The 72,089-nt window shown below is 40.4% G+C and overlaps 1 protein-coding gene and 1 long non-coding RNA gene across 4 annotated transcripts; one reads left to right on the top strand and one right to left on the bottom strand.

Annotated features, from left to right (window-relative positions):
• The first annotated feature begins 2,074 nt into the window (after positions 1–2,074).
• FAM110C (family with sequence similarity 110 member C) lies at positions 2,075–10,949 on the top strand. 3 transcript variants are annotated; one of them, XR_013948980.1, is made up of 4 exons: positions 2,077–2,448; positions 2,564–3,736; positions 7,087–7,395; positions 9,602–10,949. XR_013948980.1 is itself a non-coding variant. In XM_080586508.1 (3 exons), the coding sequence occupies exon 2, from the start codon at positions 2,593–2,595 to the stop codon at positions 3,694–3,696; it is 1,104 nt and encodes a 367-aa protein (XP_080442634.1). In that variant the 5' UTR covers positions 2,075–2,433; positions 2,564–2,592; the 3' UTR covers positions 3,697–3,736; positions 7,087–10,949. The 3 variants fall into 3 exon arrangements, 2 of the variants coding, with proteins under 2 accessions (XP_080442634.1, XP_080442633.1); XM_080586508.1 differs by having other exon boundaries at positions 2,075–2,433; positions 7,087–10,949; XM_080586507.1 differs by having other exon boundaries at positions 7,087–10,949.
• Positions 10,950–39,410: 28,461 nt separating this feature from the next.
• On the bottom strand, positions 39,411–64,962 carry LOC308192091. Its single transcript, XR_013948542.1, has 3 exons — positions 64,685–64,962; positions 50,402–50,544; positions 39,411–42,006 (listed from the first exon to the last, which is right to left on the bottom strand). It is a non-coding gene; the product is annotated as an uncharacterized lncRNA (long non-coding RNA).
• Positions 64,963–72,089: the final 7,127 nt, after the last annotated feature.

Here is a 72,089-nt window from a genome sequence, read left to right as displayed (position 1 = left end):
ATAGCAAGTAGAGCACAGCAGAGTTTTAATAAAGTCATGAATTGGAATTGCTTAATAAGACCACTTTTACTGATACTCATGTATATTCATTCTTCTCATTATTTCAAATAAATGCAAACGAATCAACAGTCTGAGATTTGTTGTAAGTTCTTAAAGCTCAGAGATACAAGGTACAAGAAATTGGTAAAAGAAGAAAAATAAACACCAAGATGTATGGAGGAATGTGAAATTATGTCGTTTCATTATATAGTCTTTGAACTTCAAATGAAGGAAAGAAAATAAGACAAAATTTGTCAATATGGGGACAGGAATGAAAGTTTAATCTCATTAATAAATTCATCACATCTTTTGCCTTCCTGCTAAGGTTCATTGTCAGATGAAATAGCCTTCTCCATAAGCGCAGCCTTCCATGAAGCATTTAAATATGTAACAATATTAAACACACTCTTGCACATTTTTGCATGAGCTGCTTTAATAGTGAAGGGCTCCTTAGTAATCAGCTGTGCTTATACCATCATTACTGCCTCTTACTGTTGAGAACATTAATTTTTAGGCATGCTGGTCTGCGAGGCAGCTCTACCTGTATATGCTCATTCTGTATATCCATGAGAACTACTCTCAAAGCGATGTCAAAGTACAACATGAGTTTCAGTCATGCTTATGGCAGGCGTCTTTTCTGGGATTGTTGCCGGGAATAGGAAGAAGTTTGTGTTATGAGGCTTCCTGAGTTCAGATCCGCGTGTCTCGGGGCAATGAGGATGTAAAACAAATGTATGGAAGTTGCAAAAGCAGGTGCAGAGCCATGTTGGAGAGGGAATATTTCTGTTCACTGCTACTTCGAGCAGGTCTTCACTGAAGTGTTAGCCTGGGCTCCTACCCCAGGGCAACCCTTCCCTTGTCACAGTGGGAACATCTCACCAAAGCCTGCTGGCCTTGTCCAGGGCATTGGGCTAAAATGGGAGCAATGCTTTCAGCATGACTGGTGACTCGTCGCTTTGCATTGAGGGCACGGATGAAACCACTCCACTCGTAACACTCAAAAATTAGCATACATTTCCTGCACTGCCTTAGGGAAGTTGGACCGTGACTTAGGTGGTCCCTTGACTGACAGTCATAGTGTGGTTCCAATACTGCGCAGAAACTATGGGTATATCCCCAGAAAAGCCAGACATGCCCAGAGGAGTGCCACTCCACTGAAAACACAGCTGCTCAGGTCACAGTTTAGTACCTCATAGTGGTTTATGCTTGAAGGAGGATAATGTTAGTGCCAGCCACATGGCTCGACCCTTTGGTGATGACACAGTTTCTGGGCACAGCCATCAGAGCGGGGCTCCATTTGTATAACACTGTTGTTGTTGTTGTTGTAAGCACAAAGGCTATTTCTTTCCCACCCCAAAGCAAAGCAGCCCCCTGTACCAGAGGTGCCCAGATCCCTGCTGTCTGCTTCCACTGGGTGCAGGAGGCATCCATACCCAACTCTTGACCAACGCTTCCTTGACATAAAGGGTGCCTAGTACTTTTTTTTTTTTCTGTATTCCATCTTTCCCTTTGCATTTCCAACATTTGGTGAGTGTAAATACTGAATATGAGTTGATCACCACAAAAGCATCCTGATATTATAATCCCAAAGGATTAATAGGCAATTTAGAATCATAGAACCATAGAATCATTAAGGTTGGAAAAGCCCTCCAAGATCACCTGGTCCGACCATCCCCCCACCACCAATATCACCCACTAAGCCATGTCCCTAAGCACCAGGTCCAACCTTTCCTCGAACACCCCCAGGGACGGTGACTCCACCACTTCCCTGGGTAACTTGTTCCAATGCCTGACGACTCTTTCCAAGAAGAAATTTAAAAAACAAACGGAAAAAAAAAAAAGAAAGGAAAAAGAAAACGAAAAGGAATAAAGAAGCTCTCTCTGAAAGCTCTCTCCGACTCGGTTACGAGCGACCACAGGGCAGACCCATCTCCCACCGGGCTCCACGCGGACGAGCCGCGCTCCCAGCCCGCCCCAGGTGACGGCCTCCACTTTCGCATATTTAAATCACAGCAAGCAGCTGCCCTGCCCGCTGGGAGCCGCCGGCACGGGGCGGGCGGGGGGGGGGGAACCCTGCCCTGTACTTCTGAAGGGCAAAGCAGCGCCGGAGCCTCTCGCCGCCGTGTCGCCGCGTCGCCTTATCGCCGACAGCCCCCCGACGGCACCGCGCACACCGGCCCCAGCCTCGTGGGGTCCCCCCACTGCCCCCGTCGGGGCCCTGCCCCGGGGCCGCCGCCGGGGCCGTGCCGAGCGCCGCTCCCCGGCGCGGCGGGGCCGGGATTGGCTGCGGGGGCCGGGGGGGGCCGGGCACGGCCGCGGGTGGGGGCGCGGAGGAGGCTGCGTGGGGAGGCGCAGCGAGAGCCCGCGGCGGCGGCCGGGGGGAGCCCACGGAGGGTGCGGAGCCTCAGGGTGGGTTTGGGGGGGGATTATTGTTATATTTTTTATACTTTTCATTTTATTTTGTTTTATTGGCGGTGGTGGTGGTTTTGTATTTTATTTCTTCTTTGGTGCCTCGCCCACGCAGGACGGGAGGCGGGGAGCCTCGCAGCTGCTATGCCCGCCGAGCCGCTCAGCCGGGCCGTGAAGATGCACGCCATCCCCGACCTGCACTCGTCGCTCACCGTGCGGCTCCTCAGCAAGGGGCCCGAGTACCTGCGCAGGCAGATGGGGGCCGGCACCCCCAGCAGGAGAAGTGCGGTGGAGAGGCTGGCGGCCGACAAGGCCAAGTACGTGAAAAGCCAGCAGGTGATCGGCACGAAGCAGGAACCCGTCACGGTGCTCAGCTCGGCCTCGGAGAGCGGCAGCGAGGCGTGCTCGGTGGAGAGCAAGAAGACCAACAGGGACTCGGGGAGAGGGAAGGGCGCGAAGCCGCCGGAGCGGGCGAAGGTGACGTGCTCGTGCCGTGCCCCCCTGCAGCACGGCCCCCCCATAGCCAGGCGCAGCACCCCCAGGAGGCAGATGCGGCCAGACTCGCTGGTGATCTACCGGCAGAAATGTGAGCTGGGGAGAGGCCAGAGCCAGGACGGCTCACGAGGGAGTTTGGTGAGGAGGTTCTTCCAAGGGCCTGGAAAGGAGAAGCAGCTGGCCTCCCCCGAGATGCCCAGAGTCATTATGGAGGACGCTGCAAGCACAGAGAGCAAAGAGCCGCCCGTGGCAAAGCACAGTGACCACAAGCCAAGCAGCCATGGGGCTGAGCAGACTGCTGCTGCGAGCACCAAAACCCCGGGGCTGTGTACAACAGAGCTTGAGAGACCCTCAACGTTGACTGTAGCTGCTGAAGAGGTCAAGGAGGTGAAGAGGAGAGGTCTCCATCGCTCCCAGTCAGACATCAGCTCTCGCTACTCCAAGTCTTTCGCTGAGTTTGATACGTTTTTTAAGTACTGTGGCCTGGAGCAGGAGGTCATTGAGGATCTGGGGAGAGAGAACTTCTCGGTGGTGTCTGACAATGTCTCCTTCAAGATTCGCAGCATCAGCGTGGCAACATCCGAGAGCGACTTCACAAGGCACAGCGGGGACGAGGGGCTGCTGGAGGACGAACTTACCGAGCAGGTCCCGAGCAGCACCTCGGTGATCGAGCGCAACGCTCGGATAATCAAGTGGCTGTACACGTGTAAGAAAGCCAAGGAGACTAACAAGGCGATCCAGGAGTTGGCATGAAGGCTTCTTTCAGCGTGCATTGCAGCCTGGCAAACTCAAGGTGTGTGCAAAGCCTCGCCCTGTTGATTTATACATTTATCTTTCCTCTTTAGCGAGCACTAGACTTTTCATAATTTATTTTAGTCTTTTTATGAACGGTGGTGGGAACCTGTATTTTGTAGACTACTTGTCACAGTACAGCATTTTTTCAAAGCAGAAATCTGGGGCATTGCAAAGAACAAAATGCAAACAAACAAATGAGTACAGCTCGCCAGACTGAGATCAGACCCCCTATGAGAAATCAAAGTGTCGGTGTCTATGAGGGCTGTCTGTCTTTTGCAGACTTCTACTTTGTAAATAGTTTGTTTTCTGCATTTCTGTTATATTAAGTGCTGAAAAAAAAAACTTAGAAAAGTATTCAACCCTTAATTACAGCAGCTTATATAACAGACTGAACTGAAACTATTAACAATTAGGAGTACACTTTATTTATACCGTAGTGCTACAGCTTCCCCTCCTTACTTTCCCTCACTCTCTCCTTGTTCCCTTCTTTTGCTTATATATAGGCACCCCCAAGTATCAGGCAAGCAAAGCAGAGCCAGTACTACTGCTATCAGTCTTCTTGCTGTGCGGACCATATAAGTTTGCTCCAGGTGATCCCCTAGCATATGTTATCTGTCCTGTTTGATTGTAGTGGATGTGGCTCTTCTGAAGTGGGCTTTGCCGTGCGGCTTGGTACCGGTGGCTAGAAATGAGTTGTGTGGTTTCTTTTGTATAGAGGGGTACTTGGCTGTGTTAAACTAAAGATAAGTTATACAAATGTGTGGCGTCGGGGTTTGGGAAACAATTACTTCACACGCAGAAGTAGAACAAATTTAGCCCTAGCGAAATCTGATATCCTGGTTTTAGTCAAAGCTGTGTTTATTTTGCATCTGATCTCAAAGAGCTGTGTTCCTGGGGCCTTTGGTACTGATGGTCTAGTAGACAGTTTTTTCTCCTTCCAATACGTGAAGCCCTTAGGACAAGTACCACAGTATGGTCTTTAAAAACTGCATGAACAGTTCTCGATGTGAAGGATTACATGTATGTTTTCTGACAGTTTGTAATTGGTGCATGAGAAGAGCATCGCTTAGTGCAGGTACAGCTGTTGAGGGTGAGTGTGGGCCTTATGAACGGGGAGCAATGACATGCTCGAGCCTCTTTCTTATGTGGGTGTGGGGCTGTCACTCCAGATTCCTGTAATCTATGAAATGCAGAAATCCATGTATTTACTTAAAATAGTTTTAATTCTGTGAAAAGTGGATAATTTTTAAAATTTGTATTTTTCTTGAAAGGATATTTTAGTCCTGCAAGTAGAGCAAGGAAGGAGAGAGAGACATTTTTGCACCACCATTTCAAGCTGCTTTAGATAAGAGCAGTTGTCAGGTGTCTGCCTGACAACTTAAAGAAGCGTTGTTATGTGACAGATCTTTTCCCAAATTACGTCAGAGAGAAGAAAGGGCTCTTCTGATCATTCCTCCTTGCTCATACCTCTGTGATAAAAGGCAAGGGAGACACACAAAACAAAACGGTGCAGGTGGCCAGTTGTGATGCTTGCTGCCACTGCTGGCCTCACAAAACACTGAGGACGGATGGCACAGCTCGCTCTCCTCCACTGCAAGCAGGAGCCACGTAACAAAACCAACCAAATTTCCATGAAGGGAAGCAAAATAAAAACCTGTCTGCTCCTGCATGGCCTTGCCAGCAGTAGGCACCAGGGCCAGAACAGCAGTCGTCACCACAGGACGCCAGAGCCTTCTCAGGAGGGAGCAGTTGGGCCTTTCCCCATCCATTTGCATGGTGCTGAGGATGTCCAGGAGATGTTGGTGACCACCTCAAGGAGCATGCAGTCTTCAGAGGCTGAGGACAAGAGGGTGCTTCACCAGGGCAAAAGCCAGGGCAGGAAGGGGAAAGTTGTTATCCAGGGGCTGAGCTGGTGCAACTTCACAAAGGCTTGGTCGATGTCTATTTATTTATTTTTTTTAACACCTAAGACAAAATAACCATTCAGAAAGAGTGCTAGCCTAACAGTGTGGTAAAAAGACCTCCATGAAGTTCAAGGGACAAATATGATCATTCTGCAGTAATTTTAATTTCTAGAAACCACATGTTCTAGGACAGATTTTCCTTTAGCTGTTCTGTACCCCTAGCAATGGTGCAGTCTCCCATTTAAAGTGAAATCAGAGTAGAGCACAAGGGAATGCTTTATACTGGCAGCAATTTTCTTTGGCACCAAAATTCTGGCAGTCTAGGAAACATTAATTCACAAGGTTCATATTATAAACCTAATTTTAAACATAATACTAGAGCTGACTCTCAGCTGATACACCTCAGTAGTAGGGCTATGATTGTTTCCAGGTTAATTTCTGGACACTTTCTGAAAAAGAAAATACCAGTTAGGCTACAGAACCAGAAAAAGTTCAGAGAGGTCAGCTAAAAATATCAGGGCACAACACCTAGAATAAGGGACAGGAGTCACCAAGTTTTACCATATGTTAAATATTATAGTTACCAGGCAAAATTTAAGCTATCTTCCTATGATCTCAGGTTGAGTCCTCTAGTTATGGTGTTTACATTAATGTATACTCAAATGTTCGTCTTTTCATTCAGTTCTACATTTTCTCTGACAATGCAGCATCAAGTTAGATACATACATTTTTTACAATATCCACATATTTGGCTTTGTGGCTCTGAGACACATTCTTGAAGGCACCTCATTTTACACAGAGGCTTGAAAAGTGTTACAGCTTCTTTGGAGAAAGAAGCAAAAGCTTGTTTTCCTAAAATCTAGCTTTTATTACATGTAAAACACCTCTTGAGAACCGCATAGCTTGTATGGGCCGGTGAGCACCTCATTCATATTTTATGTTCTCCATTTAATTTTTCATGAGCTCTCTGGAGCCTGGTGGGACACTGCGTAAGTAAAACAACTACCTGAAGTCAGGTTCCCTGACACGTCTCATCAGAGTGATGAGTGCAGAGTCTGAACGTGGGCTGTGGGCTTCAAAATACAAATTTCCTCAGTGAGATGGGCATTGCTGTTTCACAGTATGCCTGAATTGTTTCACAGTTGCCTGAATTCACCTCTGCAGTTCACTTCTGCTGGCTCCTCTCGCTGTCAGCCCTGCTTGACTCCAAGAAAGGGGTTCACAGGACATCCTCCTTCTTGGCTTGAATCAGGATTATTCAGCCTTGTGTTTCAGCATCATTCTTACATGAATGTTCATTATTCAAGTGGAGATCTCATGGGAGGGGAATTTACTATGTTGGCAATAACTGTAAGCAGCTGGACAAAAGCCTTGGAGTATCACCTAATGCTGTTTGATATGATAAATAATAAATTGCACTTTTTTTTTTTTTCTCTTTCATCAGAATCCTTGACTTGGAAGTTGAACAAAACCAGACACAGGAAGAAACTCTTCCCTCATCTGGCTCATGGCTATTTGGTCCAAGTATAGCATTTTCTTCTTGCCTCCTTCCCTCACCCCCATCCCCTGGCAGCCTCACTCTTGTCACAAGCACAAAGGGTGTCCGAGAGCATGACAACGAGCTGAAATCGTGAACTGTGCCACGGCGAGGAAGCAGGAAATGAAAGCTCCTGGCAAAGCAGAGCATGCTGTTGGCAGAAATATCCAGCATCAAGTCGCCGCCCCAGGATGTCGCTCCAGGATGTGGCAGAAGGTCCGTGTCGTGCACCCGTCTCTCCCCAGCAAAGAGTTTGCCACCAGGGATGGGAGGAGAAAGTGGGGATGAAGTGGCAGTGAGCCCCAGGTCAGACCTCGCCCTGCAGGCCGGCTGGCTCCACCCAGCCGCTCAGAGGCCCTGTCCCACCGGGGCTGTTTGACCAGGGCTCATCCTGACATCAGGAGACATTGTTTGCCTGGCTGGTGAGGACTGTGGCAGCTTTATCTGGTTGTGCTTGGCAAACATGCTGTAAGCTAAATCCCTGCCAAGCCTCTCTTTAAGGCTGTTCATTGCACACTGGAGTACCTTTTGTCCATCTAGCTTGCTCAGTCGCACAGCCTCCTCAGCAAACGGGGAGGAATAGCTTCTAAAATACTGCCTGAGTTTTTTTCAGAAGTGCAGTTCTAAGAAACAGGTAGTCAAAAATTAGAGAGGGTTTGACATTGTTTTTGCCATGCTGCAGAATTGTACAATTCACATTTACATGGGCTCCTCCACTGTGCTTGCAACCTATTTCTGACTCTACCAGAGAGGGTTTCGTTCCAGTGCTTGGTGGCTGGTGGCTCAATACCTTTTGTTTTATGCACCATGAGTGGGCTTACAGAACCACAGTAGGAAACTATCCTAGGCTATGCAAGGCCACACTTCCCTAGTGTGGGTCTGGAGTAGAGCTGTACTCAGGATGTGCAGGCCAGCATCCTTGCACTGTGACATCTCGCAAGAGGATGTGCTACGGCACAGGCACAACCATGCTAGTTGGATGTTCTGATGGGAAAAGATCCAGTGTAGACAGCACCTCACTCAATATCACCATTAAAATGCTTCATTTGAACTGGCCAAGAGAAACGTGTTTCAAAATCTGATAAAAAGTACTTTGGATCATCAGTGTAGGGAATGGTGCCTTCTGCAATAACTCATGGACCTTGCTGGCTATGTCCCAGATACTTAATGCAATCTGTCGTTACTTAATAGAGAATGTTTGAGACCAAAGCATTTCTTTGTGGATATTACAAACCACAAAGTAAAATAGAAACCAATGTAGGCCCATTGCCCTTTCAGTCACACCAAGGCCTATCTGACAGCTGCACAGCAAGGACTCCGATGGGGCGTACTGCAGAGGTTAGACATGTGTTGCCACAGGCATGGTGTCCTGCTTGCAGCGCCAGACTTCACCTGGCCCTTAGACCTGAGCTGTGAGGAGTCCAGAAAAAGGAGCTGTCATTCTCTGCATTCCTCTCTGCTGGCACACCGGCAGCTCTCGAGGTGCCTCTTCTGGCCCAAAACGGCTGCCAGCACAGCTGGGTGGAAGCAGAGCCCAAATGAGCACTTGAGCTGCATTTTTAAAGTGTTTGTTGCTCTCGGTAAATAAACCTGTAGGAGAGGAAAGGGCAAGAGTGAGCAGCAGTACTCCTAGAAAACATCCGACGTGGGAGGCCCAGTTTCCCATTTGAACTTACACAAATTCGGCACGCTGACAGAGTCACCCCTGAAGCGCTCATCAAGTGCTGCAGCTGACAGCAGTTAAATTCACAACAAGATGGCTGGGTTGCATTTACATATGTTTTAAATGTGCTTGTCAGTCACTGGATAGTTAGTTCTCAATTACAGCAACAGTTTGAGAATGCAAGGCATTTGTATTCTTTTTCTAGTGTCATATACTAAGGACTGCGTGTCTGAAGTTGTCTAGATAGGCAGATAACGCTTACCAATACAGTAATTTTTGAACCTTTTTTAAACTTAGGAGGAAACCAAATAGTTTGCATGAGTGAGCTTCTGCAAATTTAGAAAGAAGCTAGCGCACAGGGATATCCTTGTTAAATAATGAGATTTCTGTGTGCTTCTGTTACATTATTATTTAAGGATGATTCTCAGAGAACTACAACCCAAGATGCTGCTAATATGATTTATGCACTGAAAGTGCAATTTTTAAAGGGACACAGACTAGGTTTATTAGTCCTGAACATAACCTGCTGTATCTGTTCTTTTCATGCTCACTTTGCAAAGTGTTCAGGTGCTTTTGTCAGAGATTGATACCTGCTTGCCTTTGAAAATATGAATTGACTGTAGATGGTTCAGAGCCCAGGAAAAATCTTTTGCATTACAAATTGGTGCCCCACCACAACACAAGGGAATTATTTTATTTGGTATCCAAGGAAGATTTTTAGTTTCATTTTCAAACTTCTGTTTGTTTTCACTTTTTCAGATGAGCGGCTCTCAACTTTGAAGTTAAGATTATAATGCTAGGAAAAAAAATAGAAGATGCATTGGTAGTGTGCTTTCAACGGTAGAAATGTTCAATTGGTTTGAAGGTACTGAACATCAGCTTTTGTCAAAATCAATGAATGTTTCCTGGCACAGATTAGTGAAACCAGAACTCGCCCCATTCTGAATATTTTTTTAATTCCTTATTTTTATCTTTGTGGACAGTTTAATGTGGTCGTGATGACTTTCCACATTTATATGTGGCAAAATTTCCCTTGCTTTGTTCAAGCTTTGATAGGAACCCTGAGCCCTCTGAGATATCATTTATTCCCGAGAAGATGTGGACCTAACTAAGATCTTACCCTGGTAAGCTATGGATTCCCTTTATTTAAAAATATCTTCTGGATAAGCTAATAACCTACTTTTCCCAGTATGCCAAGAAAGGCAGCAGATGACAATCATTCTTTCTCCGTACCTCTTCTGAATGGATGATTTGGTGCTTATACCAAAGATTGGTACTTCATTCAGCTCCTGTTACTGTTACATGGGATGGCTTTTTCTTCCATCTGTTGGGTGTTTCACTCATATCCATCAAAATGAGAAAAAAATGCTACTGTTAGCCACTACCTGTCTTTTCCCAAAAGAAGTCTTCAAGATGTTTTTACTACTTTGCTATAAAAGACAAGATTTGGAAGGGCTGTTTTTTTCAACTTTAGTGATAAAGTGAGGTAAAGCAGGCCATTGAGGTAAATCAGAAGTTTGGAAATGGGTTTCTGTTCTTTTGGGAAACCTAAAACTGGGGCTGAGGGCAAAGACAAATCATAAATTGAATGATTTTGTCAAATGGAGTGCAAGTGTGCAGTGCTAACTGCTATTTACACCCAAGTGTTTCAATGTGCTCCAACCATGTGATGGGACAATATCCGCAGCTGTAGCATAACGTGAAAGGTACAAAGTCTGATTTTTATGGCCTAAACGTTAATATTTGCAATAAAGACATCCAGTAGAGACTGTAATCCTTGCAATATATTGTAAATATTACTGTACAGAGATCTATATGTATCAAATACAGATTGTTCTATTATACATGTATTACTTTTCAAAGGGAGATAGCCCTCGTGTTTTGTGAATTTGGAGAAACATTACAACGATGGGCATTAAGCAGAAGCTTCCCTGGATGGAGGCTGACCTGTCATTGCCTCATATGAAGTTTCTTACATCTTTTGAATCTTGTGAAATAGAGTACTGGTCAGATTTGGTATGCAAGTTCCTACGTTTCTGTATTTATAGCCATATAAATATATTGTGTACTATTGAGTGCATACAAATAAAAATAACACACTGAGAGTGTTTTGGTTTTTGTTTGTTTGTTTGTTTTTTCTTGAAAAAGTATCTTTTTATTTTTCTTTTTCCATTAGTGTACCATTATTTTAAAGCTAGTATCCCACTACCCAATTACTTTCTCTGAGTGAGGTTACAGGTGTGCTATACCAAGATCCCTGGCTGAGAACCAAGGGTTCTTGGTAAATTTGAAATACATGAGGCCAGGGTTGTTTCACAGTAATTTAATATTTTCATTCTAGAATATGGCTAAAAGATGCACCGTTTGTTTCTGAAGGGCAGTATTTTTTTCCAGACTTTGATAATATATTTGATTTTCCTCACTGTCAAAAACTATCGTGTGCTGCAGGCAATACCACATCCATCCCAAGCAAGCATGGCCAGTGCCCAAGTAGTGAGTCTGAAGTTCTGCTTAGAAAAAAAACATATCTCCAGAACCTTAACAGGTTTTCCTTTGACTGCATTCCATAGGAAGAATTCAATGTATGTGATGTTAATTCCCTGTGCATGCATTCTGTGAAGAAAGCAGCAGAAATAATGATTGCATACAGTGAGCTTTTACCAGAGACCAGTATATTCCAGCTGTGTAATTATCATTTTGGCATGGCCTAACCTGCTCAGGTGGAAGTGTTTCATTGACAAGAGTTTGAATGCAACTGGAGGTAGAGCTAACTGATGCTCACTGTGTAGATTAAGCTCTTCCACAAAAAAAAAAAAAAAAAAGGGGGGGGGGGGCGTGCATCATTGACATAGAGCCTTCACAGCATAAACCCTGTCTGACCTTTGTCAGTACAGGATAAAAAGCAAGTCTAGAAAAGGGAGACAATTTGTGCCTACCCCTTTCTATGTGGGTTAACCTCCCTTAGCAAGCCTTTGCCAGTATTGCTGCCTTTGGAAGGAAGGAGTCATCATAGCCCGTGAATATCACAGAAATCACAGCATGATTTGGGTTGAAAGAGACCTTAAGGATCACCCAGTTCCAACCTCTCTGCCATGGGCAGGAAAACCTCCTACTAGACCAGGTTGCTCAAAGCCCCATCCTGCCTGGCCTTGAACATCTCCAGGGATGGGGCATCCACAGCTTCTCTGGGCATCCTGTTCCCATGCCTCATCACCATTACAGTAAAGAATTTCTTCCTTATATCTAATCTAAATCTACTTTCTTTTAGTTTAAAACCATTACTCTTTGTCCTATCACTACAGTCTGATAAAGAGTCTCTCCTGTAGTCTCATGTACAGTCTCATCTTTCCTGTAGGTCCCCTCTAAGTACTGGAAGGCTGCTATAAGGTATCCTTGAAGCTTTTTTTTGCTAAGCTAAATAACCCCAACTCTCAGCTTGTCTTCATAGGAGAGGTGCTCCAGCCCTCTGATCATCTTTGTGGCCATCGTCTGGACCTGCTTTTAACATGTCCATGTTTTTCTTGCACAGGGGACTCAAAACCAAACGCAGTGCACCAAGTGGGGTCTCACGAGAGCAGAGCAGAGTGGGAGGATCACCTCCCTCCACCTGCTGGCCACGCTTTTTTGATGCAGCCCAGGATTCTTTTTCTGGTCTTCAAGTGCAAATTGCCAGCTCACGTTGAACTTTTTATCCACCAGTACCAGTATCCTTGGGCTACAGCCAAGCTTAAGAACATTGTTATTAAATGAAGACCCCTTCTACAGTCCTTTTTTACATAGGGCGTTTGTACCACATTTTGTGATGTCCAGTGGATTTCTTCGAGAAATAAGGATTTGCAAGCTCCTGTTCTTGGAGTGTCTGGTGTAAGTAACCTCTTAAAGTCCACAGCTTACTGATTCACTGCTTCTCTTTTGATTCATCTGTCAGTAGTAAACAGGTGTTAGGAAGAAGCTCTGCAAAGACTTAGAGACTGGAAAAAAGCCTCTCCAGGTGTCTTGTAGATGTTGGTGCATTCTGAACACACAACTGTAACCGTATCTGCAAGAGCTTTTGACAAAGAACTGTCTGTGTCAATGGCATCCAAACAAGCAAATATAGTGCTTAGCATTACCCTCAAAGAGATGCCTCTGAATACTGGAGGGGTTTAGTTATATTTACCCTAGATTTATCCTGATGGAGTAAAGGGTAATAGATCAATTGACCTAAGTGTAACATTGCAAAATGAGATTAGAAATGACCACTCTTCTCATCTGCAGGTAATGATGTAAGAGGCAGTTAAGTCCAGGGAGGTCTTCATGACAAAAGGCATTGAGAACTTTGATAATTTACACTCGCCAATAGAAATGGTGATATACCAGGGGAAAAAAAATAAATAAATAAACAAATAAAAAGCAAGCAAGCAAACAAACAAACAAAAACAGTTTCAAAGACAAAACAACTTCTGGATCAAAATAAGTCACATACATCTATATCCAGAAATCAGTTTAACTCCTCAAAGAATATAAAATCCTGTGAAATTAGTTTGCTTATTTGTAGGGGTGTTGGATTGCCTCAGTGATTAATATGTTTTAAAAAAAAATCTAAGAGCTTTGGTTGTTTGTATTTCACAGTTTGCCAGCCAACAGTCCCATGGGTGTACCAATTTTATATTCTTTTTCATTGGCTACAGCAAGAGGCAGAGGGTGGTAATCACTGTCAGCCAGCCACAAAAACACATTATTATTCATCAGATGATGATCAGCATAAAACAGTGCTGAACCAACCAGAGCCAAGATGTAACCCCTCGTACAAAGATACAGGCACAACTGAGCAAACTAATGGGAATGCTGGTCTTACTCCTTCCTGTCAACCCAACCTCTTCTTGCATCACTGTTTTTCTCCCTGGTGAGTAGGAGTCTTAGCAACTTCCACAGTTACTCACCAGTTTGAATTGCTCATCGTGTGCCTTCTGTGACGGTCCCTTTCTGTGTTTACTTTTCCACTGCTCTCATTCATGTGTTGATTATGTTACCCAAGGCACTATTCTATCTATCCTCATTCTTGTAGTCTTTTTTTTCTGAATAATGTTTCCAGTTACAATCTTCTGTTCAATCTTTATTTGCCCCTACCCCAAGGAACAGGAAACTAAACATGCAAACAGATGAGAAGTGAATAAGGTGCATAGTTAAGCAGCAACTTACTATGTTAGAGGCCAAGTCTGCCATCCATTTTCATGTACACAGCCCTTCTTGCATAACTTGGCATATCCTTTCTTCATTATTTTCCCTCTTTTCGTCTTTGACATCTGTTTGTAACATCACCCTTGGCTTGTCTTTAGCTCACTTAAATAAGTTTCTCAGAGCTGTTGTGTGACATTTTATTTGTCTGCAAAGAGCTCTGAGTGCACCTACTGCAAAAGCAAATGGCAAATCACAAAACTTTTCAAGGTAAAATGTAGTCTAAACTTTCTAGGAACTTCAGTGTGGCCAAATAAAAATAAAAATAATAATTAGAAAAAAAAATCAGTCCAGTTCTGGCAAACTGGGCAGGCTTTGCAAGAGTAGGACTGAAAGCATAAATGAACCTGAAGTAGTTCTGTTTGGGACCCAGTTGCAAGGTATCTTCTGAACTTGCTGGAAAGACACAGCTTGCCTCTCAGCAAAACAAGTGCTGACCAAGGACTCCTGATTTTAATCAACATTATTTTATGTATCTATCAGGGGAAAAAAATCACCTCTAATCTTTTGATGAAAACCTTTTTCATGGTTCTCTAAACAAAGTTATGATCCAGATCAAAACTATCCAAACATTTTCAACCGGTTCAGATACTGAATCTGGACAAGAAACAGAAGGATGCCAGTTGTCCACTTTACATTTTGCTTCAAGTCTGGTCTTCATCCAAGCTCATGGTTCAGTGGAGGATGCATGAGTGTTTCAAAGGACTTAGAGCACGTGGTGTGTCTGGCTATGGGCAAGTACTGTGTTCTGTTGTAGGTGTATATAGTATGTAACATGATAAGGTCCTGGGCATGACAGCAAAACAAAAACATTGCTCAGTACAAATATCCTCTTTATTAAGAACCCCATGATGTTCATTTCCTGCAGCTTTCTCTTGTGCTTCTTTTTGTTGTGACTGAACTCGAAGACGTAGCTGGGGACAATCTGTTGGTGGATGAATAATCAGGGTTACAACTTTGCCATTATGACAAAGTATGAAACATAAAGCGAAGAAAACAAATTCCATCAGAGGAGGAAGTAAATATGGGCAGTTCTGAGTGAAATCAAATGGAGAAAAGATGACAAACAGGAAACACAAAATATTCAACCAAGTGGATGTTGTCCATAGGGAGAAGTGTTCAGCGTAGCACCAAATCCATCAGAAGTAAGAGAAAAGACAGCGTAGCTGAACAAGAAGGTGAAAACGAAATCAGTTCAATAAGAATTCTCAGTTAAAAACACAAGGAATGAGGTGAACCAGGAAGCTCGCAGACTGTGGAAAGAATAAGACGTAGTTGTGGTGATGGGATTTTCAGTTGTGTGGGAGGATACAAGAAAAATGCATCAGGGATAAAGCGAGAGGTCAGCTGGACTATTTGAATTCTTTATAGATAGTCACGATGGGTCTGCTATTGTGCATGCGTTTGATGAGCTTCTGAGGTAAAACAGAGCTGACATGAGAAACCATTTTAATGAAGTCATAGGGACTAGACATTGCCTTTATATGATGTTTTGCTTCTCAGGCTCAAAGGTTGCCAGTGTGATTCAGTAATTAATTAATGGTGGTACCTGCAGTTAGAAAGAGCCACATGTTACTGTGGCCAAGAGGAGGGCCGCTACAGTATTTGGTAATAGCCTGAACTCTTTGAAATGGTGTAACATTTCAAAAGCACTCACAACCTTGCAGTCATAACTCTCTTTATCGGAAGTATCTCAGAGCCACTTTTACAAACAGATGCTGGTACTGAGGGTTCAACCACATGACGAGGCCTCAGCAGTGCAACGTGCCAGCTCTTGTCCTTGAGCTGCCGTGACTGTCCAGGTGCTCCCATCGAGGAGTGATGCAGCCTAGCCTGTAGGCAGTTTACAGTTAAGGCGTGTTGCTTTGTTACTGGGGCAGGCTAACACAAACAATATCCAGCAGCACAACACATCTCACCTGTCTTTAACCCCCTGGCCTAGGCTACTCACCCCAGCCCTTTCTACAGTCAGTGACACATCCCATCTATCTAAAGATTAGGAATACTATTAGGAATGAATCATTTCTGGAGCTACCTATATTTCATTGCTGATTGCATCAGGGGTCTAGATGACTAGATTAGACTACACTACTATCCTTTGGCAAGTTAACGTTAGACGAGAGGAATCCTACCCTCAAACGACATTCATAACTTAAGAGGTCATCATGAATTCAGTGTCTGAAGCCATAATGCTACTAGGATTTTTAGGGAGGGGTTGTGATTTGTTTTTTTCAGTCATTTATTGATATATAACTTTTTGGTCATAGTGGCTACTGTTTCTGAAAATCCCCATCAACGTGTGACTGGAAGTAGCCTGAGTATGGTGAACCCAAAATATTTCAAATCCAGAGTTCCCCAGAAGAAACACTGCAGAAACAGCATATTAATTAGCAGAACATCCCCATGTGGGAAAAGAAGTTGGGTTCCTCCCAGCTAGATGGGGCTTAGGATATGTGGGATAACAGTTGTACTTTGATGTGGAGAGGAAGTGTAAAATGCATGTGTACTTCCTTAGGAATAGACATGTTAGTTAAAGATAAACTCAATGTTTGGTGCATTGATTAACTTACAGAGAGTGTGGCTGTCTAGTACAACTTCTTCACTGCTGCTTTCAGTCTCTTTTCTTAAGGTCATTTTAAACTCTCAACCTGCATTTTAAGATGGTGCTAACTGAGCCGTGGTGACATTTGGTATATCCCTTTGATACAGCACAACACAGGAGACAAATCTGAAAGATCAAGTGGTTTGCTACTATCTCAGAAAAAGACCTGGGCCTTAAGCCAAAAAACAAAGCTATTGTTGGAAAGGCAAGGAAAGTCAAGGCAAGGATTGATTACAACCGTCTTTGTATTTTTCAGAATGAAAGAGGAAAGAGCCATTTGTGAAAACAATAGTAAAGGTGTTGAAAATCATCAGGGGAAGGATGTGTGAGTCATTAGTGTACATAAATGTAGATATCAAAATGGTAAGGCTGATAAAAAAATCTTCCAACAGAAGTATTTCATTAAAAAATGTGAGTTGTACTGAGTTCATGTTTTTCACAAAAGTACTGAATAAATTTTCCCACCAAATTTTTTGATTCCCCTAAGTTACAAATCTGTGCAATCAATATATATTTGCCAGGAGGAACAACTGCAGGTCAAAACAAAACATCACAGTACATAGTGGAGGAAGCAGTACACCCAGAGTACATCCACCCCAAAGAGAAATACATTAATTTAGAACAGTTTAGAATGACGACAACAAAAACAAATCCCATTGAAAAGTTGAACATAATTTGTTATTACTTTTTCAAGTGAACTTCAAAGAACAATAAATATTTTGAAGGGGCATCCAATGTGTAACATTTTTTAATTTTTTTTTTTACAGATAAGGACCAGAACTGCTGTAACAAGGGTTTTAGAGAGCTCTCATTTTCTCATTAATGCAAAAGACTGTACTACTGAGTGTAGGCACATTACCCCATTAGTCTTAAAACCTCAACATATGAATATACATTCTGTAGTCTGTTAATAATAAAGTTTAATATCTGTTAACATTCCAGTCAGAGAAATAACTTATAAGCCATTGGAGTGCTATATAAAGATTCATTTATTTGTCTCCGGGAAAATTTTATACTGCTAATTTCAGTGGTAATGCATTGAAAAGGAAGCTTTCATATTAACTCTAAAATTGGATAATATCTTAATATGTGAATGTACAACTACCACAGCTATTAATGTGTAACGAAGTGAAAGACACTTTGGAACAAAAGTCTTAAACTGTTTGCAGTTTTCACAATTGTACTATAGTCAAAAGGAAAGAAAAAAAAAAAGACAGGTCTTGTGATTTACATGTGCCATGATAAAACATGGTAGACACAGCTTGCATCAGACAGGGAAGTAAAGGCAATTTCACCTGTAGATATCTTTTTTTTTTCTAACAGGTATAACTCCTCTCCATAACTATTGCTTTATCCCTGCTTTTATGTCTGTCATGAAACACTCTTAAATCATCCAGGAACTTTTTAACATCCCATCAGACTATTAGGAAACACTATCTTTATTTCCAGGTGGAAAACTGAGGCAAAAAGAAATGAAAACTACATCAAAATGGGGAAATCACATGCAGATGCTAAAGGGAAAATATTTGTATCCGCAAAAGAAATGTAAGGAAAGATAGGGGAAGAAAGAAAGTTAGAAACAAACAAAAAGCAACACTGAGAAGAAGGGAGAGAAGGGAGGGAGGCAATATCAGGCAATATCAGGCTGAAATAAAAGTGGCTAGAAAATAAAAATCCATAAAATTCTTTAAAACAAAGCCCATGACTTGTTGGTAGCTCAAGGGGTGTCATATATCCCGTTATCCTCTCTGGCAAATTATACTCTTCTGTTAACATTTCCTAAAGTCTTACTTACATGATTTTCATAAACTGTTTATGAATCAGTTATTTTATGCTTTGCTCCTGAATTTGTCTTCCCCCAGCAGTCTTTTCCCTTGGATTATTTCATTGGGTTTATTATGAAAATAAAGCTGTTAGCAACATTATGCAATGCTCCCCATGGAAATGCTAGGCGCACCTGAAAGTCATGCACTGTATTTGCCTGAGGTATTAACTGCTCCTCCCATAAAGGGGCAGAGATTGCATCTGTTTGCAGATGAAATCTATATTATTGATTTCCAGCCACCAAGGTTCATGCTGTTTGTTGAAACCCCAAGGCAATGTATGAATTGCAGCACCAGAGAGACACCAGACAATTTTGCTTGCTTCTGCCTCTTCCTTGCACTAGCATATATATCTTTTATTTTGACTTTCTGCTTTGGAGATATGCCTACCTTGCATTTCATATAAATATGTTTTGTGTTCTGAGATTTCTCCTGCTCTTCTCAATGTAGTAGTGCACCTTGCTGTAGCAGTCGGTCAAAGGTGATCAAAGGAGCTGAGAGGAGATAATTTTAAAAGGGAGTTGCTGATCAAAGGAGTAGAGAAAAACATTTTGACATATGTGACATTATGTCATGTGAGGATTGGTACAGACAGAAGAATGGTCTATTTTATTAGAGAAATAAAGGCTTGTAATAATAATAGGCTATTAAAAATCAGTCTAATTCCTTGTATTATTGTCTAATAAGAATTAACCAGTGGCTTTCTGAGAGCTTTTCAGCTCTTCTCCTCCGCTCTTCAGACCTAAGTTTTCTTCTCTCTTTATTATAAATTTAATTATTTCTCCGAAGTCTTTTGAACTGGTTAATTTTGTAGTTTTCTTTTGTTGGCTTTAGAAACCCATGCACTTTCTGAGGAAGAGAAATCAACTAAATTGGCAAAGATTAAAAGCTGTGAAGGACAAGACGTGTAACTGCAACAGCTTTCAATACTTTTGTGAATTAACCAGGCAGCCATCTACTTTGCACCAGGCTTTGTGCTGTGGCTAACATGTAAACAAAACTCAGATTACACCCAAAGCTGTAGGTTGCTGCTCTCTGCACCATGCATGCCTTGAAACCCCATGTCCAGAAGTACCCATGCTGCTTGATGTTGCACAAATATGAAATAAAAATATATTTGCAGTGAAAGCAGTTTGTGTTCTATGAGATATAAAGTAATGACAGATAGCTACAGTAAAGCGAACAAGCACCAAGTTAAAACAAAGCCAACACTTTCAAATTACAGCTAGATACCTTAATCTGTAGTTGCGCAACTTCATTTCTCAACCATAGCCCTCATAAAAGGCATGAACTGTTGTGAAAGTTCTTCCAGTCCTGAAAAAAAAAATAAAAAAAAAAAAAAAAGGAAGGGTCATATTTTAGTGCCTCAATACAAGTGTGCGACAAAGATTTTTGAAAGTTAGCAGGGATTCGTAATACATGTGGTTGAGAAAGGCCAAATTCAGAGGCATCCGATGGCTCATTTTTTTGCAGAAATAAAGGATAGGACTCCTCCTTCTTGCAGTCTCTCTCTTGTAGCTGGTAGTTCAAAATCCTGAGAATTTTGGTTTGGATTCCTGATCATAAATACCATATGTGAATCTATAGCCTTAGATGCATTCAATATTTAATATTCTGGGCAGGCTTTCACTATTCTTTCAATGCTTCTGTATTAGCAGTGCTGGAGGGAAAGTACGCTATGTCACCAAATGGTTATATGGATTTGAACCTAGCTTAAAAAAAAAAAATCAATAAGAGCACAGTTCACAATGACAAATATTTCCAGTCTCCTTCTGAAAAGATTTGTTCTTTGAAGAGATCCAAGCATGTAACAGAATTATGAAATGCATCAACATTTCTCCCCTTTTCCTTTATTACCTTTCATTTATTTATTCTTTTTGGCAGACCCATTTGTGAACATGCATCCCTCATCCAATTTCTGATCTATCAACCAATAAAAAATCATGCAATCTAAAAATACTGTAAAGAACCTGAAACAAAACACAGCCACATGCAGACTCTATTCCCTTCTCCAGAACTAGGAATACCTGTCACTTTGTTGCGGAGCAATATGGGATTGTGAAAGAATAGACAGACAGAGAGACAGACCGATAGATAATATTAAAACATGAATCACTTTCTAAATCATTAAATGATGCTTTTATCATGACTTTATAATATCTCTATTCATTCCATTGTACGCATGGCTCAGTAGGAGCAATTTATCTTCAGAATTCCTCAGTGACTTTCCTAGGAGAGTTTCACCACCATAAGAGAAAAGCAGGCAGACCTATTACAGTATCATGGATTTCCCCTAATTAGCACTGTCTAGTTAGCAATTAAAATGAATATCAGTGACACAAACATTTCTGGGGATTGCAGACATTGATGATTTAATAATCACTTTGATATGTATAGCCACTTCCACGTGTTTACATAACAGAAGCACCAAAGCCAGCTGATGTGGAAGATGATCAGAGGAATGTTCCTAATTAGGCAGCAAGCCAAAGAGAAAGGTCACACTGATGAACTCTTCACAGTATTCATGTTCTTCTTAAATTACAAATAATCACAGGATTGCTAACTATTTGTATGGGATACATCACACTGGCAAGACAGTCAACACTTTTATATCAGAAAATAAAATATTCATCTTAGGAAAAGAAAATTTTCACCATGGATATTGAATGGATATGAACGGATTTTTATATTTTGTACAACATCAAAAAGCTAGAAACACTGAAATGTTTAGTTTCAATGATTTTGAAAGAATTGTCAATTTACAATCTAAAAAGTAGCAGCGGAGTCTGTGTCCACAGAGGCTGCTAACCCCACTTTATCACTTCAGCCAAAGGAGAAGTAGGACCACAATTTGATTTTTTTCCAAGAGAAATAAAAATAAATGCAAAAACCGCTCTCTGGAAGGGACAAAAATGACCATGACTAGGTGGCCTAATATTGGATTTTGCATTGTAGGGATCCCCTCGGTGTCCCATGAACTCAAATGAATTCTACACACTCACCAGCTGGGATGCTGGAAACAAAATGTTCAAAGGTCTTTTCTAGAGTCACACAAGCCATAGACCTAACTAACAGTGCTCTTCTGAGGATGACTGATTTTGCTACAGCTGAGCTACCACAATCCTAAGAACACTCAGTAGTACAAACAGGTGCCAATCCTTAGTCTTTTGTTAGGGCAGAAAACGTGAAATGGGAATACAGCGTTCTAACTCCACATTTACCTGGTTGACAACTTCCCCAGTCCCTGGAAGGTGTCATCAAAATTCTTTTTTTCTCTTCTGAAGGGGTGTGGGATTTGATGTGCCCTTATCACAGCAAAATAAATAAATAAATAAATAAATAAATAAATAAATAAATAAATAAATTCCCTGGTATAATAGGAAATGCATCTAAATGTCTGAGAATTTTGGTGTTTTTTTTGTTTGTTTGTTTTGAGAATTTAGGACATTCCAAAATACACTGCCAGTATCTCAAAATGATGTTTAAAAAATCCCTTTACTCCTTGGTATTTTTCTTAACCATTTAGAGGCCTCATATGTATATTGACTGTAAACAAGAAAAAACAACTATAGTACAAAACCTAGGTGCAAAGCCATACAGTGCTTGCTTACTATGTTAGATGCAATCATGTTTTCCTTTGAATTTTTAACTAAGAGGCGATATATCCTGATCTAACTACAACAGTCACTACATTTTGTATCCTTCGGGTGCAGAAAATTCTTCCAAAAACCTGAAACATGATGATCCATCACATTATCAGTGAAAATTCAGGATGCTCAGAACTTTCTGGCCTGTTCTTTCAATGCAGCTGCTCTGCTTCTGCTGATGCTGGGGGCCAGGGGCTGCCGGCAGGTATATGGCACAGCGAGCGAGCTGTGGCTGCATGTACCTGGAGCACATGGTGACTGTTACTGCAAACCTTTTGGTATGAAACAGTTGAGAAAATGTCCATTGGCAGAGGGCAAACACAACTAGGAAATATTTCCTTCAGCAAGATGATGGAGTTCTTGCTCAATCCTCTTGTTATTCAGTAAAGTAGCCCTTCAGAGAAGGGATTTTTTTACTCCATTCCTGTGAGAAACTGGAAATATACAAATTCACCATACCCCACAGCAAACCTGGAGTCCATGTTATTTCGTTGGAGCCATTTTTAGCTACCACAAGGGAAAACATGATTTCATAATGCCTTCACTTATTCACTCTCTCTTAGCAGCCACGGCTCGTGAAGCAATTTAGGTCACCCAGATAGCTGCACTCAATCTCTCCATCAGCAGAGCTGGTGTTCAGGAAGAGCTCACCGTTAATCATGCCATGTATTATTCAGGTATGTGCGTGTTACAGTGCAGTCAGTGCAGTCCACAAACATGTGCAAACTAGTCATGGCTAACTAATAGGAGGCATGTAAGATAATTAAGAAATAAAATACGAGGCATTCAAATGTGATCAATGATATTTTGGAGTGTTTTGCATAATCTGGAAGAAATGACAGAGCCTTGAACAACATAGGGAGTGCAAAGCTATTCAGAAGTTGCACTGTTAAATCATCTTTCATACCTTAGAAAAGGATAAACATGTAACAATTATGATCACGGTTATACACCTGTACTGATCTCTTAGCTGAGCTCCATGGACTGCACTGGACCCACAGGGACCCTGTACTGCCAGGCCTCCAGGTATCCCAGATCAGATGCATGTTTCATTGGGTCCCCAAGCAGGAAAACCACACTTGCCCCAAAGATGTAAGCAGGGAGTAAAAGCTTTTTCCTCCACACAATTCAAAGCCTGAGAACTGTGGAGAACATCTTACATTACTGCCCCTGTGCCATGCCCTTTGCAGAAAGCACATCACTTGTTGTGCTGGCACACAGAAGGAGACAAGCATGACTTCAGCCAGGGCACAGAGGGCATCCCCAAAACATAAATGACTCAGTAGGGCATGCGGGTCTGTGTCTGAGTGCCTCTGTGAGAAACGTGGCCAACCAGTGAGAACTACTGCCCCTGTAACATCCTCATCACAGCAGGATTGCTTCACCAAGGGTCTGGCAGTGAGTGCAGTTCAGGAATTTAGGTCAGGCAAACTACACAACCAGAAATTTATTTCCACATAGGCAGGTGTTTTTGATGAGAGTTGATATTAAGCAAAGACTCAAAAGTATGTTCACTCTATGTTATGGCACTGGATGGGGAAATCAATTGTCTTCAGTTACGGAGAGAGGACAGAAAAGTTGAGAACTGTTTGACAGTTGGGAAAAGTAGCTTGAAAGAGGTTGGAAAAGAATGGTAAGGAGGAAGGACTGAGTCTCAAGCTCATGTAGAAATACCAGTGTTAACAGGTGTAACGTGGTAACTTCTGTCTTGGAGTATGAGGGAAGCGAGGTGACTTCTGTGATGTACACCTAGATAGCACTGGTTGTCATCTGTAATGGACTATTCAATGCCCATCTCTTGCAGTACTCAGTTTGGAAAGCCTCTATGGTGTCCTCAGAAAGTTTTCTTCAATTGGTGTACACATTCTGCGTGGGGCAGAGAACCAGATGCAAGTCTGTGTCCTCTTCCTCAGACAATCTCAGCATCCATCATGAGTTTATTTCTGGAAACTAGCTTTTTGCATCTTATAGTTCCATAACAAAGATTGAATTGATCCAACAAGTGAAAGCCTCCAGAATTTCAAATGTGCTCTCAGTGTATTAGTATTGGTCCCTGACATAAGCACTGCAAAGGTCCTGGGATGTCAGATTTGTCTGTTCCCTTACCTAAAGGTCTTCAAAACAGCTGTGCTGTGTCTCACCCTTACCCAGCTTTGCAAGTTCCTGTTACACAGGGCAGTTTGTGAAGCAAGCACCTGGGGCATGGGGCCAGTGCCAGAACAACCTTACTGGGAGTGCCAGAGTGGCTTTCAGAAAAAGCTTCATACCATGCACAGGCAACATGAATTATGCAATATTTTGCACCACTGTGCTGGATCCTTGAAACAAGACCCGAGGCAGGGAGTAAGGAATGTGGAGGAATCTACCATGCCTTCACCTTGCCTCCCTATCTGTGACCAGTGCCTGTAAGGTTTGCCTCATCGTCCTTTTCTGGGACTTCCCAGCAGAGATCTGGCCGCCTTTGCCCACTGAGGATTATGCAGTTCAGAAACAAGAGCTGAGGAGGGGAGGTGTTATTCTGGACCTCATGCTTACACAAGTGGAAAAAATACTTAGGAATGTGAAGGCCACGTGCAGCCTCGGCTATGTGATCATGAAATGGTGGAGTTCTGGATACTGAGAGGAGGAAGCGAGACAAAAAGGATCACAACCTAGGGATGCTGCTGGAGCATGCAGGGATGGGGTTAGGAAAGCCAAAGCTCACCTAGAGCTAAATCTGGTGGGGAATATACAAGGCAACAAGAAGGTCTTCTACGGGTATATCAGCAGCAAAAGGAAGACTAGGAAACATGTGGGCCTTCTGCTGAATGGGGCAGGGCAGCTGGTGACAGAGGGCATGATAGTCAACAGGATGAGATACTGAATCTCTTCTTCACTTTGGTCTTTACTGGTATTAGCTTTCAGTGATTCCAGGGCCCTGAGACTGGAGAAAAAGGATAAGCTTTCCCTTGCTGGAGGAGGATTATTTAGGAAAAATGTAAACACACCAGACAGACACAAGTCCATGGGTTCTGATGGGATGCACCCACAAGGAAGCTGGCCAATGTTGTTCTAAGGCCACCTTCAATTGTTATCTTAGATAACATGTCATTATCTTTCAAATGTCATTGCAATTGTGAAAGGTTCCTGAGGACTGGAAGAGAGCAAAAATATTACTGTCTTCAAGAAGGGTGAGAAGGAAGGTATAGGGAACTACAGCCCAGTCAACCTCACCTTAATCACAGGAAAGGTGATGGAGCAAATAATCCTGGAAAATGTTTCCAAACATATGAAAAACATGAAAGTGGCTGGGAGTAATCCACATGGATTTGCAAAGAGGAAATTGTGCTTGACTTGATAGCCTTCTACAATAAAAGAAATGTCATGGTGGTTGAGGAGGTAGCAGTGGGTGTTTATCTTGACTTTAGCAGGACTTTACACACTATCTCACACATCATTAATGACCCAGATCTTGGGACAGAGTGAACATTCAGAAATACTGAAGGAGGAAATGTTGATAGCAGTGTTGCCAGCAGACTGAGAGAGGTGATCCTTCCCCTCTGCTCATCACTGGTGACACCACATCTGAGCGGCGTGTCATTTTCTGGCCTCCTCAGTACGAGAGAGAAATGGACACACCAAAGAGAGTCCAATGACGGGCCATGAAGATGATAAAAAGAGCATGTGCCCTAGAAGGAGAGGCTGAGAAGGATGAGACCATTCAGGCTGGAGAAGGGAAGGTTCAGAGGGATCTTATCAATGTATATAAATAGCTGATGGGAGGGTGCAAAGAAGTGGGAGGTCAGGCTACACACCTCCAGAGGTTCCTTCCAACTCATCTGTTCTGTGATCCAGAAGGAGAAAGCAAGTGCAATTTTTAGTCTGTCCACCTGAAAAATAAGAAATTAGAATTCCAGTTTTCATGGTAATGTCTAGCCAATTAGTTCATCCATTGATTTTAGCGTAATGCTCAGAAGAACATGTTTGGCCCATCATTCTCAGAAAAGTATTGACTGTCACTTCAGATCTCTCAGGCCTTTCCACTGCTATAATGGAAATGACACCACTGAAGTGGATGTGACTATAAAATAACTGGTGGTGTGCTGCTCTGCATGGAGGAAAATAAAGCAGTATTTTAAAGAATAATGCCACTGAAAGCTGTGATAATAAAATTGAAAATACTTTTTATAAGAAACATATTTGAAGAGAATGCCAAAGAGGGGCTAAAAATGCTCACTTAAATAAGTCTTGTCTCACTCTGTGGTATTTATCACCTGTGTCATCCAGTGCATCATTATACACTCTGAAGGTCAAACTTCAAAGTCCTGCTTTAGGTTCTTTCATGTGCTCAGAAGTGTCTGGTCTCTATACCCTCTCTAGAATTCCCTCCTGCAGAAGTTTTATCAAGCATTTATGAAATTTATATTTGGCCTGTAATTTTTCTTTTCTAAAGCTGAGGGAGATATGAAAGTCATCTAATTTTGATTAGTACTTTAAATGGGTCATTATCATATCTGAAATATCTGAATGAGGTTCTTGGAGCTGGCACATCTTCTCAGAGGGTGGCATATTCAGATGCTTTACATGACGTGGTTACAATGAAAGAGCGAGCTCTATAATTTTTCCCAAGCTGGTGTAATGCAGAAGGCTGCATATTAGATGAGAACTCCCAGGGGAGACCCTACTGAACAAGAAAGTGCCTATCACGTCCACGCATTGCAAAGACACTTATGTTTCTTCGCTAAATATGCAGAGTGTCAACAAAAGATAAATAAATAAGAGGACAGAGGCTTGGACTTGTGCCTCCCGCCAGAGGCTAAGACAGAGCTCTGTTGATCTCCTTTGCAGCCACCAGGAAGGAGAAGCAGTCGCCCCAGTTTGTTGCAGAGGCACAACTGAAGTCCTAGCCACCTCCTTCCAAAAATGACTTCTTATTACCAGTAACATACAGCAGTGAATAAACCCTAAAGGAAGCAGCCCTAATAGCCTTTTCGTATTCCTCCTGCACATTGCATGTGTTTTTCTTCTGCTCCTTTTGGCCTTTTCGTGGTGTTTGGTCTTTCTCACCTTCCTGCTCTCTGTAGAGAGTTAATTTTCTGTGCCAGCCTTTGCTGAGGGTTGGACTGCTTTTCAAAGTCCTCCTTCAAACACCAGGCAGTAAGCAAGCAGCATCAAGGCTGATGGTTATGCCTTCCTAACATAGCCTGTGATGTCCCTTTGGGAAGCTAGATCCTTGCACTCTATTTTTTTTTTTTTTGCCCATGTCGGATCCCCAGCTATGCAGCCAAGAAGGGTTAAAAATGAATGGGGAGACTCGGTATCAGTGTAGAAAACCTTCCGCTGCTTGACTCCTGCCAGGTCATTTCGTTAAATGAACAGTGCGTTATCCCCCCATGGTCTTACAATATTCTGCAAAGAACAAGTAATTTTTAGGTACAAGAACTTATCTCATGTTTAATTACTGGGTGGCAACCTCCAATATAATGTGTTGCCCCTGATAACACAGGCCAGCAAGGCTGCATACAGACAAGAGTAAATAGTCTGCTTAGTACAGTCCCCTGCAGCTCCCTGATAAAAGGAAACGAGAGCAGAGCTGCACCTTGACCAGCTGGAAGCTCGCAATGTGTTTGCAGGAGCTCAGGTTGCAGCCTGCATAAAAGCTTTTCTTGTGTGGTGCTTAGATCGAGCACCAGTGGTTCACTGGTGCATGTGAAATTAAAGCTAGTGACAGGTTAAAAAAAAAAAAAGAGAGAGAGAGAGAAAACACATGGGACAGAGCAAGGAACAAGGGCGCTGTTGATGTTATCTCTCAGCTGGCAAACAGCAGGACTGGGAGAGGGGGAGGGCTGCTCGTCCTGGTTAATTCAGTGCGCTGCAGATTCAGAGAAGCTCTGCTTTCCTTTTAACTCCAGTTCCCAGAACAGTGAAACAAGGAAGAAAAACAAATGGAAGAGAATTGGAGGTGAGCAAGGCAAAATACAGCAACGGCAGAGTGTCCTAAGTGAGTGAGGAGAGGAAGCCATAAAGCATGCTTTTACTCAAAACAGATGGTCCATTTTTTGCCTTGGACAGCAATTACCTGTTTCTTTCAAAACAAGTTTAGTGGCATTCATGTTAGGGGTGGTATCACCTTCAGCTTTCTCCACATTTACCTGATTTAGAATATACAAGACTACATAGTAATTAAGATTTCAAACCTGAACCCAGCAAAGCACTTAAACACAGCCTTAAGTTGAGGCACATCATCAGTCCCACCAAAGTCAACAAGCTGTTGATTTAATTTAAATTTCTCAGGTACTTGAATGCTCTGCTAGACCGAGATCTCCCAGACACTTTTATTTACTGATTCCCCAAGGTGCTTAACAAGTCACACGCCGTGTCCTCCTCCCAGGCAGGGTCCGCCTGCTGATCCGTGTTCAGGTTCTGTGAGACATCACGCACCTATATCCGTACACCTCACTACGGGAACACATCCTCACCTGGGGGTTATTGCCCTCTCACATCATGCCCATGAGAGCTCCCTTCTACCTATCACAGCTGAAATGAGCCAGGGTTGACCCGACCAGTTTAAATACAGAAAGGGCCTTGGTGAACCAGCTCACTTTGACTAATTGAGGTCACAGACTCAGCACTGAGCTAACAGATTAAGGAGGATGGCAGCAGCTTCTGTCTTGGCAAGGGTGCTGGAGGTGCCAGCATCTCCATCCCATGGGTCTGAGCCAGCAGGGGATGAGCCCCAGGGAGGGCCGTGTGAGCTGCCAGACTGAAAACATCTGTGGAAATATTTAATGTTTGTTTGATCTGAAGGTCATGGGAACAAAACACAGATCATTCCTTCTCGTGGGTAGAGAGCGCCTTCACCCTGCCTCATAATTTGTTTTGTGTCACAAATTGGCAGTAGCTCCTAAAGCACAGAAAGGGGATGTGGGTGCCCCCTCTGCAGGTGTACAAGCAGGAAAAAATCTCCCCTGTCAGAAATCTCCCCTTTGGAGTTAAGCCATGAAACAGAGCCATTATTTCTGTTTCTTCTGAGATATTTTAATGCTCACATATAACAAACAAACAAAAAAAAAAGGAACATTTCCCAACCACAAGAAAATTACTGTAGGTGCGGACAGAAACTGTGAGTCCCATTAATTCACAAGGCTGCCTGTGTATAACTAAGCTGTACAGTCCCCTTAAGCTATGGGTGTCCTGAGCTTCAAAGCATATGCAAGATACACACCTACAAAAACACATGGGTTTCTGAAGCCTCAGGTTACATATGTAATACATGGCTTATTGACTTGGCGTATTATGCTCAGTCTAGTAATTCTGTACCATGCTATGCAATTAAAAATGTCAAGCTGATTGGGGAAATCTAAACTATCCTTCCCAAAACAGTACTCACACTGTGACTCAGAACTGGCTTTGGGTAGGGGCAAAGTAGGAAAGAAGACTGCTGGGGAGGTAAATCAGGGGTAGTTTAGCCATGTATATAAACCAGACTTGAAAAATCCTTAAATATGGGCTGAATTTTAGATGTTTTGGTTAGGGTGAATGAATCCAATCTTACAGCAGATGTCATAATTACTTGTCTCCAGTGACTATACACGGATCTGGGTTCTGGCACTCTGGGCAAATCTCTCAGCTCTCTGCTAAGCTCAGGCACCCCAAATTGCACTGCGTACATCTGTCTTGTGGAGGGTGTGAAAAATTGCTGTTGAGGGTGTGAGGATGTGGTAAGCCATATTTGTAGCTTTTTTCAAGTAAGCAATCAAACAGAAAAAAAAATATCGGTAGTTTACTATGAAACTGTTGAGAAAATCTGGATTGTTTCTCTCTTTGGCTGTTAAACTTGATTAATATGCTCGAGCAGAAGCAAAAACAGCAGTAAAGTGTTTAAAAAGTACTGTTCTCCTTCTCTGTCATTTTCCAAATTACTTTCTTCCTTTCCGATTGTATTACTCATTAGACTGTATTTCAAAGACCACTAATCAGCCTAAGTGCCTGTGGCTTGCCCGGAGAGACGCGGTGTAGGAAGCACACGGTGTACAAATACATTTCAACAGGGAGATGAGGTGGGGCATTCCAGGTGTGAGCACATCCATGGCTCCTCAACAAAAAACACGTGCGTTTCTTTACATGCTTACTTTAGAGCACTTGCACAAGGCTTTTTGGCAGGCAGAAAAGACAATCCTGGACCTCATGGCTGTTCCTTCTCAAATCAGATGCTGCCAGGATTAGAGGTGGGATTGAAGAGAGCACAAAGGGGAGTACGGACCTATCTTTGCCCACCAGCCCCGTGGTCTCTAACCTCACCGTTGCTGTTGTACCATCATTCATTCAGTGGTCCAGTTCCCATAGCAGCAGGTGCTATAAAGGTAGAGGTGTGTCAGGGATGTACAGAAATATGAATCAAGACAGCTTCTTTAGCTTTTTTCTTGCAAGTCATATCATGATACAAACCATTGTGGAGCAGACACACACGGAAGGAAGGGTGACCTTCAGCCAGATGCCGCTCAGCCTGTTGCTTGCAGAAACAAATGCAAAGAGGGTTTGCTTGATGTTAGCTGTTTGCTTACCCAGGAGCTGTCAAGAACTGTTTGGACTGTCCTGTCTGACTGAAGTAGCCGTGTGCTCTGCAGGGCAAGATACATTAATCTTCAGCACTTCTAGGGTGCTCAACATTTTACTGTCGCTTCACAAATATGAGCTGAAATGCCGTCATAACATTGATATGTGAAGCAGCGAGCTGAAAGCAAGGTAAGATAGCCAACGCTGCTTTCCCCTTTATACAGATTGATAACACGGACTGACTCAGAAACAACAGTATCAAAACAAGTCTCCCTGATCATAAATCTTGACAGTGGTCTGAATGCAGCATAATGGTGCTTTTTCTCTGGTAAAAGTCCCTTGGGAATAACAACAGAAACATGACTGTCTGTGGGTAAAATGACCTTGAAAAACAGAAGCCCAGTGGGCGCAGAGGAATATATCTCCCAAAATGCTTGCAGGATCATATCAGCCACGGTACAGCAACAAATGGAAGAGAATAGAAAGGCAGAGAGAAGTTCAGTCCTGCAAAGATATATGATGCACACTGGGGCTGGGGCTCTTCAAAGCTCCACAAAGGTGACTACGTCTGAATTTATCCAGCTTCTGCAAGATGTTAGGTGACAGCCTGGATATTCAGATGCAATTGTCGTAGGGCAGGAGCTAGGGTAGCCTCCTGAAGACCACAATGGCTAAAGGGACGCATGAATGAGAAAGGCTGAAAGATGAGAGTAAACACACTTCTGGAGGGTGCTAATGGGGACAGCAATGTGAGATAGATAGGTCCTTTGGGCCTCTCTCGGTAAATTCATACCTGCAGAATAAGCAGGAGCTGTAATGCCCACAAACAACCTGTCAGATGCAAAAGCAGAGAGAACTAGCTTAAATTTTGTGTTTTATTATTGATTAAAATAGCAATTTAATCATCATCTGAAAAATAAATATTTATTGTAGGCTTACTCTTTTCCTAATTTTAAGGGTATACATTTTTAAAGCTTTACTGTAAAACCATTTGACTAAGGTATCTCCAGTAGCTCTGAAGAAACCCCAAAAGATATAGAATGAGGCAGACGAGAACATTATTGTAGAGCACAGTTAAAATCATTCTCCCCATGTCTGTGATACTGAACACTGCAGCAAGAACAGAGTACTTTATTGTCACTAAGTATACAAAAAGTCACGCTGCTCAGTAAAGCAGGCTGCCTATCCATCACACGGATCAGAAGGGATGCATCACATCTGCGTTTTGCTAGGATGGAGGTTTAATCTGACTCCTCTAAGAATGTCTAAATAAGCTTCTTTTTACTTGTTTGTTTACACTGCAAATGGAATATTCTTGTGTCAACTCAATTAATCCTTCTGTAAGTAAGTGTAGGATTCATCAAGTAGTCACTATGATCTGGTAGTGATTAAGTCCTCTGCCAGGCTCCTCATGAAATTAATCCCCAGTTCCTTAGGAGTTTCCAGATAGGATTTTGCTTCTGTTTTCTCTCATAGCAATGCTGGGCTGATAGGAAGCGAACAGGCACCAGTTCTTTATCTAAATCACATTACCGCTGCACCAGCATGCAAGGGAATAGTACTTGCTCAAATCAGACAAGCAGGCCAATTAAACCAGTAGATATTCCTACTTGGCAAAAGCTGTTACCAAAATTATTTCTTTAAGTCACAAGGCTATGTGCTAAGCGAGATAAGTCCGTCTAGGCAGTGGGTCTGCTTGTCCTGTTGAGATATCAGTATGTTGCTGTGAAAGCATGGGACATGGGTTCTTTTTAGCTCTTTTTAGCTCATTTTTCTCTTTGTCTCTTCCCTCACATGTAAGACCACTTCACTTTACTTGCTGGAGCATGCAGTAGCTCTCTTGCAATTCTTGCGAAGGAAATAGTGTTGTCAGATAGCATGAACGGTATCACAATATTTAATGCTGTACTTAAAAACCCAATCCTCAAGTGATTGTGGAAATCTCTGCTCATTTAAAAAATAAATATTAGCTTAATCAGCCCTCACTGCTGTGAATGAAGGCTTGAAAATGATTACCCTAAAATTCAAAAACCAGGAAATAAGTAAAAATAATTCAGTCTGTGCTAGCTTGTGCTTTTTAAAAAAAGTATAAATCAAACCCAAAATCTCCATAATAAAAATGCATGCATTAATTTTTCATTTTCGAAGAAACCTCTTGAAATGCAAAAGTGACTGTGCCTAAAAACATGAAATACTGTTTTGTTTTAATTGCAAACTAGTAAGAGTGTCACGTGTATTCTTACACTGGTATTGCTACTCTTGATTAAGAAGTGAGGTGTGGCACTGGAAAAACAAATATCCACTAAAATGTTTAATGTTCTATTTTTTCCTTTCTTACACTTCAAAAAATCAGTTTATTTTATGCATATGTCTAGATTTTTTTCTCAAAATATTAATTCAACTATCTTTTTTTTTTTTTTAATCCTGCAATTTAATACCATTTCCACTTTTGAAAAAAAATATTATTGTTCTTTATGGATACTCTGTTTCAGGGGACACAAGGAACTCTTTCTAGCTCTCTGTACAGAGAAGTTTGAAAGAGGCAAGAGCTGCCACAAGAAAAGGCAGGAGGGGCACATCTGTCCATATGCAGCTGTTCTCTGCTATGCCCTTTTGCCAGTTTACCTGGTAGAGATCCTGCCTTCAGTTTCAAATCTTTTTTCTTTTTTTTTTTTTTCCATATAGAGAGGTGTGACCATAGAAATGAAATACCTCTTACCAGAACTTATTACAAATCTTTTCTTCTACAGTATATTTTTCTCCAGACCTGACTCTGCAAATTTTAACTTTTTTTTTCTCCTTTGTTTCTTCCAGCCCTCTCACCCAGCACTTTTCACACATTTTAACATCGCCCAGTAGTAGCTGTCATCACAGTTCATTGGGCCCATCATGAGTCTTTAATTTAACATGGCCAAACTGCCTGCTTTGTGACTCACTTTGTAGCCTTAGGAGCTCACATTTGCTAGTACCTGGAGCACATGGAAAAGAAGGCCGAAATCTTGTACTCAGAGTTAAACCTTTGATTAGTAACTTAGCTGGTTACTTGTGTTTAACGAGCCTGAGATATATATTGACAGTTGCCTTCCACAGCTGGTACCTTGACAAAAATGCACCTCAGGGCTGCTTTTAAAACTGCCTATATTTGGAAGGACACTAAAGGTGAGTGCAGTTATTAAACTCATTCTACATGGGCATCGTACCAAGGCATTTTGTTTTCTTACAACCACGGGTGACAAGTCAGCTCCAACAGCAGGTGACAACAGAAGACCATCAGGGAATGAAAACCGTATCACAAGGCTCAAAAAAAAAGACAAGTGTAAAAAGGCATATGGTTGTCTGGGGAGGACCTTTCACACTCTCCTAAAATCCTGTAAAACTTGAACATAAATAACATGAATTCAACATCGTTGACATTCTGAGACAGAAAGTCACGCTAGTGATGCTAATCTCTTTTAAGGAGTTCCTGTTCTTTTTCCTCCCTGTTCCTTTGGTTTCACATAAAGATGTCTAGCCTAGGCAGGACGCAATTACCTTTAATGGGTGTCTTAGCTGCAGTTTTGTAAAAAGTACTCAGATAATTTAACACAGAGGTCAGCTTTAATAATGAATCAGTATGTCTGCAGAACAGTGAAATATTTGTGGTGAAAACCTGTTGTGGTTTGTAGTGGAAACTCTAGCAGAAATCCTGTTACGTCCTGCTCAGCTGCACATATGCTGTCCCTGCAGCAGGCCGATATATCTGTTGATCTCACTGAAAGCAAAACATGGGTTCCTTGTCCCTGATAAGGATTCCTCATCCCCAAAATAGGCAGACTGTCTCCAGGTAAGTTTTTCCAAGCAATTATCAAGACTGGTTTGAAATAACATAAAATAATAATAATAATAATAATAATAATAATAATAATAAATTTAAAAAAAAAAAAACACTTTTCCATAGAATTTCTTCCTCTTAAGGACTGCAGGTAGCCTCTCACCTCTTACCACTCTTACACAGTGATTTGTTCCAAGAGGGTCTCTTCTGCATGCTTACTTCTCCAACTCAGAGATGTCACCTGGGCAGAATGCAAAGATTCATTGCTTTTGTCCATGACTTCTGGCTGGCCCACCATACAGAAACCACAGAGAGGCTCTTATGGGAGGAAGGTTGCTCTTCAGTACTCATTCAAAAGTCTGTTTCTTTGGGTAGAGGGGTGATTTTAGTGCATGGACTTCACAGACAATCAGTGTTTCTGCTGTATATTTGACATGCTCAGAATGTCTAGCTCAGAAAGAAGAATCAGTGCCTGGTGCTGTAGGTTTGATACTTCCCAGATGTATTCAGGCCATTAAGTACATACTGCACAGAAGCCTACAGATATTTATGTCAAGAAAATCCAGAGTCCTTTCTCTGGCACCCAGCACTTTCTCACAGGTCAGAGGCAAAATCACCTGAGAAAGCTGTCTCCACTGGGAGAGATGCTGAAGGCCTCACAGCAATTTTAACATGCTGGGAGGTAAGCAGGAGCCCTCCAGAGTTGTGTCACATTCTCCCCACCCTGTCCACCAAATGGGGGCAGCTGGGCAGAGAAAAAAGAGGTTTTACTCAGGTGCTGTCCTGAATAGCCTCATGAGGTGCCACGTCATTTTCAGCAGGCAAAACAAACCCGGCTAACCACAAGGTCTGTATAAAAATAATAATAATTAAAAAAAAAAAAAAAAAGGCAGACAAATGTCCTGGATTCTGGAGAGTTGATTAAATCACATGCCCTGTAATCTCTTATTATTATAATCACTTCTGATATGCACTTTGAAACACTCACCTGGCTTTCATCCTTACCTCTGTCTGTTGTTTGTGTCTGAAGAACAAGTGACATTTATTCTGGGCTAAAAGACAGCTTTGTTCCAGACCAGATGTCTCATTCACTGCACATATGTCAGCCCTGCAGGTGCTACGGCAGACTCAAGAAACAGCAAGTTCCGTAGCAATTTTCAAATAACAATGTAGTGTCAAGATATTACTTAGACAAAATAATAAAACACTTTCTGTGACTCAGTCATAGCACTTTTTTCTTCCCAGACACTGAATTAGATTGTGCTTTCTTTTACATTGCTATAAATGAGAATAACTCCACTGACTTCAGAAGACAGTTTCATGTCTGTGCCACTAAGGGAAATTTTAAACTGGTACGTAGTTATTCTGCATGTCTGAGAGATTTGGCTGGTTTAGCACTTTTTTTTTTTTCTTCAGGGACTTGGCTTCAGATTTTTCTGTCCCTGTTACAGTGAAATCAAATAAAAGCTTTCAGTGAGTAATTAATGATTCTCAGCATTTGGGAGACAATTTTTCCTCCAGGGTTTCACATGACCATTATATCATCTAGATATAAACAGCAAAAAGTGTCCTTCTATGGTTAATCCAGCTGTTACATCACATAGCATAATATATCTAGGCATACTGCTCACAGAGCAGATTATTCCTCTTCGTAACGTGTGTGACTGTGCCTGGAGCACTGTGGCAGGGTCCAGTACAGGAAAGAAATCAGTGAACTGGTGTGAGTTCAGCCCATGATGGCTGGGTAATGGAGTGTTTGTTCTGGGAGGAGAGACTGAGGTAGCTGAGCACGTTTATCCTGGTTGAGAGGTGGAAAAAGGAAATCTTGTTGCTGTCTGCAGCTATTTAATGCCAGGTTATAGAGAAAAGGAAACCAAACTTCTCAGAAGTGCACACTGATTGCACAATAGACATCAAGCACAAGTTGCTGAAAGGAAAATTCTAGATAGAAAATTATTTATAGTAGAGAAAAAAGAAATCACCATTGCAGTGGTCAGTCACTGGAGCAGGTTGCCCAAAGAGGCTGTGAAACCTCTACTCTTGTTATTATTCACAATTCAGACGGACCAGGCCCTATGCTATGTGAGTCACAGCTGGTCCTGTTTTGAGTGGGAAGTTGGACTAGATGATCTTGAAAGGTCCCAGACATCCTCAGTTATTCCATGATTCAATAAAGTTCACAACTTATGAAGATCTAAGTTTTTCATGCCTGTGTCATGCCATGGCTTCATGTATAATTTTTATAGCTCCAAACCAAGTGCTAGTAGTTTGGAAAGTTCCACACCAGTAAACAGCACTGATGGTCCCAAACATGGTCCAAAGTATAAAAACCCATTTTCAAATGCCTGGCTGAGATGAAAAACCTTAAGCAAGCTTGGACAAAGTAAATCTTATAATGAACTACTTATCTGTAGCCTATATTTTAATACATTTTGGCTCTTGGTTGGCTCAAGGGAGCACTTAAACAATTAGAATGTACCTTATGATCGATAACTGGACAACGAGATCACCTCAAACTACCAAGTGATCAGGACTTGAAGAGCAGTTGAGCTTGGAAAGATTTAAGGATCTTCCTTGTGTCTTTTCCCTCTCACCCATCACAAAAGAACTGTAAGATACTGTCACCAACCCTGGAGGTCTTTAAAAGACATTTAGATGTAGAGCTTAGTGATGTGGTTTAGTGGAGGACTTGTTAGTGTTAGGTCAGAGGTTGGACTAGGTGATCTTGGAAGTCTCTCCCAACCCAGATGATTCTGTGATTCTGTGATTCCATGATCCTCCTCTTTGCTTTATTAAGACATTTCAGATACCTGATGATTTTTTTTAACAGTGACAGCTTACTGTCATTGCAAATATGGGTACTTCTCAAATGTCAATTGCAAGTGATCCACTTGAATTTCTTTAGAAGTGGGAACTGTAAAAATCTTTGTTTATGGATCTGAGGCACAGGACAAAACAGTGCTCCTTTATAGCTGTGTTGCTGGCCCTGTGCTAGATGGAAAGTAAGATTTCTCTTTAAAAATAACCATTACAGAACAACAACAAAAAAAAGTCAAGAAAAAAATCCCCAAGCCCTGCCACCCACCCCCAAAGCCATAAAAACTCATAATTTATTGTTATCCTCTCCAAAGTGTTTTCCTCTTGACACAGAAGAGCAAACTGCTAATATTGGGCAATAAATCCCAGTCACAAACAGCTTTTATGGGTTTTTCTTTGGTTTGTAATCTGTTTCCACAGTATGTAAGTGGAAGAAACAGATAAAACATTTTTAAGAAACCACAAATAAGTTTTCTTTTTTTTTTTTTTTTTAAGGCTTTAAAAAACAATCAGACTCCTGTTTTCTTCTGTGTGCTTATGTTTTAAATTTTTGATCTCTCTTCACTTTATCTTTGACTACCAGTTTCAGGGAGCACATGGTGTTTGAAAAGTTAAGCCAAGAGAAACTCATTATGTGATACCCAGCACACAAATTCACAAGCCAAAAAAATGTGTCCACAGCCCAAACCAAGGAAGAGTTTATTTTTTGTCTTTCATACAAATGTTTAAAGAACATTTTACTTCACACATCATTAAATTAACAGAAATGTTGAAAAATGAGTACAAACATATCATTTAGAAGTAGTTCACTTTTCTGAAATACGTACGTGGAGCTGGGATATGCTGCCGGCATGGATCAGATTCTTCTGCCTCTGTTTCTCTCCAGTGGAAAATGAGGACATGTTCAGCTAAACAATTATGTCCATAACTTTAAATTTTGACACATGAAAGAAAAAAGTATATAGCACAGTGAAGAGTGGACATACTTGTGCTGCCTTTAAACTAGATAACAAGGGAAAGCAGTAATACAGCCACTGGAGGAAATAAGGAGGAAAATATGTCATGTTCAATGACCACAGATGGTTTGTATTCTGTTTGCTAGTCCATACCACATTTTTACAGTTATCTTCTCTTCTCCTAGTAAAAGTAACTTCATTGGTGATTACCTTTAATTTAGATTGTCACCTTCATTTGCTGTGTAGTAGCCGTAGTAGATTAAGGCACGTGCAGAATGAAGTCTTTTCTGAATTAAGACACCTGTGTAAGTAACTTGCTATGCACCCCCTGGATTATCTGAGTATCTGTCTATTCTTGCACTATGTTGAGATTTTTATCTCTAAACCATGTCTTTAAAATCATTGGGACACTTATTGCAAACAGGTACAATTTCAGAAATTCATGACTGCTATGCAGAGAAACACAGCAATAGCTTTGAGTTACCCTTTAGTAGTGTTAAGGAGACATTTTATCCTCCACTGTGGATTAACAAATTATATAGCTCAAGAAATAGATAAATACATACAGTTCTAGGGCTTCTAGTCATTTCCCATAGTGCAGATAGTCTCCACAGTCTGACAATCAGACCATTTCTTATTTCCAGGATTTTTTTACAGTGTTACTTACTCAAAAATTGATGAAAGATTATTTAGAAAGGACAACAGCATTATAGTTTGGAGACAGAATGCTTTCTGGACATTTTATTCCTTCTTTTAGGTACTTTATTTTCCTGTTCTTAGGAAACTTTATTTAGGTATTTTATTTCCTGGCTGAAAATGTCAAGGTGCAGAATGGTTGGTTAAAAATTCAACATGATGCAGAAATATTAAGAGTGTTTCTTAGAAAACATAACTACCTATTAACAACCTAAGATACCCACCTCTCCTGGAAAAACTAATTATTTCTGATTTTAATTAACAATTCTAAAACCAGCATTAAACATCCTAAATCAGCACACATTAAGATGAACAGTACATACAATTAGTTCAAATTCAAGCTGCAGAGCTGTAGGTCACACATATTCTTTATACATCCTTTATCCTATATATGTCTATAATCAGATGAAGGTCAAGGGGATCTGTACAAATCAGAACTTGCTAGAGCACAGCTTCGGGTTTTATATTCCTTGTACAACATGTATAAGACTTGCCACGTGTAATTACCTATAGTCTTAGTGGTTCAAAATGAGAGACGTAGTCATATAACTTTCATAACCTCCCAAAGTTGTGTGTAAATGAATAATTGGTACAATTGCCATGACACTAGCAAGTGATTCTGTTTCTGAATCTGGTATGATCCTGCTCTTCATGGGTTGGTAATTAACCAAACAAGCTTCCCACATGAAAGGTGAAATTCTAGCTGTACTGCAGTAAATGCCAAAACTGATGTCAGGATGGCCAGGATTTTATCTAGAAAATTGAATTTACTTTCTTAAAAGAGAACATATTAAATTTCCTTTCTTAAAAAACAAACAAACAAACAAACAAAAATTTACAGTACAAAAGTTATGTAACATGCAATATCCCATTCATCAAGACCTACCTGGGGCTACCTTACCAAATAAATACTTTTAAGAGGAAGGAAAGAGCTGAAAGCAACCCTTTGTTTGTGATGACTGTGCAACTGGAACAAGAATTAACAGAACACAGGGAAGAAAAACAAACAAATCTTCAGGCACATGACTGCTCAGGTACAGTCTGGGTCACTGAAAACTAGTTTTCATACTAAATCAGTCAAATAGAAGATAATGTTTCTCCCTATGAACCTTGACAGACTCATAACCTTAGACCATCAAAGCTTCTACTAAATACTGATAATAAAATTCATTGGTGTGTTACCCAAAGGTTGACTTAGACAAGGGAAGAAAAGTAAAAACAAAGAAAGAAAACACAAAACTTGTCACATAATACTTATAGGTTTCATCACATATATTTTAATGGAGTTCATTCACAGAGTGATAAAATTGTCTGGGGTATTTGTGTCAAAAAAACAAAACAAAACAAAACAAAAAAAAACACCTTCAGATTTTCAACCCCACTTGAATTTTCAGTGAATACACAACATGATGTTTATAGATAGGCACTTTGATGTGAGCTACAGACTGTATGTTTTTAACTAACTGCTAATGCTAGCCTTCCCTTCCCCCAAAATGTCACCAGCAAGAAAAGATATAGTCTCACTTCATGGCAAATAGTTATGTCTATTGCTTAATTTTGGTGGCATGCAATGGGCTTATCAACAAAATTCATACAAAAAATGAGAATTTCTCCTGATTTTAATTATTAGTTATGTTTCATTTAGATATTCCTATTGTTGGATAAACAAATATAAAATTTTAAAGTCTGCATAAAACAAAGTTAAAATTATTGTCTTAGGAACAAAAGAAAGGTAAGAACAAACATCATCCATCAGTTAGTACTAAACAATGCAAGAGTCCAGGTCCTCTCCATCTCATCTTCAGAAGAAGAAACATACTACCAAATAGAAATGGCAATCCTTTTTTTTTTTTTTTTTTTTTTTTTTTCTTCCACTGAAGGTACAGCTTCTTCTTACTTTGTCTGTCTAAGGTCCATTGACTGCTGAAAAGCATTTATCTTCTCAGGTAGGCTCAGTAAAGCCTCACATATTTCCTTTCACTCAGTCTCTAGGTAACCATGAAAAAACCTGTATACTTGACACTGCACCAGAGTTGTTTCAACTGCAGTGGAACACATTTTGTGCCATCTAAATTCTGTAGCATATCACATCTTGGAGGAAAAGGTGATTTCAGAGCTACAGGCCAAAAGTGTGGAACGATTTTCTGTAACAAGCCTCTACAGAAATTAACTCAGGGTCCAATACTGAAGAAAGAAGAAAGCTGAATTTCAGTGCATGCTACTGCAATTAGGATCAGGCTTTCTGTGCCTCCACAAGCAAACCAAAACTTTCTGCTTAATTTACAGAGTTCAGATCCAGCATTGATGAAATTAACAAGAGATGAAAGAAAACATTTTGGCAATTTCTAAAGCAAACAAGAAGTCACGGTTTGCTCTAGGAGGCAGACATACCCTCTTACTTTCACAACAACTTTACTCAAGGGAGAAGCCTTATGTAGCCAAATATGCGATCATACATGTTCTTTCCCATGCCTCATTCCAAAGTAACTGTGTATTAGATACATTTCCAAGTTGATACAAAGAGGCCTCATTTCAGTTTCAGTGTTTTTATGAAAAATTGCCCTAACTTTTTTGGCAACATATGGCAATGAAGCATTTTCTTTTTTATTTTATTTTATTTTATTTTATTTTATTTTATTTTATTTTATTTTATTTTATTTTATTTTATTTTATTTTATTTTATTATTTTATTATTTATTTTGTATTTTATTATTATTTTTTTAATATTTTTTATTTTTCCTCTTCCCTTCTCCTTTGCTCTTACCCAAAGTCACTGTATGTTGACAAATCCAAGCATTAGTGGTACTTTAGCTTGGAGAGAAAGCAGGTATTGGAGTACACTGACGAAAGCTGCTGCACAGGATTCAAATAACTTGGAAATGCACATATCAGGTTTATATTTACAAGGTATCACCAACTGGGGTGAGTATTTTTTTAAGTAAATAGACCACCACTGGGACTATGTCAGCACCACATCTGAAGTGGTTTCCACTTTGCATCATCGGACGCCACCATTCCCCTGTGTCTGAGTCTGATCCTTTCTTCTGCACTCCATGTCATCTGGACCAGAAATCAGGAAACAAGGGACAAAAATGAACTCAGGTTTCCTCACAGAGCACAAAATAATCCCTTTTGGGCCAACATTTAATGGAATTCATTTTACACAGTTTAAGTCATTTCTGTGAAGACCAATTTCCTCAGTTATGTTAATAATAATCATCTAGAGTTCTGAGATGCAAAAAAGTGACTTTAATTTCTCCTTCATGGAGAAGACACTTTGGGGTTTGTTTGTTTTGTTTTGCTTTTGTCTCCTCTGGATTTTTTCAAAAGCTGAAAATTTAGCTGACTTGAAAATGCGTAAAGGTAAAGACTTCTAAAATACTGTTTTGACCAAAAAATAAGTGCATTCATCCTCAGTTATAAACACTAGCTTGCTACTAGTCATTACTCAGTGACATAAAGCAGTATTAACATTTCAACCTGGCCTCAGTACAATGCTGGTCAAGCAGCAATTACACTACAGTATAAAGTTACCATCAGGAGAAATACGGAGAGACGAAAAGGTAAGGATATAAGACAAACTGCTTGACCTTGAGAGATCAAGCTGGAAAACATGTGCAGGAATGCTTTGAAAGTATTTCAAATGCTGGAGAACATTAATGATGCCAATATTTCTAAATGTATGGTATGACATGGCACCCTTTCCTTTGTATTGCAGCATAAATACTTGAAAGTTCTTATGGGCTGTGCTCTGTACACCGACACAATTCCACCAATGTTTGAACAAGATTTATTTCACTTCATCTTAGCTATCTAACCTGTCAACTACTTCAACCACCTAAAGTTCCTCTTCTGGAGAGACAAAGTCTTTCTGTAGTGGAAGGTGACAAATACTCATCCACCACCTATACTAGACAAGATGAGATCATCATTTTCTGGAGGTCATTATTCTTCTTTTTTGACTTTAAGAGGTTGCCTGCTTTTCTAGAGTAGATATTTCTCTCCATTGCATATAAAGGGAGCTTAGACAGCCAGCTAGGGGGAGATGACTGAACTATGTGAAGTTTCATCTTTTCATGTGAATCCCATCCTCTGTGCCTCACATCAGAGCTGTGTGACTGACCAGCAGCAGCTATCTGAGATTGACCAGGTGATATTCCTCCTCTAATGCCCAATCCATTTACTGAAAAAGTATTACAACACCATGGGAAAGCTTGCTGATATTTGCCCAAATAGTTCTTTTTGCTGCAATTTTCAGTGCTGATTCCCAGATATTCTTTCTGCTGTAATATTTATTTCTAGGGAAAAGGTTTCCTATAGATTTCCCATCTGTACCATTATCTAGGCTTGCAGCCATTATACTGCAACTGTCCTACTCTTGATAAAATTGCTCAAGTACAGCAAGAGTCTGTGAAAATTTTCAGAGAGGTCATCAGTTTACAGTCAAATATTGGATTGTGCTTAAATGCTTAAACTTAAAAATAAGCCATTTTATAATTATCTTCTGCTTTTCCATATCCAAAATATTTTCTAGATACACCATTTCCAGAGGGCTCTCATTAGATCATATAAATCAGCTTCATTCTGTATGCTCAACTTTGAGCAGCTAACAGCTGTTCTTTTGTTTAGTAGTCATAAAACCTGACTTTTTATCTTTAAGAGAAGGACAGATTGACTGTATCATAAAATATTATCATGATCACAAATTTCATTACTTCAATCTGTGCATATATTGTTGAATTTATAGTTAAATTTCTCTGACAAACAATTCATTACCATACAACCGACCACAAAAATCAAGCCATCTACATAAAACAATCTGCACTATTACAGTTAAATTGTGCAGCAGCTGGGAATGAAGGCAATTTAGATTGCCTAACAAATGGACAAATTTAATTAGTACAATAGCAATGGAACAATACCTAAAAAAAAAAAAAAAAAAAGGGAAGAACAGCAACAACAAAGCAGTTGTAATTCTTTCCATAAAGAACTCGCATTAAAGACAGTCTGCTCGGGAGTTTTGCATCCCTTTAAGCAGAGTCCTTTTGTGAAGTGCTGAGCAACCCCAGTTTTCAGTGAAAGCAGGAGGGGGCTCATGGAGCAGCATGGCTTAAAGTTCCCGTTGACTGCAAACACACACAGGTGCTCAGTCTGCTGTGGAGAAGAGCCAAAACGTATTTCTTTCTCTGGTAACCAGGAAGAATGGAAGAATATCTGCTGGGTTGTGGATTCACAATCAACTACAGCAGGACAAATGGCAAAGATTTTAATTCACAGACAGGACACAGCAATGGCAACATAAAATGCAACATGTGGAGATGTAGTTGAAATCCAGCCAGGCTGATATATAAAGCAGTGGCATCACAAATCAGCACCATTCAACTTGTACTGACAGGAGTGAAGTGATGAAAGGCAAAAGACGGTATAAATTTAACCATACGTTACCCTTTTGCTTAAAAGATCAAATGCAAGAGTCAGTTCCCTAATTTGTACACAGTGTAAAGTCAAGCTGTGGGCTTTTGTCTTTTCGACCTTGTTCTTCTGCTAATATCCTTGGTTACTGAAGGGATCCATGAAGAGGCTTTAGCTAAGTTTAGACTCATTGAAAGCAGCTCATTAGCTGTGCTCATCCCTCACTGTGAATTCCCAAAGCACAAAAAAAATCACTCTGCTAAATTTCAGAGGTGTTAAAGATAATCCAGCCAGCCTAAGAGGCATTTTTCTTTCCGTAGAATAAAACAATGCAGTATAGCTTTTGTTGCTATGTAATTTATGGCAAAGCTACAGACTGACTCTGATTGCAAGGGAGGTCCTCACAAAGGGCACTCTTTTGCCAGCCATTATTGCTTTGCCCAGGACATGCTGCACCTGCAGTACACAAAGCATGGCAGGTAGTTCCTTAAAAAGGGTGCAGGCTTTCTACAGGGCTTCTGGAAGAAAAGGTATCATTCAGATCCAGCATAAAACTGCTCACAGCCTAAGCATTTATTACAAAATAAACCTCTAAAATCTAAGGCTACAAAGGCTCTTGGGCAGCTCTGTTGTTAGAGTACTGAAGCTAAAGTATCCTGCCGATATTCTTGCTTCTCTGGCTGTATGAGGAAAAGGGATCAGATGTTTGGCATCTCCAGCTTTGTCTGTATCGGTGAGTATGATGGGCCAGGGACTGTGGGCCCTGGGGCTAACTGGCAGGGCACACCTTGCATCCTTTGCTCAAAGAGTTTTTTAGGAACAGTCTCTGGCAGATGCTGTCGTCCAGATTGTGCCTGGGCGTTCCTTGGGGGAGAGCTAGTTGGTGCATGCCAAAACCATGCCAGGGGTTATGCGAACAGCAAGTTTGGGCAGTCATGTGCCAGTGCTGAAACTTGTGCCCTAGCCCTGTTTTATTTACCATTATAGCCTTAGTCTCCGTTTCTCACTGCCAACTCAATAATTGTGGATGCTGTTCTCTCCTCTAAATGGGATGAACCCTTTAGCAGATGGAAGACAGAGATCACAGGGTACAGCGCCAATTCTGTGACTAAATAAAACTAAAATCAGACCGTGAGTCAGTGCCAGGGAGGAGTGGGTACGATCTCCAAAAGCAGAAGGAGGCACCTGTGGCCTCGGCTGTAACACAGTCACCCGAGGCGCAGAGCTGAGTTGTCTGGTTCCAAGTCTGCTCTTCAGACAGGGCAACCATAACTTTCTGGAGGTAATTTCAAAGCTCCTTCCCCTTCAGACATTTAATGTCTGCAAGCACTTGGGCAGAGTAGTGACAGCGAAGGCGTCAGTGCAGCATGACTGTCTGGAGCTTGTAGCTGCCAGAGCAAAGCAAACACAAGGCTACCACTGGACTGTCACCATTCAAAATCAGACCTTTCAGTAGGAAAAACAAAAAACAAAACAAACAAACAAAAAAAAAACACCTTTCACTGATTTCACTGAAATCAGAATCCCATCCCTCCAACAAGCCCTGAGCAACTGATACTCGAATACTCTTTTGTAAATAAGCAATCTGTTTATTGTCCAAATAAAACCATGGCTTGGTTGTTACTTTTTGAGCACCCAAGACCATGAGCTGGAGCAAGTTATAGCAGCTCACTAATTAAGGTATAATTATTTCAGACTACAATTACTTTAATGAAGGGATCACACTGCTCTTCTCCTCGCAGCAGTGCATCACAGCCATTAGTTTAGAGCTGCAAAAAGGCCGGTTCGGCAGCTCCTGATGCCCTGGGGACTTCGCACCATTTTGCAGTGCCGCGCTCGGCCCAGCTGAACCACCTGATGACAAGCAACAGGCACCGACAGAGAGCAGCGGGCCTGCAGGGCATCCTGGCTTGTATCAGGAATTGTGTAGATGGCAGGACCAGGGAGGTGATCGTCCCCCTGTACTCTGCTCTGGTGAGGCCGCACCTCAAGTACTGTGTTCAGCTTTGGGCCCCACAGTACAGGAAGGACATCAAGGCCCAGGATCATGTCCAGAGAAGGGCTACACAGCTAGTGGAGGGCTTGGAACATAAGTCCTATGAGGAGCAGCTGAGGGAACTGGGGTAGTTTGGTCTGGGGAAGAAGAGGCTCAGGGGAGACCTTATTGCTCTCTGCAACTGCCTGAAAGGAAGGTGTGGGGAGCTGGGGGTCGGCCTCTTCTCGCAGATAACCAGTGATAGGACAAGAGGGAATGGTCTCAAGTTGCTCCATGGGAGGTTCAGGTTGGAAATTAGGAGACATTTCTTCTCAGAAAGAGCAGTCAGGCATTGGGATGGGTTGCTCAGGGAGGAGGTGGAGTCACTGTTCCTTGGGGTGTTTAAGAAAAGGTTGGACCTGGTGCTTAGGGACATGGTTTAGTGGGTAATATAGGTGGTAGAAGGACAGTTAGATGAGATGATCTTGAAGGTCTTTTCCAACCTTAATGATTCTGTGATTCTATGATCCCATGTGCCGAATCCCAAGCCTACGTCACGGGCATGGTGGTGACAGCCCGACAGGGCATGTTTCACAAACTCACAGTAAAACTGTTAAGTTCATCTACTTGGCAGATCCTGTCTTGTTCACGGACGAGTGCGGATAACTCTGAGGTCTTTGGGCTTGAAGCTGAGCTGATGCTTGTGAATACTGCAGGCTGTCTCACTTGCTGCTCAGCACAAGACCAAGCCTAGGGCAGCAACCATGCAAACTTCAGAAGCAGAGCTTAAATATTTCATCCCCAGTAGCAGAGAGAGCAACCCATGGCACTGAGGACGTGCAAGCAGACATTGCTTGCCACACAGCCGAGCTGGAATCTTTGAAGCAGAGCACTACCTTTGAAAGGCAAAGGATTCCAACTCCCTCGAGCATATTATCCTTCAGCTGGAAAACTACAGCCTGCTCAGTCATTTAGAGACTGCCAGCAGCTGCCTTAGCACACACACAGCGTTGCAGGCCCCTGCTCTCAGCCATATATGCTTATCACCACCTACCTGCTCTTGGCTGCTCCCCACTTTTTTTTGTCCTGAAAGGATGTGGGGTGGCCACACAAGCTAACCAAATTTAGGGTTCATATTCTCAGGTGAAAATCACCCGCTGTGACAGCTTAACCCCTGATTTTCCTAGCGTCCACCTGCATGCATTGTTATTGCTGCGGCAGCACCATCCTGAGGCTGAGCCATTTCATAAAGGTCATCCTGCCCGTTTGGCTAGTGAATTATTGCTATCATATCTTTCCTGGCACAAAACCTGCCTTTGGAACATGTTCTAATAACAAAGCAGCAACCAATCTTCAGAAAATCCCACTGCTAACATTTCTGTATGCCTAATTTAAGTTGCTGCATCCATATATAGTCGGTAAAATGAAATGGCCTGATTTTCAGAGATGCTCATCTCCTCCATGTAAGTGCCTTTGCAAGACAGATGATTTACAAGGCTGTGCTGTAAAGCTTGTTAGCTGGTGGCTCTAAAGTTTAGAAGACTAATCTAACCTGACAGAAATAGGAGTTCTGTGGAGGGACCATCTCAGAAATATTTTATATGAATACACACCTCATGTAGAGAGAGATTGTTACCTGTCCTGGACTTTCGTTTTTGTCCAGGGTTTGGAGTCCTACAGATGGTTTCTACTGGACAGAGAAATTGATAAAGAAGCCAGACACTTCTTATATGTGGTCCCATTTATTCTCAACAGCAACAACAAAAATGCAAGCACAACATTGATTTAACAGGGAAGCTAACAGACGTAAAGTCCTCTTTCCAGTAGCCCCATCCAGTAAAACATGACCTCCCTACGACTCCAGAGGAGGAACTGCTCATTCCCCTCCATCACAACTTTGTCTGCTTTGGAGCCACATGTGTGAGGGGAACAAAGCTTCTTTTTCCTTGGCATCAAGCTCCTTTCCTGCCTGCTAGTAAGCCTTGCATATCTCTTTTTCATAGTGTCATACAATATATGCCTTTTTCTTGTCTTTTCTCTTTTTGATTTTCTTCTGCTTTTTTCTCACATAATCAAATATGTATCAGCATGTACTCTCTTTTTTTTTTTTTTTTCCTGGAAACTGTTTATTTCCACTCTTATCTGTGCTCAGATCATAATTATTTGCTATCTGAAATGAGTGGTGCCCTTCTGCCCACAGAAATCATAAGAAAGGTTCTCACAAGCTTTTCTGTGCCCTAGATGAAGACCTCCTTCCAGAGTCTTCCTTTGTGTGAGATGCCCTTCTCCCACAGATTTCACAGGAAATAAATAAATAAATAAATATTCCATAGCAGCTGTGAAACTGATTCAGGACCCAAAATCAGTGTAAAAACATAATTTTCTGATGAAGCAAGAATTGGGGAAAATATCATAAATCATTCAAAATTTCCATTTTGGACAAACTCTCTAAATCAGAGGGGAACGTAATAAAAAATATGGCTTGAGTGGGGTATTTATTTTTTCTTAACAGCTAGGTGCAGAGACTGATGTTGACTTTGTGATAAGGAACATTCAACAAAATACTGATTTTAGTTACTGATTTTAGTTACTGATGAGTACCTATTCAATACTGTACTTGCATGCTCTTCAAAATTTTAATTATTCCAGTGAGTAGACAGAATATAATTTACTCTTCCCATGAGACAGAAAATGAGCAAAAGACAGACAGCAAGCTCTGTTCTTATAATTCATTAATTCATTAATCTAGTAATCTATATCCCACATTTTTGCAAATCAAATTTTTCCTGTATAGTAAATATAGCCTGGCTAGACTTCGCTTGAGTATATGTGATTTTACAAATCTCCTTTCAGAAATCCTAGACTACTCTGCTTTTTTTCCAAACATCAAAGCAGAGATCATGGCAGCTGCCTTTTTTCTTTGCTAGGCTGGAAGTGAAAAATCCCATGAGTATATGCTGTGAAATAGAGATGCTGATCTGACAGATTTTGAGATCCTGTAGCCACTGGAAATCTGGCAGCTCACATGGAATCTGTATTGCAGATCTCTCTCATAACCTCATTTTGGGGTGTATAATAATATCTTCCATACACATCCTTCATTAATTTGGTGGGGTTTATGTTTTTTACTTCCTTTGAGTCCCGTCTACAAACTATAATATCAGCCATTTACTAATGTTTTCAGACTTGTTAAGCTTCTAAACTTTCTAATAATCTAATGTGCATTCAGTGACAGTTCTTTCCCTCTGTTCATCCCATTATCCCATTAATGCTACACTTTTTTTGGGGGGGAGAAAAAAAAAAAAGTAAAGCCATTTTAAGGAAAAGTGCAGTTTCTTGCACTGCTGGTTATAGGAAACCTTGCAGCAATTGCTTGTGAACCCAAAAGCCTTTTCTTTTCAGTAGCAGCACACGTTTATTAGCAAAAGAGGCATTATGTTTGCCTGTATTCAGTGTTTTTAATCTGCTTGTTCAGGAGCACAAATTGGCAAAAGAGCTTCCCATCAACTCAAAGAATAATATAGCACGTGTCAGGGTTAGGACACTGAGTATGACCCAGAGCTCCTACTGTAGACGTTCTGTGACTGCTGTGGTCACTGTAATTTAAATTACTTTAAACACAGCTTCAAATCACGCCAAAAATCCATTCACAGTCCAAACAAAATCAAGCCTTATACAGCCACATAAAAGCATTTCTTTTCAATTGAAGGCTCCATTTTTCTGCGTATGCATTGAAAGCACTACACATTTTCATAAACTGTCATCTAGGGAATATGCTATGTAGCTGGGTAGCTGATTATAATTAGCCAGCTATTTCTGCTGTGTTACACACTGCTCTTTAATCTTACTATTTCACCTGTGTTTGGTATAGCTTAGCAGCAAATGTGCAGATTTAAGAATAGTAACTCTATTTTGTTACACAAGATGACTTCTCAATCACACAAGAAACTTCAGACAGGACACTCATATAGTCAGAGGAAGCTGTTCAGTATGTCAAAAACTGAAATCAACCTTGGCCACAACATTTGTCTACAGACAATAATTGATTCAAACTTCTTTACAACTTACCATGTTTTTTCTACATTTCAGCTGCTAGGTTAACAGGACAACAACACATGCAAAACTCCCAAAGTGATATGAGCTTCCACGTATTTCATTTTGTATATTTCAAGCACATCTTTAATAAAACTTCTTTTGGTGGCTTTCAATTTCTGAAAACAAAATTATTACAAAATAATAATAATAATACAGAATTATTAAAACAGATTAACTCAATCAGGTTCCATGTTAAGATAATCTAGAAAATTATGATTTCTGGACCTATTTTCAGAACTAGACAAAGACAAGAAGTTTATATTTCAGCCAGTGTTCAAAGCCCATGTGTTTACCATTTTTAGAGCCCTCCATACCTGACTTGCATTTGAATTCTTGTAATCAAGCAAGATGGGAGTAGTTATATGCTTATAGCATCTAACATATTGTGGAAATTGTCTACAAGCCATATGGAAAAGTTATATTCATGAAATAAGTAAAAGAAAAATTCTGCAAAATTCAAGATCCATGTGTTGACCCAGAGCCTAAGATATCTTCTGGCATAATGACTTCGTACTAGGAAGTTTTTCAATCCTCCTATTTATGAAATTTCTAGATGACTTTTCTTTATCATTGTATATATGCAGAAGTGTTAACACTGTTTGTTTATTTCATCTCCTGGTCTGCATTCAGCTTCTTCCAATATATCCTAACCACATGTACGATAGTTAAAAGGCTCGTGTGGATTAGCATTTCTTTAGACCATACAGTTGATGGGCTAAGGCAACAAACGCATGTAAATATATAAAGAATAACTCATATTGTAGTGTACCTTAGTTATTCTGCTTTAAATAATTCATCAGCTTTCAGCCTTCATAGGGGACTTCTCACCCATTAAAAAAAATATACTTTTTACCATATCTCACATTGGGCACCAACAGCAGCAGGCTCTCCGTGTAGGTAGAACTGGATAAAAGCTGGACTAGATTAGATTTAAAAGATAAAACAAGAATGGGAAGAAAGAGAGGAAAGATTAAAGGATCTAAAAAAGATACCATGGTAACTTGGCCAGAGAAGGTACCAGAGGTATTTTTGGCTTGTTTCATGTAAGTGTGAAGGTCAGAATAAGTCTCAGTTGATATATTCTTCCAAATAATGTTTTGAAGTGGCCAGAACACCTCAAAACTCACAGAGAAGATGGATCTCTTAAAGGTCCTCCTGTCCTTCCCACTTTCCTTTCACTGTCATTCTTCCTCTCTTTCTTTCTACATCATATTCAGTTCAAAGTACAGATTTAGGTTCCAATTCAACTTCTGCTCATCAAATACAGAAAATGAGCAAATGTGTGCACTTTATTAGTCCTAATTTGAATAAGGATAACTATCTGATTTAGGACTGTGAATCCCTTGTGGAAAAAGGTATACTGGTATAAATCCACCTAAGAAAGAATTAGCATTAGATATGTTGGTATAAGCAGTTTTAAATGAATATGCCAGTCTTTACTTGGACAAAATTACTGCAAGGAAACAAAACTGAAGTGAGGAAGCCTATTGATTTCAATGGCATTGCTTATGCGAGTAAGCTACTAAATGAGAAAACAGTGGAGCAACCTGTTGTTCAAAATGGTACTGCTTTCTTCTGACTAAAAAGAAATCATTGACTGAGTAGAAGGGTAATCATACTCACAAGCTGTCCTAATTTTTAAGATGTTAATGAAGTATCCTTAAAAATAAGGTAATGTCTCAAAGAAAATCCACTAGTGCTCCTTCTCTGCAAAACAGAACTGGATTATCTGATTGCTTTTCTGCTGCACTCTTAGCTCTTCTAATTCTAAACGAATACAGTTGTCTCCTGCACAGCAGCTATATGTCCTTGTGTTCCTAGCAGAAGCCAACACATTGCACTTAGAAAGTAGGTAATTAGAGTGAGTAAAAATATTCCCGGGAAGGTGGGGGATAAAGGGGGCACGATACACCACATATTTATCTGGATTTCAGTTGTTGTAAGCAATATTTTTATTTCCAGAAGTGTTATATGTGGTAGCTTATAACAAACAAATCACAATACCCAATATGATGGACTGTATGTAAAATAAACCAAAATGGAGGTACTGGCAAATTTCATGCCACTAATAGAAATATGTCTAGTGAATGTCAGGGTATTTCAGTTAAATTTGGATATAAGAAATAGTTTTCATGAATAGAAAACACTGTAATGTCACAGACAAGCAGAAACAGCAGTACTTATCAAGTGAAATGTCAGCATGTAAAGCATATTAGAATCATGGAATGGTTTGGGTTGGAAGGGACCTTAGAGATCATCTAGTTCCAACACATGTTCTATATGTACTGTGAACATTTATCTTAGAGGGTATCCATCCTGTTTAGATTAAGTATCTGGTGTTTGATTTGTGGAAGAAGATCACGTCAATAAAGATGTAAAAGCTTTCTACCATTTGTTCACATAACATTTTACTCCTCGTTGTCAAATTCTGGGATCATTATTTATAGATAAGGGAATCCTGGATTATCACACAAGAAGGAGAGAGTTCTTCATCTGTTCATAATTTATTCTAGTCCTGCTGCTAGTTTTGGCAGTTCAACCATTAGACACAGTCAGACAATAAAAGCTCACAGCACGGTGCATATCTGTAGAGTTTTGCTCTGTTTTTGCAATCTTGGCAATAACATTCTTCTGTTAAGTAGGGGCAAAATCCTGCGTACCCTGCAAACATGTTTCTAGGTCAGCTATGTGCATTACCTGTTGTTGAAACAAATATGAGCCACATATAACCAATGACAGAATCTGGTGTTTTATCTCCAAAAAGTTTATTTTTATTCAGCTTCAGAATAGTGTTCAGATATGAGATAATAAGCAAAACAAAATCCAACTTTTAAAAGACTAAATGTGTTCTACTCTCACATATTTTGTCATTTTATCCTTATAATCACAGCTATGCCTACAGATCCAAAAGATAATTAACTATGTATGTTAACCGACGCTCTGACTAGGAGCTGACAGAAGTTATTGATTAACAGAAGTCATCACATATGCACAGAGGTTAACTTTGCCCTGTGGTTCTGTTGATCAGTCTACTTTTCCAGTTCCTTTCCTAGCAAAGGATTTACAGGGAAATTTTGACAAACTCTTTGACTGCCTCTGCTAAAACCAAGTAATTCCCATTTCCCATCTTCAAAAAAAAAAATCCCGTGGTTTTTACCTAAGTCCCCAGACAATTTTTTTTCAATGGAGGGAGCGCAGCCTGATCCATCCCACTGAACAAAGGGATGGCAATGCAGATCTCAACGCACTACCTGACCGTGAGTACCGAGGCCTTGTGTCTGGGTGCTACCCATTACACTTAAAAAATGCAGAGCACTTTCAACACTAATGAGAAATGCAACTTCTCTTCAGTGTTTACACATTCTTTAAAGTGGTCTAGAAATGTAGAATGCATGGGCAGGCTTGAAAAGTGCATCAAACTTTCATATGCAGCTTTTCCCAGGGGGGAAAAAATCTATCATTTTTGTTGGGACTTCTGCTGAGCGAGGCTAATCCTGCTGTGATGAACTTAAATGGCAGCAAGAAAAAAAGATTCTATTAGGCATTAGGGCAAACTTTTTAATGACAGGGATAGTAAAGCACTAGACGGATTGTCAGGGACATTGTTGAGTATCCATGATGAGAAATCTTTGAAAAACAAAAATCTGATGCCATGGCTGATGATGTCTTGGGGCAGGCAGCTTAAATAGATAATATTTTGAGGTTACCTCCATGATCCTCTGTTCCTTAACTTACTATGAGGACTGTGAGCAGAACAGGTCCCCTCAGCCTGGTTTAAGCATGTCCTTTGCATCTGACCATGTGCTGTGGACAGCATCACAAAACAGACTGCAGCAGTAATTGAGATGAGGTCCCCACAGGGACCTCAAGCAGACATGCAAAAAGTGTTGCAAGTCAAGATAGCTAAGGTGAATCTTCACACTAATGAGCGTGAGGCACAAGACACAGGGACAGATACAATTAGAGTTTAACAGAAGAAGAATTATGTGAGACTCCCCTTTCTCAATCTCAAAAGGGGGGAAAAAAAGGACTGCCTGTAAGTTTTATAAGAAAGCCATTTACTTACTGTTAGCAAATGTTCTCTTTCTACACTTTCTGCACAGCCAGAGCGCAAAAGAGCTCTAGACTTTGTTTGTTTTTCCATCAGTTTCTTGCTGGCCTTATTCTAAAGAGGATATAGAATTGAATAGGAACAGCAGGGTGGAAGACATCTATTAGGACTGAAGAGAAGTGTTGACATTTTTAGGAGGAAGTGTGAGAAAAGCTTTGTAGGATGCCATGAATGAGTGGAAAGCCTGCACCATCCTGTGCGTTCTTCAAAACAGGCTTCAGAAAGTGCTTATTACATTTAAATATAATCATGAAGATGGCAACAGTCTTTAATTCAATACCTTTAGATACAATGCAGGTGACAAGTGGTCACTATCATGTTGAGAATATTTAGTCCTCTTCATGAATTACAATAACATGCATAATTCCTACTATTTGTGTATTTATATCCTGAACAGATGGATTTCCTTGCCAGTCAAACTGGTAATCTCAGTTAGCATGCCAAGACTGGAAAGAACCCTGCTAGGACAAGTGAGTATCGCTGGTTGTTTGTTTGTTTGTTTGTTTTCATTTCTGCTCCAAGTATAATTTAAAAACAAATAAACAAACAAACAACAACAAAAACAGGCTGGAGTACATTTCAAATGGAATGAAAAGTAGAGGAGAGGAAATAATGTTTTTTCCACATGTGCTGCAAAAGAGAGACAAATAGATAGGGAGAAATATCATCAAATTTACATTGCCAAGACTAGACAGTAAAAACTTTTACAAACCCTGTGATACAGAGCCAAAGATATTCTATAACTAATCTAATTTAGGCATCTAACATCTGAAGGGATAACAGTTTAATGCATTCTAGTTTGAATAGTGTTTGATTCAGACTATGGAAGGCACAGATGGGAGTTTTCAGTTTCTTTTCCAAGGCAGGGTTTCTGACCTGTCCAATGACTGATCCCAAGATAAAAGAAAGGATAGTGAAACAAGGACTGGAGTTGCATTTTACAAAAAGTGAAGGAAATTCTCAACACTAGCAGAATGCATCTTCACTGACCAAGACAGCAATACAGCTGTGCAGTGAAAGACACATTAATGTATCAATAGCCACAGCATGTGGTTGGTTTTGTTTTGTTTTGTTTTCCTCTTTGCTCCTTGTATCAGTAATGAAGCTTAAAAAGTACATTTCAATAAAAAGACAGAAAGCAAACATCTTTCAGTGTACTATATTCACTTTGGGAGGCCTGTAACCTTCCTGTCTTCAAGGTCAGCAGTCTCATTAGCTTTGCAGCGGCTGAGCTGCAGTGAATAAGCCAACTACACAAAGCCCTCTGAAAATGCAGCTGGGTACAGTACTTCAACACTTAAAAAAAAAAAAAAATTGATCAATAATTACTACTCCCACAGTAAGACAGCCATGAATTATTCTAAACTAACTAGAGTGCACTCAACTTAAATATTTATTTTTGCTGCATTCCTTTTGAAGCATCTAGAAGTTGTGTTGTTGAACAGAATTGGTTTATCTATTTTAGACTAAAAAAAAGCAAGAGAGAGAAAAAAAAGCCAACAAAGCATAATATATTATTTCTCACAGACTGCCTAAATTTCTCAGTTAGACAAATAAGTCATAAAGCTGTGTATTTTTGCTTTTAGGATTAGAGTTTTCTTTATGAACATGTGCGTGAAAGTACATTCATGCCTGTGATATTGATATATTCAGTTATACATGGACAACGAATAGAGATATATGACCTTAATTAGAAATGATGTAAGTCTAAATAAGTGGACATAATCTGATGTCAGCTGAGATCATGAAGATGCAGAGAAAAAAAAAATATCAGAAAAGATGGCAGAAAGTAGATCTAGAAATCTGGACTGATGGAGCAAAGTCTACTTGACATCGTGGACATCTTTTCTGCTATAATTTTATCCTTGTAATCCATATGGATGCAAACTTCATGAATGTACATCCTTATAGCCTTACTGGAATATACCATTTTTTTCATGCAGAGTTAACATCACTATTTTCTCTCATAATTTTCTTTTTGTTAAAGAATAGTGCAGTAGTGATAACCAGATAGCTTTCCAAACTTGTTCTCCAAAAAATTGTACAAGCAATTTTTCATGCCCCCCTAATAATAATCAAGAAATTTAAAGTCATCTTTAGCCTTCTCTTCTTATGTTTTCTCCTTTTTTCTCCCACCTTAGTTAACCCTTCCTCAAAGCCTTGTCTCTGCCTAAGTTGGTGCTGAGCCTGTCCTCCAAGTCTATGGCAGAGTGAGTCAGAGGAGATCTCTGCAGATCCTCTGCACTTGCACTGATGCTGACTCAGCAGAGATTTCTGCACAGCTAGGCTGCAAGACTTAAAATTCCATAAAATGCAGCAGAATATATCACTTCACAGCAACATTTTAATAAGAGTTTTAGAAATAGGCTAATAAACTGAGCTCCTAATGAAAAGGAGAGAGAGAGAAGAGGATAAAATTATATAAAAATTATCTTTAAATTTACTGCTTAATCATATGTTCAGCTGTTCATTAATCTGCTGTAATAATATATCGGACCTTTTCTGTTATTAATTCATGTACTTTATCAATGACAATGGTTATTGTCCATCATTATATGTACACATACAAATGAATAGAGAGATAGGGATTTTCTCTTTTTTTTTCATTTTGAGTTCTCAAGGCTTATAGAGACTGCAGTTTTCCAAAGACTGAGTTTTCAGCACTTTCAGCAGTAAGCATTCCTATCAGCGAAGGCTCAGAAAATGAGGGACTGTTATCTTTCAATGTCAGATCAACTTCTGTGGGCAAAACATTTTAGTCTAGAGCACAAGAAAGAATTATCGTGTAAAACTCACAAAGGAGTATGCAGGTGCTCCAACTCACTCTGCTAAATGCACATCCTTCATCAAGAGGAGGAGAAGGAATGACATCCTAGAAGAGTGATTGTATGGGAGACACCTGAGAGTGCATCACTAGAAGTTAGCTTCATGTTGTCTGGCCATACCTACAAATCAGCCAGGAAAAGCTGCATTATCCTGCTAGAACTGGAGAGGGATTCTCTGAATACGATTTCAAAAGATGATTTACTGAACTTGATACTGGATAATTTTCAGCCCCACTTTAACTCCTGTAAGACAAAACTCAATTTTGTGTCTGAAACACAGGAATGGAAGTGCAGAGATCAGGAAGTTCCTCCTGGATGAGCACCAAGGCTTTTGTGAAAATGACAAATCTGGACATCACAGGTGGAGTAAGAGCATTCATTCTTAAGATACCACAAAGAATTCATATGAGCTTCTACCATGGCAGAAGTTTTGCCTCTCTCTGTTCTCCACACTCAGCATATTAGCTCATGGGATGCGTGGCAAAGAATCCTGATAAAATCACATTGATTTTTTATGTACTAAGGTTGCCAAACACTAATCTGCAAAGTCTTTACAAGGGCATATAGTGATAGGACAAGGGCTAATGGCTTTAAATTGAAAGACATTAGATTTAGATTAAATATAAGGAAAAAATTCTTCATGATGAAGGAGGTGAGGCACTAGAACAGGTTGTCCAGAGAAGCTGTGGATGCCCCATCCCTAGAAGTGTTTAAGGCCAGGTTGGATGGGGCTTTGAGCAACCTGGTCTGGTGGGAGGTGTCCCTGCCCATGGCAGGGGGTTGGAGCTAGGTGGTCTTTAAGGTCTTCCGACCCAAACCATTCTGTGAGTCTACGAATCTTGGGATAGCATTACTTTCTTCTGCCAAAGCACTTAATCTAAATGCTGCTATAATTTAATGAAGAAAATGTCACTTTGAAGGGTGCCTGGAAAAGGGATATGTATAAATATTTATTCCATGAATCAGAGAGATAACAGTATGACAAAGCTATTCCAATAAAATAACTGCCAATTGTGCAACCATTTTTCCCCCAGTGGGATGTCTTGGAATCAGTAGTAAAATCCGCCCAGCTCAACATCAGGTAAGAAAATATGAAATCTTTAATTACAAAATTCCTCCTTTAGCATTTTGCTGAAATTATTAAGGGATTTCTGTGAACTGCAGTTGTTTTCTTTGGCATGCAACCTGGATCTGGAGGTTTTATACTTCTTGATGCAAGTGGCTGTTGAAATCAGGGCAGAAATAATGAGGACTAAAGCACACAAGCTGTGGCAGGCCTTTTATTATTTCACTGAAAAATGAAGGGGGAGGCAGGGAATATATTATAAGTAATGTGTTTCTCAAGTTTTAAGAGTAAAAAAATAAAATAAAAATACTAGAAATATGGTGGGAAACACCATGGAAGATCACATCAGAATTATGAAAGCCACACAGCATTCTATTTTGGGGCACAGAAGAAAAAGTCTAGCTGAAAATAAAGAAAACTGCAAAATTCAGGTCCAATGACCCAATGGTAACAGCACAATACAGAATGTCTGCTTTTTAGTACTGCCTGGTTTCTCATGCCAGCTGGGCTGAGAGGTGCACGAAGCTCCCCAGAACTATGAACGCTTTTTCTACTAAGCAAGACAGTACCCGGCAATGGTCCATTCGTGCACAGAAGCTGGTAGAAAAATGCAGTTCTGCTCCTGCAAGGCCTCTGTACGTGCCCAGGTCACACAACTTCAGATTGTCTTTATTTTTAACTTCCTTTATCTGTGCTGACCTGATTGTGTTCCTGCTTATATGCTGTCTTTGTCATAAGGCTGGAGGCTACTCTTCGTCTTACTCTGCCCCTGCCTGGATCCACCTCCCACCACCATCTCCCTTGCATGGAAGTTAGAGCATTATCTTGGGAAGAGGAACTACAGCTCATAAATGTCTCAGAAATAGATTTTTCAGTCCCTGGTGACAGTTCAAAACCCACCACCTCCCTCAACAGCTCCTTTTCAACAGGAGGGAGCCTCAGCCCCATAGGTATTCACCCTCTTGAGAAGCCTTCAGCATCTAGCTCTTGCCCAGGCAGCAGCCCTGCATGCATTCAGCATGCAGGCTCTTGACAGAAGCAGGGCTCGTAGAATAACTTAGGTTGGAAAAGACCTTTAAGACTATCAAGTCCAACCATCCACTACCAGGTCCATCACTAAACCATGTCCCTAAGCATCACATCCACACATCTCTTAAATTCCTCCAGGGACGTTGACTTCACCACCTCCCCAGGCAGCATATTCCAATGCCTAGCCACCCCTTCTGTGAAGAAATCCTTCCTGATATCAAATCTAAACTTCTCCTGATGCAACTTGAGGCCATTTCCTCATGCCCTATCACCTCCAAAAAGAGACCAACCCCATTCATACTTCAGAATAGTCCTTTCTAGTAGTTTCTTTATCCTGTGCTCATGATAAGTAGCATTATTGAGTAATATATCTTTCAAGATTTCCAAACCTCCTGTACTGCCATCACTTCCCAACATTTTTGCAACCTTTAACTGAAACTTAATGGAAAATGCATTAAGGTAATGTTGTTCTTTGGCTTATATGTAGGCCTTCAACCATGGCCTTGCAGACTTATTGAAGGTGGCAGTTTGGGAAGTCTTTTTTATTTTCTTGCAAGTTTTTAAATGAAGATTTATTCTTTCATGATTTCCCTGTATCACAGAGAGCAGCATGACTGGAAAGCCTGTAGTGATATCTCTTAAAACTGAAATCAAATATAGCAGAAAATGAGAAGAGGGACACAGAAATCACAGCCCTGGCCGGTGGGCAGACAGTCACTTCCTGAGTAATGGCTGCTCTTAGATCAGCCCTTTTCTTGCAGTCAGAAACTCCTGGATCAATGTGAGCAGCTTCACACCTCCTGTCAACAATGACTTTTTTCCACAGACAAATGTCTCTGCTAGAAGATGGGGCAGCTCAGCAACATCAAGCAGACCGGTAGAGAGCAGCAGCAGCCCTTTCAGGAGCATATGGTAGAAGCAGCTGAAGGCAGCATTTCAGCTGCTTGGCTGTGTGAGCCGTATCTCCATGGAGAGAAAATCAGTCACCTTCTAAGATTAGATCCACCTCTGCTAAGTATTCCTTGCACACCCTCTGGTGAACACACACACAAGGTGGCAAATTCCACATGCTGAATTCACACACTCCTGTTTGAAAATAAGGAGACCAGGAATTGGGTGCACATGCTGACAGTGTTTATGGAGAACAGAGATACCATACAGAGATGACTGGGGAGTTCATCCATACACCAAACCATGGACAAGGGAGCACCTGCCCAGGAAAGCAGGAGCTTAGCGGTCCATGCCTCCTGGGATGCTTCTCTTCCAAGGCATGGGGACAAGAACATTTGGAAAGGCTACAGAGCAAAATAAAGGTGCAGAACAAGAACTGGCAGGTCCTGGTGATCTATAAGGACATCTAATTCTTTTAGTGTTCATACTGCTTGTATTCTGCAGGCACCAGAATCACTCAGAAACACAAGGCTAGCAATCCCCACCACGACTAAGTACAACAATAGGAGACTTTCTGCTTTGCGGATTTTCCACACCGTTAACCAAACCTGTACAAAGTGATGCTGTTAACAAGTAGTTAAGTGTGTATTCTCCCCATTGAATGTCAGCTTCCCCCATAATTGCAATTGCTACAAAGCCTGCAACTTTAAGAGGTGCTATTCACTGTGCACAGTAGAGGTCAAACCTTACCCAAAATGATTTTCTTACCACTTTGTCTAAACCACCACTCTTCACTTCCCTTTACAGACTTGCTCTTTTATTGATGAGAAAGAAAACTCTCATTTTTAGAGTGACAACAGAACTATTTTTCACCCATTTACTGTAGTATTAACCTGGAGAAACTATTGACATCAATAATGCCGAACGTCAAAAGAGGAAAATCAGGCCCCAGTGGCTCACAAAGGATTTAAAGGGATCACTGGTTCTGAAAATGAATAATTGAGTTTTCTGTGTCACCAGTGGTTTTACTTTTCCATCAGAAATGCAAGCTTCTTTTTCAAGACTGTTTTTCAAACTGTCTCTAAAAGGTCAGTATACTCTATGCTCAGCCATCTCCTGGTGGGTGCTAGTTAGCAGACACTTTAAGTCAAGCAAAAGATGTAAGGCAAATAATTTTGTCTTCTCATCTCCATTTTAAGAAAGGCCACTTAATTAAAGCTCTACTTATGAGATTCTGAGCAATCTGTAGATCACTAAATGCATGATTCTTTGGTCTGCTTATTTATGCAAAATCCTACTGATGGATTTCATGTGCTTAAGCAAAACCTTCCAATGGAACATTTTTAAACTGCTGTTCATATGTAAAAGTATTTCATGAGGAAAAAAAAGTAAGTTTTCTGGTTCACAGCATGCATTTGAACTCTGTTCTGAACTGCAGACTTTACAATAAATACTGTCCAGAAACACAGAAAAATTCCCAATAATTCCAGAATGAACAACACGCTGAAATAAACCCAGAGCTTCAAGAGCTGACATTAGTCATGTGTATTCTGAACAGCTGTCATATAAATCATTCCAAAACTTTAATCTTTAGTCCCACATTCTGTTCCTTTCTAGTTATTATTTTTTCCCGTTGTTCAAATTCCCAATAATAAAACCAAACAAACACGTCTTCTTTCTTATCAAAGCCAATAAATTTCTTGGCTTCTTGCTTCACATCTCAGCTGCCATATCACCATTTAACTTCACTCAGCCAATTCTAAATCATATAAGAAATTCATGACTGTTAAAGTTGTCTTAAGTTATTTATTGGAAGTGATATATTTACTGTGTGACTGGTTAATTTTTTTTATTTTTTTTTAACAATGTGATCACAAGCAGATATCAATTTTAACAAATGTTTCCTGTTCATAAGCATTTGCCTTAAAAATGTATTAAAAGAACTTCTATTCTACTGGCCATTCACTAGCAAGGTACTTTGGCTATTTATTAGATACTATTCATATTAAAGGATCAGTTCCACAACTCATATTGCAATGTAACTTGGCTACCTACTGGCTAATTGGAATCCTTTCAAGAATATTAACCCTGAAGCTCAGGATATTCATATCAGCTTTTAGCTGCATGACATGTGTGCAACTAAACAGGCCAAATATAACTGTAGCATAAGAACTATGCTCTGAAATTTGTTTGACGTTTAGGATATAGTTTATTGACATATCTTTTAGGAAATATTTTTAAGCTTGATCATAATCCAGTTCATAATCAATCAATATGTTTATAGCATAGACTTGCAAACCAAAGTGCAAATCTACAGACCTCCAGCAAGCCATTATGTAAAATGGGATATATTCCAGCAGAATTTCTTTTTCATTTATGGTGCCATGCTCTACTCAAAGAAATCAGGTCCCTTTGGTTTCTGCATATTTAACCTCAGAATTTAGCTACTAATGTACTGAGAAAAAAATATCAAAATGTTAATGAGAAACCTTTTATCTTTTGGAACAGTAATTGTCCTAAAGGGTACAGAAACACTTGGGCTACTAGATCATTATACCAAAACTGTCACAATGTTTTTAGCTCCACAAAAAAAAAAAAAAAAAAAAAAAAAAAAAAAAAAAAAAAAACCCTGATCTAATTACATGGTCTTTTTTTTTGTGCTGTGGTGGTTTTCATTAGTGACTGTGCCAGGACTAAATGTATCTACATCTATCCACATATAAACCTGCTTGATCCTGTCAAAGCGTGCATAAATATCCAATCACTTAAGAATGAGAACAAGTGGTAAAAATAATAAAATGCCTGCTCTAACAGAGGGGAATGGACCCAATAGATTGTTTTCTTCTATAGCCTTGAGCAAAAGCCATAAAACACTTTGAACTTCAGAATAACTTCCTGAAAAGGGACCCTCCCTTTCCAACCTGGTATTTCGTAATGCCTCACTAAAGGAAGTATCCACCCAGTACTTCCCAGGCAATCGCCCACTGCGGCGGTCCTCACATTCTTCTGTCACTCACCCACGCTTCAGGATGCAACACGGGTCTCCTGCACGCTATCTCAGGGCCTCTGGTTTAGACTCCCCTCTGCATACCTGCCTACATGCACACAAAGCCCACTGCCTCCTGCTCACATTAGGGGCAGAAAGCACACAACAGCCACCCTGTCCCTACAGAAGTACCTGCGTTCGCCCCTCTGTCATGGACAGTCTGGAGGTGTTTGCATGGCAGCCAGAGCTCAGGCCGTGCTTCCCAGCCCCTGGTGGTTCATCCTGACCTCCTCACCTGCATGGGGTTACAATTTCTCCCCCCAATAGGGAGCACTAGCTCTTGGAAACACCCGTCTTTATCTTGAAAGGTATTGGAGTTGGTTCTGTTTCCCCCTTCAATAAATTCTGAGGCCTTTTTGTTATTTAACAGAGGCTGGGATTCAGTTTCACGTCAAGAGATGCAAATATATGGGTGTTCAGCCTGCAGAGAGGCTCTCAGGACAGTCACTGTGGCCAGTGGACTCCAGCATCAGTCCAAACTGAGCAGGCCCTGTGTGTGTCCTTTGCAATACCCTGCAGAATCCAGACCCCTGCATGGGACTGGGACAGACATGACACAGGACTCACATGAGATCTGCACATCCCTGGGGAAACAAGCGCTCAGCCAGGGCACAACACGATGTTTAAAATGACACTAAATATTTACACTTCTGTAGTTAAATTCTGCTTGAACTGTTTTGAGGGTTAGACGAGACATTCTTTAGGCTCTGCTGACTGAACTAACTACATCTTTCTTGACTATACTAGAGACTTTACAGACTTTGTGATATTGTACATATCTACAGGTATAACCCTATTTATAGATGTCTTAATGTCTGTACTGAATCCCAGTGTGAATACTTAGGAATAAAGTTTTGAGCCAAAGCAGTCCGATAATTATCTTAATTTATACCACTGAGGCCATTGACAAAAGCAGAATTTACCTTTAATTACTCTATTTCTGTAATGTGTTCTGAGATATTTTGAATATGTATAAAGAAATGCAGAACGCTTCTCACTCTTATTGTTGGAAATAAAATAAAATAAAATAAAATAAAATAAAATAAAATAAAATAAAATAAAATAAAATAAAATAAAATAAAATAAAATAAAATAAAATAAAATAAAATAAAATAAAATAAAATAAAATAAAGATCTAGGCCAAAAGCAACAGATTCACCCTACTTTTGTAAGGCAGCTATGCTAAGACCATGCTAAGAAAATAACCATGTTGTGCTTTGTGGTAAAGAATGGCCAGTAGAAAATGTCCAGATTTCCCATCCCTCCTGTATGAGTTGTAGGAGGTTACCTGAGAACACCTGCGCTCCTCCTCTAGAGTGTGTGGTTGTTGCTTGTCCTTGCTACAGCTGACCAAGGTATGTACCTTCAGGCAGATAAAATGTGAGTGATCTGCAACCTCCTCTGGCCCTCCCTTCCAAATGCTGCCTGAGATGGTGCCAGCAAGTCGGACTGCATCTCACATACTCTCACATACTCTCACTTCTTTCCTGATGAAACCAATTAAAGACCAAGCCCCAGCTTGCCAATGAAACCCAAAACAAAAGGCTTCACTCTATTTGGGCAGGAGCTGCAGCTGCTGTCAGTTAGGGAGCCAGTCGGCCGAGAGGGCTAGCCTTCAGCCCTTGGTGCCATTTGTGTTTACAGGAGAAGTCTGGAGGGAGACGCCGGTGGAGCCAGCCCTAGCCTGCCACATGTGCTTCGGGAAACAGAGCCCAGGCGTACACATTCAGATCTGACTGGTCTGGCAGAAAGCTTTCCATGACAGGACTGTTCTCTTCTGGGAATCTGCATCTCCTTTCCTTACAAAAGTTGATCAAAGGAACCATGATTCACTTAAGGTTTGTTCCACTGTAAATAAACCCAAAGCCATAACCACAAACGCTTCACATGTGCTATTTAGCAGTATGTGAGCTATATCCCAGTCCCTTCTGGCTTTTTGCAACTAGTCCAGGATTCATTTATTACCATCCTGAGTGTCTAACTCCATCCTGCTGATCTATAGAAAAAAAAAAAAAAAGTAATAAGCAACAACTGAATATTATAAAAGGCTCCCACTTTTGCTGTTTAATGCATTATCTGACTCATATATCTTTACATTACCACAAGGTTTCTGGAAATTAAAGTGTTGGAATGTGACTGGCATGCTACATGAGATTTTCTGGTAGGTTTACAAGATATCAAAGGATCAGCTCAAATTTGTATAAATTGTAAGTCTAATAAGTGGAAAAATGGATGTGTGGTTGTGTAACTGTTGACAGCTGGCACAGGCATGCCCTAATTTCACGTACAAGCACTTTGCATACTGCTGTCTCAGAAAAAGTAAACATTTGTCCTGTTTAATCTTAAGGGACAGTTTTAAACAGTCAAGTATCCAAACAAACAAGAAGCAAAGAGAGCATTTAACACTTCAGCATTCCATAAATTGGGCTGATCTGTAAGCAGACCTTAAATTTCAGTCACAGAAGCCAAGGTGTGAAGCAGAAAACTGCCAGGGCAAGAGGCTTCAGCTCCATGCCCACAGCCATGGCACCTGCTGCTGCCATCTTCACACATCATGCAGGAGCAGCAGGGCAGCATTTGCCAGATCTGCAAAGGAGAGTTGCCCGTAACCCCTACAAAACCCCTACAAAACTGGTGAACTATGTTCCAACAAGATACACTTGATTTTGGAAGTAACTGCCAACCTACAGATAACGCTGAGGTCAAAGGTAAAAGATTTGCTACACTGTGATTTAAAATGTTTGGGGAATAATTTAAAAAGAGGCATTGAGTAATCAAATTTCCATTCTCCTTTTTTCTTTAGATTTTGTCATTACTAATTAATTAGAAACAAGTAATAAAAAAAATCAATCGGTATTCTAATTCATTAAAAAAACAGAATTAAGTAAAGCCTTTAGAGCATCAACAAGAACGCCAGGATGCATCACATTGCGTTTTAAGTAAAATGAATGCTAGAGTAAACTATTCAAAAGTGTGATGGCAATTTTACATCCTCAAAGGGATATCACTCAAGATCAATTAAATTTTCTAAAGATATCCTTGTGACAAATAAAAAGAAAATAGAGATTGGAATTTGGCATTTTGGGGAGCCATTCCAACAAATAACATAACATTGCTGTATCACAGAAAATTATGGCTTACAAAATTATTATTTATGAAAAATTAAAAGATGATTCAAAATTAATGCTTTAAAATAAAATCTTTAGCTGTTTCAAAGACAGTCTTAATGGATAGATTTGGGAAGAAGCAGGATGTTGTACACATGAGGAACTGAAGTACTTTCTCTAGTTTTAGTTACTAGAGGTACCTGTAAGGGACAAACAGACAAAACCAGCAAGCTTCATAACTCCTGCCTAGAAATCTGGAATACTTGCCTAAAGAAGTCTTAATCTTTCTGATGTTATTTTTCAATAAATCTTAGAACTCTGGAGAAATTCCAGACAACTGGGTGTCATCAGGAGTCAGGTACAAAAAAGGACTGACAAAGAAAGTAGACTACTGCTTCAGAGTAACATAGATAATTGACATGGTGTTTTTTAATCAACACTTCAAAGTACATAGTTGAGCTTCTCAGGTGAATTTTAACATTTCTCAAATTTTATGATCCCCTTTTACCATTCTGTCTAGTATACTATCATCTTCAGATCTGAAATGATTTTTTTAAAGGGTAGGAAAACCAATCTTACAAATCTGGTCTTGACAATGAAGATGACTATTGGCCAATTTAAGCAGTTACCTGTAGCAGTGACTAATTAATTCACTCTGACAAGGGGGAAAAAATGATGTGTCTGAATCTTACCGCACTTATGTAATGTTGCCATGGTGCTTCTGCGCCCTGAAAACCAAATCTGGGGGAGTGATCTCATCCCAAACATACCATCAGTCCAAACCTGATTTACTGTCATCACTTCGAGACTCTGTCAATAACTAGTAATAAGGTGTTTTCATAATTCTCCTTTCCATGTTTATATTCAACATATTTCTGATGCATATGATATAAAGGATTGCACATTGAGGTTTATACCACTCCTTCACAGTCTGCAAAGAACATTTCACTCCCAACAGTTAAATGATCTGTATATTGCCAAGTATCAAGCTACTGATTAGGCGTTGTCACTAATGAATGTTTTGTCTGGCCAAATGCTAACTCTCTCTGATATGCCCTGGGGACATCAGCTTTTCTAAATCATTTTGAAATCCACAACTTTTTGGAAGATGGCTTAAAACTGTTACTTTGCTTGTTAGAAGACAACCATGGGAACACATTCAATTTTGGGTGGAGTCCCCAGAGAAAAGGCTCAAAACAAAAAGACATGATCTCAGATGACATTCTAATCCAGCCAATGTGATTGTGATAGTGGATGTTTTAAAAAGTCTGGGTCCCAGCTGGCAGAGCTGCATGACTATCAATCTTTTTGCCGAATGGAGGAGAGAATACCTTGGAGTTATTAAGCGAAGCACCAATTGCTAGAAGCACGAGGTTGTCTTCTGTGTACTTGCTTCAGATATACCAAGCATTTTGTGAAGTTTTATAATTTAACATGATAAACAGGTCATTTTGCTTTTACTTATGCTTTAAAAGCATTATCTATGTGGCACCTGACAGGCCACAGAAATTGCCTTTGCAACAGAAACTGTCAGATGGGAATGACCCTTCCCATGTGACATTTGTTGACCAGTACCCTCTTCACATTGGTAATAATTTTAGGAAAAAAAAATAATAATAATTTTGATCTCCTTTAAATTTAAATAGGCATAAAATCCTGATGTTTGTCTGTTTATACCCAGCTACTTAAAGTCATAAGAAGCATGATGAAGTACCTGGGTGAGGAGTTTTAAAATCTTGGTGTTATCAAAATAGTACTTTGTTTCTTATTTTGTTCTATTTGCTATCTGAATTTTGAAACTTGAGACATATAATTGAAACATTTCCCATGCAAGAGCTGGAAATATGCTCTCTTCAGTGTCACATATTCATGTGAACAGACGTTCTGACTTGGTTGGTGCATTTAAGGTTATGATATTCAAATAGATTTAATGAGGTGGGTTATTTTGTTTGTTTTGTTTAATTTATCATTATTATTTTGAAAACTTTTGACAGATTCTCTGTGAAAAATCTTTTCCTTGCTCTAAATCTTCTCCCCAAATGGACACCTCACTATTGTTCAATGGTGCCACGAAACATGCTGGGAGTTCTGTGGACTCTTAACCCCTCTTTTTGTTCAGAGTCCTTATGTATAGCTTAAGCATAAGAAACACTTAAGGCATCTTCTATGTTTCCACCTCCAGACTGCTGTTTTTTCATTTGTGCCAAGTTTTGCTTTCTGCTATATGTAATAAAAGAGACATTCTTACTGTAGTCTCTGGTGGAGCTTTTATTTTCTTTCATGTCACTTTCCTTAATTGAAATTAAAGAACCCGTAGCTTGCAAGAGCATGATTTGTTCCTCGTGCATCAAAACATAATGCCCTTCTAGATTATCTCAGTGGGGTGCACTATGACTGCAATGCGCCAAAAACATTCTGAAAGTAAAAGTAAATAAACCAGCTGGTTTCCTGTTAAACAAAACAATGGAAAATTCCTATTAATATAAAAGAGATAGCTTGCATAAAAGATATGTTCCTTGTTCTTTGCCAGACTCACCACTTTCTTTTCTGCTCAGCAAGAAAAGAAGCACTGTGTTGCTTTTTCCTGATCAGTGACCGTGTTATCATAATGATGCTCTCTTTCCTACAATCATAAAATGTTAAAAACAAATAACTTAGAAAATTGGTAATATTACAGCTGCTCCTTGCAGTTGCATTCGTATCAGGATATATTGCTATTAGCCACTTAACTCAGCCTCAGTGTTATAGTGGAAATAGCACTTGCCTGAAATTATTACAAAAGTTTTCCTGGTAAAAGAGATATTTTCATCTCCCATAGCTGAAATCAATGTGATCACTGACTGTGACCAATAAAATGATCATTTCAACTTCAGCTGTAAACCTTTGGTAACAGGAAAAAGCTAGTATAATCCATTTACCTTCAAAGTGCCAACATGGACATCACAGCCATAAATCAGGGCTCTCATTGTACAAATAAAGAACAAAAATGATGATCCTTGCCTCTTTTTCTAAGTTCCTTGTACTAAGTATAGACATTACTTAGTGATGACAAATGTCAGGATGGCTTCCTATGTTCTGTATGTGATGCTCTCTAAAATATATAAGCATGCAACAGTGACAGCAAACCACACCTGTCTTCAACAGGAAGCTCCTAACGTAGAAGATTAAATGCCTCAAGATTTTCTTGGAATCCCCACTGTTCCACCTGTGATTATTCCAGCAAGCTGAAAAAGAATGAAGATAAAATATATCACTTCCATTTATTTAAATCTCGAAAATTACCCCAAAATACATTTAGATGACTGGAGGGATTCAGAACTTCCATGCTGTTTAACCAGGGGCTTGCTAGTTAATCAAAACCCTATTTTCTTGACAAAGAAAGTGTGTTATCTGGAAGTTAGCACATGGAAGTTAGCACACGCATGTTCTCTACCTTTATAGATTGGTTCAATGTCTTGAGAAAGTCCCGAGAAGCCTCAGATTTGGAAAATATTTTGCAGTCTAGGCCAGGCCAAGTCCTGCTGCAGTTCTGAAGGAATTGCAATGGTAATGGTAAAGGTAAGGGAATTCGGAATGAAGGCAGAAGTATTGCACATCACATTCACAGCAGCATATGGAACATTCTTCCACCTAACTGTTCTTGTGTAGCTAATCCAGTGCCTCATTCTACAAATAAACAGAAAGCCTTATTGTACTTGGACGCATAAAGGGAAGGTTTCTTATCTTTGTAGTTTGCAGTTCAGCTTGCTTTCACCTAATGAGCCTTGGTAAAGTTTGCACCCTGAAAGAACTGAGTTAAAAATAGCAATAAAATACAGAAATGCTTGCTGAAATGCCAGGAGTTAATCTGTGCTTGCAGTATTTCTTATGAGAGGTTATCTCGCCGAACCTCCCTCTGACTTCTTTGACACCTGGTTGTGGCTGCAACAAATTCTTGAGCTGCACTTCAACATGCAAAAGGAATGCAGGGACCCAGCACTCCCAAGGGTGCCATAGCAACAAAAACACAATCCAAAAACACATTTTTGTGTAAGTTTCTTACCAGTGTGAATACTCTTAAATATACTGTGGAAGGTGCTTCGTCTCCAGATAAGGACTGAAGAGAACTAGTCCCTGAGGCTGAGCACCAGGGAAATGACGGCCAAGTCCTCCTGCAAATCTCACTATAACTATATGAATTTCTTTTAGCAGTTACATCACATCTGGGCTGTCACAAATGTTTTAATGAAGTGCCTGCCTTACCAGAATCATTTCAATTTCTACATGCAGAGAAGTCAATTTTCATTAACCCTGGGCAAACAAATAAACCTTCTCAAAAGTGAAGTAATTCCCCGTGTTTGGCAGTCTGCTTCCCTGAAGAGTGATTGAACTATTTGGTGAGACGTAGAAGCCTGTTGTATATTGGGGAAGTGCACCAAATGTTGAACTAAGATAATTAAACAGGTTTAATGAGCCCAGTATTCTAACTCAGTCTAAAGTTCAATGCCAATTTATATTCCAAGGTAACTATGCCTATGTTAGGTACTTAAACATGACTTAGCATGCCTGAAACAAAAGACATCTGTGCTAGTTAGAAAAATGAGTCCAGAGACAAAACCATACAGCAAACCTTGCACCCACATACAGACATTCTCTTTCAGTTGAAAATAGGGTCTTAGCTGCCGGGCTGGACTGGGCTGTGGTGCTCCCTGAATTACACCCAACCACTGTTTGGGAAAGGGTTAGATGACCCAGGTCAAAACCACACCAGAGACACATTGAGAGTTAAACTATGTATGACAGAGCTGTGTACTGGCTTTGTACAGCTTACTAACACAGATGCAGTATATAATTTCAGGAAGTTCATTTTTAAATGAATCAGTCTGTTCATAGTGTTAATGCATAGCCACAGTATATGTTTAAGGCTTTCCTAGTTTAAGGTGTTTTACGCTGTGAAGCATGTATCCAGGACTCTTCTGTGGCTGTAAGTACCTCCAGCCTATGTCTATATTACTAAACTCTCTTACCCTCCAAAACACAAAGCCCTCATACAAATTTCTAACTTTGAACGAGCTGTGCTAATTCCTAAATTGTGCCCAGGAACTGTTTGAGAGAGCGCCGCTTGGCCTGGGTCAAATCTGGCCAAAAACATTCCAACAATCTGACATTAGAAGGAATCTAGTTCCCATATCCAAGGTTATCCTCTGATATAGCGTAGATGTAGTTAGAGTTTGCTTTTGTCCACAGGTATGTCAGTACTAACTACAGGCAGTAAAACATTACACAAGGCAGGCCTTCCTTCAGTAATCTTGGGCCATGTCCTACGTTCAAATCCTACAGAACCACTCGATCCAAGAATTAACTCTATTAAAAAACAGAGAATATCAACTTTTTCTACACATGTAGTTTTTATACCCAAGACTTTGTATTTACAGTGGCAAAATGACATCGTTTGTCTTTTTAAAAGCTAAATATTTTCTTGAACTTAAAAAAAAAAAGAAAAAAAGAATCGTGTATGTGACATCTATCACAATAAAATATTCTGAATGTACTAACATATGAAAAGAACATAATTAACATTTGGAGGCTGCAAATCGAAGTCTAATG

The sequence above is a fragment of the Anser brachyrhynchus genome (genome assembly GCF_964034855.1).
Source record: "Anser brachyrhynchus genome assembly, chromosome: 3".
Classification (NCBI taxonomy): Eukaryota; Metazoa; Chordata; class Aves; order Anseriformes; family Anatidae; genus Anser; species Anser brachyrhynchus.
This window is presented reverse-complemented; position numbering and strand designations above follow the sequence as displayed.

Coding starts and splice junctions, on each gene's coding strand:
- FAM110C (XM_080586508.1), top strand. CDS start 2,593: ATGCCCGCCGAGCCGCTCAGCCGGGCCGTGAAGATGCACGCCATCCCC.